The following is a 72089-nucleotide window of genomic DNA, read 5'->3' as shown; positions in this document are numbered from 1 at the left end:
CCTGAAAAATCTATGTACACAACACCAATTCTCCTTTATCTATTATTTCCTCAAAGAATTTGAACCAATTTGTCAGGAAAGATTTTCCCTTAAGGAAACTGTGCTGACTTTGGCCTATTTTATCATGTGCCTCCGAGCACCCTGAAACCAAATCCTCAACCACTGACTCCAATATTTTCCAACCACTAAGGTCAGACTGACTGGCCTCGAGTTTTCTTTCTTCTGCCTCCTTCCCTTCTTGAAGAGTGGAGTGATATTTGCAATTTTCCAGTCTGCTGGAACCATGCCAGAATCTAGTGATCCTTGAAAGATCATTTCCAATGCTTCCACAGTCTCCCCAGCAACCTTTTTCACAACTCTGGGGTGTAGTCCATCCGGTCCAGATGACTTATCCACCTTTAGATCTTTCAGTGTCACAAGCACCTTCTCTCTAGTAAAAGCAATTGGATTCACTTCTGCCCCCTGACACTTTCGAACTTCTGGCATACTGCTTGTGTTTTACACAGAAGGTGGATGCAAAATGCTTATTTAGTTCACCCTCCATCTCCTTGTCTCTCATTACTATCTCTCCAGCATTATTTTCCTGTGATCTGATATCTTCTCTCACATCTCTTTTACTCTTCATATATCTGAAAAGGATATCCTGTTTGATATTATTGGATAGTTTATCTGCATATTTCATCTTTTCCCTCTTTATGATTTTTTAGTTGCCTTCTGTTGGTTTCTAAAGGTTTTCCAACCTTCTAACTTCCCTCTTTTTTTTACTTCATTGTACGTCCTCTCTTTTTCTTTTATGTTGGTTTTGATTTCTCTTGTCAACCACGGTTGCATCATTCTGCCTTTAGAAAAATTCTTCTTCTTTTGGATGTATCTATTCTGCACTTTCTGAATTTCTTCCAGAAACTCCAGCCATTGCTGTTCTGTCATCATCCCTGCTAGTGTCCTATTACAATCAACTTTGGCCAGGTCAAGCTTCATGCTTCTATAATTCCCTTTACTCCACTGTAATGCTGATACATCTGTCTTTAGCTTCTCCCACACAAATTTCAGGGAGAAGTCTATCATATTATGATCACTGGCTCCTAGAGGTTCCTTTACCTTAAGTTCCCTAATCCAACCTAGTTCATTACACAACACCCAGTCCTGAATAACCTTTTCCCAAGTGGGTTCAAGCACAAACTGCTCTAAAAACAATCATCTCATAGGATCTTCTACCAACTCTCTCCAGTATCAACCCAATTTTCCCGATCTACTTGCATATTGAAATCCCCTATGACTATTGCAACATTGCATTTTCACATACATTTTCTATCTCCTGTTGTAATTTGTAGCCTACACTGTGGCTACTGTTTGGAAACCTGTATAAAACTCCTGTGAATGTGTTTTTACCCTTGCAGTTTCTTAACTCTACATCTTTTGATCCCCTATGTCACCTCTTTCTAAGGATTTGATTTCAGTTTTTTACCAACAGAGCCAGCCAACCCCCTCTGCCTACCTGCTTTTCCTTTCAATACAAAGTGTATCCTTGCATGCTAATCCTCCAACTATGATCTCCTTTCAGCCATGACTCAGAATGCCCAGAATGCCAACCCTACCAATCTCTAATTGACGATCATCTATCTTCTTCTGTCTACTGCATGCATTCAAATATAACAACTTCAGTCCTGTACTCATCACACTTTCTGATTTTGTCCCCAAATTACACTGCGGCTCATCCCACTGACTGCAATTTTGTCTTATCATCCGCCTATCCTACTTGACAGTCTCACTGCACACTGCATCTAGTTGCATATCAACTGTCCCTTCCTCAGTCCTATCGCTCTGGCACACTGGTTCCCAGCCTCCCCGACAGCTCTAGCAAACCTACCCACAAGGATATTGGTCACCCTCGGTCCAATAGATTAGTTGAGAAGTCAGTAGGAATGATCAAGAAACTGATGCGCAAAGCAAAAGATAGTGGAGGTGATTCTTATAATGCTTTGTTAGCCTATCGTAGTGCTCCAATTGAATCTGGATTTTCACCTGCTCAGCTCTTGATGGGATGCCATTTGAGATCCAATCTGCCGATAAATGAGAGCCTCCTGAGAACAGAGGGAGGTGAACAAGTGAAAAGATGGAAAGACGAACACAAAGCAAAGCAGAAAACATACAGTATTTTGACAGATGTTCTCATCCATTACCTGAACTGCACCAAGGAGATGAAGTGAGGATACAAGACAAAATGAACACATGGACACAGAAAGCAACAGTACTTGAAGAGTACAACCCAGATCACACATGTTCCAAATGGAAGAAGGAGCAGTGTTAAGAAGAAATCGCAAAGACTTCAAGGAAGAGCCAACTTCAGTTTCCGTTAGCTGATGCAGACCAGACAAAACATGAAAATAACAATGAAACACAAAAAATGTGTGAACCACTTAGAAGATCTACTCATGTTCGGAAAGCCCCAGAGAGACTGATAGAGACATGTCAAATTATGCATTTGTTTTGATTAATGTTTCTAATTGTTTTTTTCTTTTTAAGGAGAGGAAGATGTGGTGATATCACGTGTCACATGTCAGAACATGATTAGACAGAGTCTGGAGCATGCGCAGAAATGACAGAATGATCGAGAAGCTTGAATGTTAAACGTGGTTGCTGTTTGCTGTTAAATAAAAGTTCTAGTTGAGTTCTTCCAGAATATGTTACTTTATGAGTAACCCATGGTATGTATAAAGAACACAACAACTCTTGAGCTCTGGTATAATCTGTCCCTTTTGTACAGTTCATACCTTCCCCTGAAGAGATCCCATAATCCAGAAGTCTGAAGCCCTGCCTTCTGCACCAATTCCTCAGCCATGTATTCATCTGCCAACTCAATTATGTTTGATATTACTTCAAGAAGAAATGAAGGCCATAGCGATAGCATGCAGGAAATATTAACTGAAGTAATTCTAGGAATGAGAGATTTCAGTTCCAGGAGTGGAGAAGCTGGAATCCCTATGGAACGGAGAGTGTAGTAGCTAGGACAAATAGAAACAATTAGATTCCTGGTGCTGGTTCAAGGTTAGAGCTGTAAATTGAAAGGGAAAACTTATTTGGGAAAACCTCCGTATAGAGAATGGTGATAATTTGGAACTTGTGCTTGTAATGGTGGTGGAATCAGAACCATCAGTGCTCTCAAATGGGAGTTGGACAGGGATTTTAGTGAAAAATAGCCTTCAGGGCTTTAGGGAAACATAGTGGAATGGGACTGACAGGATTGCTCTGCAGTGAATAGCCTTCTATGGTATATGATTGCATGAATCTCAGTACTGTCAATCAACCCAGTCAGTCAATGTATCAAGTGGCATAAAAATCATGCTAAGATTTGCTCTTGAAATGATTTGTGAAATTGGATCTCAGTCAGAACCCATATCATTGGAACATCTGCCATTATGCAGCCTGATTTGATGTCCATTCACTTTAAATACAGTGGATGGTAAATCTCTGGAATATTCCAGGAAGATTGTGGAGACTGGATCATTAGAGGTATTTATGGAAGAAGTTGATAGAAGTTTGAAGGATTGGGGAATTGAGGGCTATGGCAAAATAGCAGGGAAGACATGATGATGGGAACAGGTCATTCATGATAATATTGAAAAGTGATGCAGGCATGAGTTGCCTACACTGCTCTTATCTTTCCTCTGTTTTAATGTTTTCATGAGAAAATGACTTCCTGAAAAGGTTTGAATGTGACCATGGAACCGCTACTTAATATATTGAGCATTTGCAGTGCTGTGCAAAAGTTTTAGATACATACATATAGTTGAAGCACCTAAAAATTTTGCACATACTGTAAAATTCTATGTATAGGACTGTATTGCTGCCACAAATGAACAACAAATTTCATGACATTCATGATGGTAAACATGATTCTGATCTGGGTCTCTAATGTGGACTAAGAGTGGGAAGGAGGCAGGGCAAGGAAAATTCAAGGTTGGGTAAAGGGGAAGGGAGTGGGAAGCATTCTGTAATGATCAATAAGCTAATTGTTCGGAATCAAATGACTTTGCCTGCTGTCTCGGGGCTGGGGGTTCGTGCATCATGCCTCCCCTCACTCCTGGCACTCCTACTCTGCTACCTGCCCCACACCCCCCCTGTGGCACTCCACCCTTGCCATTTCACCAGATTTTGCTCCCAGCAGATTTACAAACTCGCTCTCTGATTCACACTGATAAACACAGTACTGTGCAGAAGTTTTGGACTCTCTGGCGATATATACTGTACATACCTAAGACTTTTGCAGAGTCCTGTACTGCAGCTAATTGAGGATGCCTTCATTCATAACATCCTGCTGCAGAACTTGCAAGAGGCACACCAAAACCTAGTGCTAAGAGACTGAGTAAAACACAACCAAATCCTGAATCTTGTACTGCCTTACCAAGCAGCCGTGAAGATGAGTTATATTTATGAAGCCACGTGGCCTATCCAATTGTACCATGTTTGAATTCAGATACTTGGCAAGATATTTGTTGTAGCTGTTTTAGCTTTAGCCACTGTCGTTCTAACAAAGCTGATAAAATATGGCATGAGGAAATGGGCACTTGCATATCTCTTCACATAAATCTGTCTCTCATTCAGATGATATCAGTAAACAATTTATGATTCTGTTGGTAGCAGGAGAGAAAACCAGGGTCAGCCATTAATTTCCAGGACAGCTAGACAGCTTGAAAATCTGCATGTTTTTTTAATTCAATGTTTGTTGATGTGGATCTTGATATATTCTTCAACCACGCAGGCTCAGAAAGTCTTGAAAATTGCAGTCAGTTTCTGAACTTTGTTTAGACAGATTTCATTGAAAAAGTGTGAAGACATATCAATGTAAACCAAGGACATGCTTGTTCGAATTCCAGTTTTAGGACTTCACTGCATTTGTGCTGACTTCATAGGCGGTGGCAGATAATTTTTCACTGATCATCCAGGGGTCTTACACAATGGTGCAGATTATTAATTGTCTACTGACCAGAGCAATAGTTTGATTTAGCACAATTCAAAGTGAGATAAACTGCTGTTAGCTTTCTTCAAGAGCTAGGAACTAATACCCAGCCCAGTGGAATACCATCCTCTCCAGAGTGGAAACACTAAATTCTGCAGGAAGTCAGTAGCTCATGCAGCACCAATGGAAGGAAAAGCAGATTAATGACCTATCATCAAAACAGTCGATCTGAAATTAGTCATGAGGTGAGTTTTTAGTGTGAGCTCTGTAACTCCAAGATAAACGCAAACATTTCAATAATGACAGAAATTGATTTACTGTATTACTGAAATGTTAACCTGAATTAAACTACATTAAGTTACATTTAGGTGAATTAAATGTTAAAAGCCCAATGTTCATACTGTCGATTCTTTCTCTTCTGTCTGTCTTATTTTTTATTATTTTCGTTTTAGTTATACAATTACAATTAATCTTAATGCAATTACAATTAATCTTAATGTTTAAAATCACAGATCACTTTCCCAGTTGCTTCAGCTTCATTTGTGTGTTAGAGATGAGGTGAAATTTTGAAGGACTTATCTAATCAAGAATTTATTCAAAGTAATCTTAGAAATTTAAGGTATATTTGAATGCTGACAATGTACATCTTCCTAGATTTATTGATTCACTGTACTAGGTTGGTACAACTGGTGAAACATCTCCTGTGATTCCAAGTAACTTCAGGATTGCTGCGGTTTCTTGATAATACTCCTAGCTCGCAGGTGGTTGGAAGACAAGTTCAGTCACTTTTGCACACCTCCGCCAAACATGTTTGGACTAAGGCTGTAATATAATTGGAAGCTTAATGGTGAATGCTAACTGAAGTCTACAGAACAGATCATTTATAAGTAAGTGCCACTTAATAGCATTGTCAACTATCGACAGATTCATCGTACTGCAGGTTGAGTTGGTGGTAAGGAAGCAAATGCAACGTCAGTGATCATTTCTGGAGAACTAGAATATAAAAGCAAGGGTATAATTCTGAGGCTTTATAAGGCTTTGGTCAGACCATACTTAGAGTATTGTGAGCAGTTTTGGACCTTGTATCTAAGAAAGGATGGCCTGGCATTGGAGAAGATCCAGAGCAGGTTTATGAGAACGAATCCAGGAATGAAATGTTAATGCATGAGGAGTGTTTGATGGCTCTGGGCCTGTACTCACTGGAGTTTGTAAGAATAGGGGGAATCTCATTGAAACCTACTGAATGTTGAAAGACCTAGATAGAGTGGACATAGAAAGGATGTTTCCAAAAATGGGATAGTCTAGGACCAGATGGCACAGCTTCAGAGTGGAAAGACTTTCCTATAGAATAGAATTGAGGAGGCCGATCACAAACGAAAGAGTATCTGCAGATGCTGGAAATCCAAGCAATACACAAAATGCTGGAGGAACTCAGTAGATCAGGCAGATCTATGGAAAACAATATGGTCGATGTTTCGGGCAGAGACCCTTCATTAGAACCGGTGAAAAAAAAGATGAGCAGTCAGAGAAAGAAGGTGGGGGAGGGGAGGAAGAAATGCAATGTGACAGGTGAAACCAGGAGGGGTGGGAAGGGTGAAGTAAAGAACTGCAAAGTTGATTGGTGAAAGAGATAAAGGCTTGGAGAAGGGGGAGTCTGACAGGAGAGGATAAAAGGCCATCAAAGAAAAAAGGGGGGAGGAAGAACAGAGGGAGATGGTGGACAGTTAAGAGAAGGAAATGAGAATGGGGAATGGTGAAGGAGAGGTGAGGGACATTACTGGAAATTTGAGAAATTGATGTTCATGCCATCAGGTTGGAAGCTATCCAGACAGAATAGAAGGTGTTGAGTTTGACCTCATCGCAACAATACAGGAGTCCATGGACTGTCTGTCTGTCTAGGTACCATGTCCGATGCAGATATGGTGACCGTGGTTTTCCATACAGACCTATCCCTTGTTCTTTGGATGACTTCCATTTCCTCGATGTGTAGCCACTTGGCTAGGCTTTTGATGAACATAAGCCGAGGTCTTCCTCTAGGTTTGCTCCCCTCGATCTTTCCAGAGACTATGAGTTTTTCTAGTTTATCTTTCCGCATGATGAGTCCTAGGAATCTGAGTTGTCTTTCTCTTATTGTTGTTATGAGTGATCTAACTGCTTGGGCTCTTCTGAGAACTTCTTCATTTGATGTGTGTGTAGTCCATGCCTGACATGTAGGAATAGGATTAGGAAGTGGAATTCAAATGGGTGGCCACTGGGAGACCCCGCTTTTTCTGGTGGATGGAGCATAGACGCTTGGCGAAGCAGTGTCCCAATCAGGCCACACCGGGAGCACTGGACACGGTAGATGACCGCAGCTTTAGCCAGAGGGTGATGAATCTGTGGAATTCTTTGGCGGTCAAGTCATTGGGCATATTTAAAGCAAAAGTTGATAGGTTCTTGATTAGTAAGAGCATCATAGGTTACAGGTAGAAGGCAGAAGAATGGAATTGAGAGTGAAAATAAATCAGACATAATTAAATGGTGGTTAAATAGTCTCATTCCATTCCAATGTATTATGGTCTTATCCTTTGCCAGTAAGCAAGGTTAGGAGAGTGAAGTGGGAATTGTTAAACAAAATCGTGTTCTAGTGTTTGTGGAGAGGAAGTTCATGAGCATTATTCATCCACTTGTAGATCTCTTGTTAGTGGTGTTATTGGAATATCTTTGCTCAAGATGCATCTAAATCTGGGGCGTAACTGCTAGACTGTTATGTGTTCCAGTCTTGGCAGTGCACTCAGCTGTTCCTTGATAGAACATGGCGATAATCAAGTTCTCCAAAGACTGCAGCTATGATGCTGAGACATCAGGATCACTCAGAGATAGGTCACCCATTCACTGAACTAAAGCAGAGTTAGGCATGTCCCTTAAAGATGTAATTAGAAGAGCACAAAATCAGACTGATGTTAATTAGTTGAAGGAATCTTTGCAAAACTGCAAACACTTCTGAAATTCTGTCTGCAGTTTGAATAAATCAACGTGTCTCTTGTCTGAAAGAAAAAGACATGCCGAAGAATATTATTTGATGCCTGACACATGAAATATCATACAATAATCATGACTGATGTATGCCAGGGAAAAACTATTCATATGTTTTGCTTTCAGTCAATATCTACAGCTATTGTTTCCTAACCTTGCGGTGGGGCTATACGGCGTTGAGGCGCGTCCCCTGGGTGGTGGATGGGGGATCCCTCATGTGAGGGGCGCACTGGATAATATGGAAGAAGGTGCCGTGAACCAACATAGCCTAGGAGAAGGAACTCCGATTCCAAACCCGGGTAGATAGGACTCGTTAGCCTTGGATGGCAGCCTATCTAGGAGAGGGTAAACTCTGATTTTAAACCTGGGCAGGTGGAGCTTGTTAGCATGGAAATGCCATCGCCTAGGGGAAGGTGACCCCGACAGAAAACCCCTGGTCCTCCAGGTTGGGGGCTGTGCAATGGGCTAACAACCCGTTCACGTAAAACAAGCAATTGTTACAGAAACCGTCAACAGGTTGTCAACCTCTGACCCAGATCTCGGGAAAAGCAGGGCCCCATTCAGGAGGCTGATGACGCGCTGCAACCAAACCCATCAGGAAGCTGCTGGGCTGACAACCCTCCTTCACCTGAGGAAAACAATAATGGAAGTTCCAAAGCTGCTCTCACAGAAGAAATTTATCCTAATCGGAACATGGAATGTGAGATCGCTTTGGGAGACAGATAGGCGCGCACAGGCAGTGAAGGAAATGAACCGATACCACCTCACACTCCTGGGCATGTGTGAAGCAAGGTGGGATACTTTGGTGAGACCAAACTTCAGACGGGAGAAACTCTGCTCTATTCCGGCAAAGAAAAAGAGGAAGACCCGCATGAGGCTGGTGTGGCCCTGATGTTGTCCAAAGAATTCATTTGATAGAATGGGAACCAGTGTCCGACCGTATCGTCACAGCCAGGTTCGAGTCCAGATTCCAGAAAGTATCCATTATCCTGTGCTACGCCCCAACTAACAATGCAGAGGAAGAAGAAAAAGATCTCTTCTACACCCAGCTTCAAGCAGTAGTTGGAAAGGTACCTAAGCAAGGTATGTTGATCGTCATGGGAGATCTGAATGCCAAAGTAGACAGCAATAACACTGGCAGGGAGAGAGAGATGGGCCAGAATGGTTTGGGGAATATGAATGAAAATGGAGAACTCCTTACTGACTTCTGTGCCTTCAACGAACTGACCATTGGAGGTACCCTCTTTCCCCACCGACGCTGCCACAAGATAAACTGGGTCTCGCCTGACCATCAAACAGAGAACCAGATTGATCACGTCATAGTTCACCAGTGCTGGAGAAGTTCATTGAAAGATGTGAGAGCCAAAAGAGGAGCAGATATTGGATCTGACCACCATTTGGTTGTTGCAAAGCTGAAGATGAAGCTGTCAGCCAAGAAGAAGCAACAGAACACGCGAATAAAGTTTGATGTTAGAAAACTACAGACGGAAGAGAACAGGAAAGATTTCCACATCGCCTTGCAAAACCACTTTGGGGCTCTTCAAATAGAGGAACAGGATGAGAGAACAGTGGAACACGCCTGGATTACCTTCAAGCAGGCCACTGTAGGAGCCTGCGAAGAAGTACAGGGAAGACCACCAGTCAACAGTAAACTTGGATCAGGGACAAGACATGGCAGAAGGTGAAGGAGAGGAAAGAGCTCAAACAGGAGTTGAATCAGGCCAGAACCCGGCAACAGAAACAAATCACCGCCAACAGGTACAGCGTGATGGCCAAGGAGGTGAAGAAACAGCTCAGAAAGGACAAGAGGTCATACTTCAATGAAATTAGCAGAGCAAGCAGAAACAGCGGCCAGTAAAGGGGACCTCAAGGCACTCTACATGACAACTAAACTTTTGAGAGGGAAGAAAAGCAATTTCAACAGACCTGTTAGAGACAAGACAGGCCATCTGCTCACTTCGGTTGAACATCAGCTGGCGAGATGGAAGGAACACTTTCAGGAAGTATTGAATAGACCACCACCACAGAACCCACCTGACCTGGAGCCTGGAGACCCACTCAACATCAATACAGGTGAAATCACCAAGCAAGAAATTCGAAAAGCCCTGAAAAGCCTGAAGAACGGCATGGCTGCTAGAGAAGACAACATTCCTGCAGAAGCATTGAAAGAGGGTGGAGAGGTTATGGTGGACCATTTGCATATACTGCTGAATTTGGTATGGATAACAGGTGAGATCCCATCAGATTGGAAGAAGGGCCTCCTTGTGAAGCTGCCAAAATCTGGAGATCTTTCACTGTGTGGCAAGTGGAGGGGAATCACCTTGTTGTCCATTCCTAGCAAAGTTCTCACCAGGGTCATCTTGGAGCAGATGAAAGATGCCATTGACCAGAGACTTAGAGATGACCAGGCAGGGTTCAGGAAAGAGAGATCATGCATTGACCAGATAGCTACACTTAGAGTCATTGTGAAGCAGACAATAGAATGGCAAACTCCACTATATGTGTGTTTTATTGACTTTGAGAAGGCACTTGACAGCCTGGACAGAAAGTCAATGTGGAGCATCTTACGACACTATGGTGCACCGGCAGAGATGGTGAATATCATCAAGCAGCTTTATGATGGCTTCTCATGCAGGGTCATCTACGATGGGAGACTGTCCGAAGAGTTCCTGGTCACTACTGGAGTCAGACAGGGATGCCTGCTGTCGCCACTACTTTTTCTTGTGGTACTCAACTGGGCTACAAGAACAGCCTATGCTGGCTCAGAGAGAGGCATCCAGTGGATGTTAACAGGGGAATTGGAAGACCTGGCATTTGCAGATGATCTCGCTCTTCTCTCACACCGGCTTCAAGATATGCAGAAGAAAGTAGATTCCTTGGGAGAGACCTCACAGCGAGTAGGCCTTAAGATCAGTCAGGAGAAGACCAAAGTTCTACGCATTAATAACAAACAAGAGGAGCCATTATGGATTGAAGGACAAATAGTTGAAGATGTAGACAAATTCACCTACCTCGGAAGCAAAATCAGTAAATCAGGAGGTACAGATGAGGACATCAGAGCAAGGATCGGAAAAGCCCAACATGCCTTCACAACCCTGCGACCTGTTTGGAGATCTACGGCCATCTCTGTCAAAACTAAGCTCCGTATATTCAGCTCCAATGTAAAAGCCATCCTGTTATATGGATCTGAAACATGGAGAATCACTAACACCAGCTGCAACAAGATCCAGACCTTTCTCAACAAATGCCTCCGGCAGATCCTCCTCCTCAAGTGGTACGACAGAGTGTCAAACCTAGACCTATGGAAGAGAGCAAACCAAGAGTCCATTGTATTCCAGATAAGGAGGAGGAAGTGGAGATGGGTCGGCCACACCTTGAGGAAGAGCCAGTCGAATGTCACTCGACAATCACTCAAATGGAATCCACAAGGGAAGAGAAGAAGAGGTTGCCCAAAGCAAACCTGGAGGCGTAGGCTTTTGGATGAACTGAAAGCCGCCGGCCAAACTTGGGAGACTGCAAAAACATCTGCTGGAGATCGCAGAAAGTGGAGTACTTTTGTTGAGGCCCTATGCTCCATAAGGAGCGAAAAGGATTAATGTTTCCTAAACAAGATTGAGTAAAATAGGAACAGACATAAAATAATTTTCGATGTTCAGTTTTAGTGGGCTTAACACTGTTCCTTTATCGAGTTTTCAGTTAAAAGAAGCTGAATGAAACTTCAGTGATTCTGAGTTAACACAATAACCACAGCAGCCACTGCTAAATCTGGATAAGCATACAGTTTGCCAATAAATATTATGCTTGGATCAGTGTTTCTATAAACTGCAGATGGAAGTGGCCAGTTGGCAAATCCTATAGTGCAGCCCATTTAATCATTGATTCAGCAATTCAATCTCAACAAAAAACAACAGAGAACATTGAATGGGAACACATTTCAAACAAAATAATCAAGTGTGCTGCTGTCTGTAACTGAAACTTGGCCGCAGATTGGAAGTATTTAGCGAGCTGACTCATTAAGAATTTGCAAGGAATAATGGTGAACCCTCTCTTTCATTTTAGAATGCAGATGCAATGCAATCAAAGTGAATGGGGGGAAGCCTGATATATTGAACACAGCACAATGAGAAAAGAATGCAAAGAGTCTTAATTACCTGTAAACTGGTGTGGTTGGACGTTTAAAATTGGTCCATGGAGAATTAAGACATAGTAGATGCACTCTGAGCAAAAATCTATCAGTAGGAGGAAATCAATTGGCCCGGCAGGATCTGTGGAGGCAGAAGGATGGTTTATGTTTGATTGGAGACCTTACATCAGGACTGAGAGTGTAAAGGGGAGGTGACGGTAAGGGCCCCAGCATAGAAGTCCGGGAATGGAGAGCTCCACCAAGCACCGTGAGGAGAAGAAACAGTTGTCAACCACAGCAGAGGAGAAGTCCCTTCCATTGTGGTGAATGGAGCCCTCACTCACATTTCCTCCATTTCACTTCCCTTCCTGCCCCCTCTACACCCAACAGAGACAGAGTTGCATTGGTTTCCACCTTACACCCTACCAACTTTCACATCCAGTGACCGTGTTGTGGGGTGCCTGCATTCTGACTGCAGAGGCATTCTTGAGCTCTCAGCTGCATCCAATTTCAAGTCCTCTTCACATCCCCCACTGGTCTGTCTGACCTCGGTTTCCTCCGTTGCAGGTTGAGACCCAACTTGAACCAGAAAAACATTCTCCCTGTTCCATCCAAATAGTCCACAATCCAAGAGTAAGAATACAGAATTTTCTGGTTTCAGTTAACCCCCCTCCCCCGGTATTCCTTTCTATCGCCTGATCTAGTCAGGTTTGCTCATCACAAGCCTCATTTCCAGCCCCCATGTCCAGTTTGTTCCACTGTCCTGACCGGTTCTACTTGCTTGTCTGACTCTACTTAACAAATTCTTTATGAGTTGGATTCCAGCATCTGCAGGCTCTTCTGTTTCCACTTCACTCAACTCCATCCCTGCCCCTCTCTCATTTGGCTCTGTCTGCCCATCACCCCCTTCCTCACTGGGTTGTACCTATCAACCAATCCCCCTCCCCAGCCTCTATCTCACCCCTCCCTCCCATATTTATATTAGCTATCTCCCCTTTAAGCTCTCAGTCCCGAGACTGCGCCCAAATCAGAAATGTCACCCATTCTTCTGCCTCTGCAGATGCTGTTTGATTTGTTTGAGTTCCTGCAGCAAGTTTGTTTCTATGCATTAACATTGGTCAAGTGCATTGGGTATGCATGTTTCCGTATTCCATTCGATGGGAATTCGAGACAGTGGCTTATTCCTTTGGATGTCTGTATCACACTAACAAATTGGATGGGAAAAAATAATTGATTGCTAGCTACAGGAGTAATTGGGAGCTGTCACTGAATATCCTTATGCACAGAACTGTCTAATTGTACCCATCTCCCATTGAGAGATCTCTCTTACAGCATCACCTCATGTCTTAATGATACATGGATACCTTTTATACCAAACCCTCCTGCTAAAGAATAATTGGCAAGTTGAGAGAGGCACAACAAAATTATAATTCATCAGAGGGTTGTTACAGGAACACAGGATTCCTGATAATGTGATCTCATTACTGTAATAAAATAGCAGCAAATCACGACAGAAAAAAAAATCAAAAACAAATTATTAATGTTCTGAAATGCAATTTGCACCGTCAATCAGCCTTGTTTGGAGAAGAGGCTGAATGTACCAGATTAAATATCAGGTACGCAGGCTGGATCAGATTACTATCCTTTAAAGTCTATGGGAAACGTTCCTATATTTAATGGTTTTAACTGTTAATGATAACAATAGATATTTATAATACATGATTGGAGGTTGTTATCAGTGTTGTTCAGAAATATATCTGTACTGCATTTCTTGAAGAGAGACAGAAACTGAGATATTCTGAAATAAATGTAAACCTTCCTGGAAATGTATTTACTTTGGGCATATTGTTTCTCCTTAAATTTTGTTTTCATTCAGTGCCTGTCTCAGATAATAATGTAGCTACCAAATTTTTTACTCAATACTGGCAACAAATGGTCCCAAATTCTGAACAACTGCATAGAGTAGTGGATTCAGCACATTATATTCTTCCACACCATCGGTACTATCTTCGTGAGATAGTGTCTAAAGAACGCAAGATCTTTTATCAAATATAGCCGCCATCTCACTGTTATCGTCATGGAGGAGATACAGAGCCTGAAGTCCATGCTGTTAGGTTTAAGAACAATTATCTCCCTTCAAACTTTTGGATCTTTGACCAACTGCCAAACACTAATCACTACAGACTTCTAAGGATTAGCCTCATTTATTCAGTTCATTGAAACATCGAAACACATAGTGAATTGCATCATTTATGTCAAATGAAATCAGCTGGGTGGCAATCTGCAAGTGCCTCCATGCTTCCAGTTCCAACATATCATGCCCACAAGTGACATCTTTGGAATTTGGGAGGAAACTCGAGCACTTGGAGGAAACCCATGCAGTCATGGGGAGAATGTACGAACTCCTCTCAGACAGCAGTGGGAATCGAACCCCAAGTGGTGATTGCTGGCTCTGTAAAGCAATTGGGCTGACCGCTACACTACTGTCCTGTTTTCAGTTTGGCACTATTATGACCTGCTTGGTCAGTTTGCACTAAAGTGGATATTTTTTCTAATTGTGTTTTTTCTTGTAAAAATGTTGTATAATTTACGTTTTAAAAAAATGAATGTTGCATATATAACGCCAGGTTCCAATGATGCTGCTGCAAGTAAGTTTTGCATAGCACCTGTGCACACCTGTGCACACCTGTGCACACCTGAATGAGACAATAAACTCAACAACCGATTTGACTTTTTAATTCTGCTGAAAGGAAAAGCCCTGTCTGTTCTGTCTCCAAAACACAGCATCTTATCCCAACTGCAGCAGTGTTAATTACAGCTCCTGTGTAGACTAGAACAGAGGAATATATGGAATGGGAGCATGACTCCTGTAGTGAGGCTACTGGTTTAATATTGATGTATGATTAAGCAGATGAAAAATATTAATAAATATTAATATAAATTCTGTGGTCTGATATATTAAAAATTCGAATAAGTTCAATCTCTATTGTTCATTGAGCTGGCCGACCTTTGTAAAAATCTGTAGTCAAGGGAGTGGGTAAAGTGGAGTTACCACATTGCAATGACCACTGCTCGGCATCTTGTGGGTGTTGAATGAGAACAGGACTTGACAACACTCTGTTGCTGTCCATGGTAAATGACCTGTCAGTGCTCACTGACCTTTTCTCGGTAGGAATTACTCTGTGGTATTAAATCTTAACTTCAAATTCTACTCTGTTATGGTCTTGTATAAGGCTCACACAGTGACAGAAAACTGAGGAGATTCTCTCTGCCAAGCTGATGAACTAAGAACCTGCTTGCTTGTTAAAATGGATCTAATGATCAACAGAGTGTCTGAGGGAGTAAAGAACATTCTCCTGCTGTCCTACAAGAATGATCTGGATTTATATAATTAGCACTGTGAAACATCACTACTTTCTTCACCTAACACAACATTGTACTGAATTATGTAAAGACCATAGGACAGATGAATAAACTTGTTCAATTTTATGAAACATTTCAAATGAGAGGCAATGCTCAGCAATGCTGTAGAGGAGGAACATTCCAGAACTTTGTGTGAAGACAATGTAAAGTATGGAAGCTAATGGAAGGACAAAGGAAATATGTGATGCATAGGAGGCTAGAACCACAGCAGCATTCTTGGAGGTTTGGAAGAATGAAGTAGATTAACTTACTCTTGGTAGTTTATTGTCACATGCACCAAGATACAGTGAAAAGTTTTTGCTTGTGCACCATCCATACAAACTTTTCCCTGCATAAAAACGCTGAGTTGCTGCAAAGGGGACGGAAAAAAACCAGAATGCAGAATCTAGTGTTACAGTTACAGAGAAAGTGCAGAGCTGGCAGACAGTTAAACTGCAAGGGCCTTTTTGTGAGGTAGGCTGAGAGATTAAGAGTTCATCGTTACTTTATAAGAGGTCATGTCATGAGCCTTATGACAAGCGGGGTAGGTACTGACCTTGAGCCTGGTGGTACATGTTGTCCAGATATTGTGTGCTCTGTCTGATGGTGCGGGGGGGTGGGGGAAGTGGGGAGAGAGAAGAGAGAATCACCAGGGTGACAGAGGGTTTGCAATTCTGTTATGCTTTCCAAAGATAATGGGAAGTGTAGACAGAATCAATGACTGGTTTACTTGGTCTACTAGACTGTGTGCTCAACTTTCTGCAACTTCCTTCAATTGCTATACCAAACTATGATGCATCCAAATAGAACTTCTAGGGTCAACAGGGACTCATGGTATTACTTTAGCCTTCTGAAGAATTTTGGGTACTGGTGTGCTTTGCTTGTAATTACATCTCTGTGTTAGGACCAGGACAAGTCATTTACACTTAGGAATTTGAAACTCTCAACCATTTCCACTTTAGTGGAGAGAGAAAACGTGAAGGGATTTAAACACAAGTCTGAAATGTTGAACTGAAATCTATGTGCAATGGGAATCAATGCTTGCAGTGAACACTGGGGTCAGTGACCCTGGCTACAAGATAAGATATGTGCAGACATAAAGGTTATGGATAATAGAGGATGGCCAAGGTTCTTCGGTCGACACCGACAGAACAGATTAACCAGGCATTGTTCAGATCATTTGTTAGATGCTGCTTGCAAAATGGCTGTCATATGTGTCTGAGTATCTGCACATCAAAGTAATGCACTCAGGGGAAATGATTGGAGTTGTCTGCCAAAAGACTGTACACCTCTTGTTTTGACAAGCCTGGTGATAGAACACTAGTTGGGCAAGGAACTTGACACTTGGATGTGGTAATGCCATCAATTTATGAGTCATTGTACTCAAAGGGAGAGAGGGAGAAAAGGTGATAATTGAATTGTTAATGGATATAAATAAAACTGAAGTAAGCTTTGTGCATTGTGAGGTTGAAATAGCGAGTCAACAACTTTTTATTCATCCTAACTGAAAAATAAAGGAAATATAAAGCACAACTGTTTCCCCACTATTAATTTTCCACCTAGTGGAGAGAATTAACATCAATCCACAGGCCTCATCTGAAGCAATGAAAAATAAATAGTTGACCATCTAGGCTCACATAACATCAACATTGATTGTTCCTACATAGCTTTGGTTTAATTCACTCTCTCTGTAATGTTAAGACAATATTCTCTCTATTTACCCAGTTCTGTTGATCGGTCTTCAACCTAAAACATTTACTTTGTTTCTCATAAGGTGAGAAGCTCGAGCAGAACAGAAACAAGCCGTCAGGCCCTCAAAGTTCAAAGGTCAAAGAAAATTTTTATTATCAAGGTACATGCATGTGACCATATGCAACTCTGAGATTAATTTTCTTGTGGGCATATTCAATAAACCTACAGAATAATAACCATAACAGAATCAATGAAGGACATTTGACCAGAGTACAGAAGACAACAAACTGTGTAAATACAAAAAGGAGGAAAATAATAACAAGTAAATAAATAAACAATAAATATTGAGAACATGGCATGAAGAGTCCTTAAAAATGAGTTCTTTAGTTGTGGAAACAGTTCAATCATGGGCAGGTGAAGTTGAGTGAAGCTATCTCATTTGGTCCAAGAGCAAGAGCCATTCCTCAACCTGGTGGTGTGAGTCCTGAGGCTCCTGATGGCAACAGTGGGAAAAGAGCACATCCTGCATCGTGGGGGGGTCCCCGATGAAGGATGCTTTTTCCCTGCAATATGTAGATGTTTCATGTAGATGTGCTCAATGGTTGGGAGGTCTTTAGTATCCAGTACTTTTTGTAGGATTTTATGTTCAAGGGCATTGGCGTTTCCATACCTGGCTGTGATGCACTCTCCACTATGTATCTGGTTAAAGGTTAAAGTTTTAGATATCATTCCGAATCTCCGCAAACTCCGAAGGAAATAGAGGCACTGCCATACTTTCTTCATAGTTGCATTTGCATTCTGGGGACAAGACAGGTTGTTTGAAATCGTAACTCACAGAAGTTTAAAGTTGATAGCACTCTCCACCTCTGATCATCTGATGAAGAATGGTTCATGGACCTCTGATTTCCTTATGCTGAAGTCTATAACCAGCTCCTCGGTCTTGCACACATTCAGTAAGAGATTCTTGTTATGACACCATTCAGCCAGACTTTCAATCTCCTTCCTATATGCTGATTCATCACCATCTTTGATTCAGCCTAAAACAGTGGTGTTGTCAGCAAACTTGAACATGGTATTAGAGCTATACATAGCCACACAGTCATAAGTGTAAAATGAGTAGAACAGGGGGTTAAGCACACAACCTTGTGGTGCACCTGTGCTGATGGAGATCATGGAGGAAGTGTTGTTGCCAATCCGAATTGATTAGGCTCTGCAAGTGGGGAAATCCAGGATCCAATTGCATAAGGAAGCGTTGAGGCCAAGGTTTTGAGGATGTAATGGCATTGAATGCAGAGCTGTAGTTGATAATGAGCATTGTGATGTATGCACCTTTGCTGTCCAGATGTACCAGGGTTGAATGAAGAGACATTGTGATGGCATCTGCTGTGGTCCTGTTGCTCGGGTAGGCAAATTGAAATGAATCGAAGTCACTTCTCAGGCAGGAATTGATATGTTTCATCACCAACCTGTCAAAACTCTTCATCACTGCGGATGCACTGTAAGTGATACTGGGCGATAGTGATTGAGGCAGATCACCAAGTTCTTCTTGGGCATTGGTATATTTGGAACCTGCTTGAAGCAGCTGGGTACCACACACTGCCAAAATGAGAAGTTAAAGATCTCAGTGAACATACCAGCCAGCTGTTCATCACAGGTCTTTAGTACTTGACCAGATACCCCATCTGGGCTGGATGCTTTCCATAGGTTCACCATCCACAAGGCTGCTCACACTCAGAGACTAAAATCATAGGATCATTGGAAGATGTGGGAGTTCACAATGCTTCCTCCATGTTTTGACAGTCAAAGTGAGCATAGAAGGCATTGAGCTGATATGGATGTGATGTTCTGTTGTCTCCTATGTCACTTGAATTAACATTATAAGAGGTGAAGGCATTCAAGTCCTGCGACAACTGTAGTATCCTTCTTTGAGTCAAGTTTAATTCAGAATTGTCATTCTGCCCATCAGATGGGTCTCTGGAGATCATACTGAGACCTCTTGTAACTTTGCTGGGCACCAGAGAGAATGCCTCTGATCTGGCTCTCAAGAGATTTTGGATCTCATGGTTCTTCCAGGGCTTCTGACTGGGGAAGCCTCTGAATGATTTTGTGAGGGCATACTTATCTACAACTCTTTTACTTAAGTCTGTTAAACCATGGTGCATTCATTCAGATTCCTAGATAAATTCTTGAATACAGCCCAGTCCACTAACATGAAGGAATCCCATAGCTGCTTCTCTGCCTCCTGCAGCCATCTCTTTATTTTTGCTAATCTCTGGAGCTTTGCTCTTTAGCCTCTGTCCATACGCAGAGAGGAGAAGGACACCCAAGTGATCAGATTGCCTTAAATGCAGCCTGGGCTTGTAACAGTAGGCATTTCTTATCATAGCATAACAGTGATCTAGTATGTTGGGACCTCTGTTGCTGCAAGTTTTATGTTCATTGTAATTGGGCAGGATTTTCTTCAATCAAGCCTTGTTGCAGTTGCTGACTATGATCTGAAATTCTTCGGGATGAACTCTTTCATGTTTGGAGACAGCATCATGCAGTAGTTGATTATAGCTAACTGTTAGTGGCATGTAAACTATGGTCAGGATGACGGATGAGAGCTCCCTAAGTAAATAGAATGGGTAGCATTTAACTGTTAGATGATCCAAGTCCAGGGAGAATGAGTTTGACCAAACCACCACATCGGAACACCACCAAGAGTTTATCATGAAACACACACCTCCACCTTCTACCTTTTCTGAATCAGCAGTTCAGTCCATTCTGTAAATCAAGAAACCTCTGGGTCTGATAGCTATATCTGGCATGCTGGAAGAAAGCCACTGTATGTTCAAGCATAGAATACAACAGGCTCTAATTTCCCTCTGATACAGCAATCTTGTCCTCAACTCCTCAATTTTGTTCTCCAGCGACTGCGCACTTGCCAACAAGATGCCGGGTAGAGGCGGCCTTACCCTCCTGCGTTCCAGCTTTGGTTTGTCGCCCTCACCAATTGCCTTGCCATAGCAATGAACCTTCGTCCTTCTAAAAAAGCGGTGACTGTCTGCATTCACTGAGCCCTTCAAACAATCCTGAGATCAGTACATTGCTTAGAGGGAAGTTGCATATCACAGGTTGCAGTGAAAGCAATTTTAAAGAGGTATATTTAGAATAATATTTGGAACTATTGTCTACAGCCCACAGAATACCTTTGTTTACGGGTGTTTTTAGCATTGTCTCTCTATAAGTCATCTAGTAGTTGTCACAGGTTAATTAATAACAATAATTTTCATTGACTATGACCATGAAGAAAAAACATCTTCTGGAGTATAAAGATTAAACATGTCCTGATAAATTCATTTAATCAGCAGAATTATTTACATAGAAATAATTTGTCCCGAGCGTTACCTTCTTTACATAATAATGTAGCAAAAATTTGATTTTATCAGACAAGTGAAGGTCGCCACTGGGAACACTGTTTCAAAAATATAGCAGAAAAGGCAAACTCGTTGAAATAAATTATGTTGCAGAATATTCATTCTCAGTGGGAAAGACACAAACATAAAGTGACTAAGCTCTCAGAAATGACACTTGTTGGGCTGGCATCACAGGAGGGGAGGTTTGAATGATGTGCATGGACAGCATACATAGAAACACAATAGGCAGTGGGACAGTGTGAAATGAGAACAGGTTTTGAGACAAGCAGAACAGACCAACCAGAGATGAACTCCTTCTAGAAGGCATTTGGGATTAGAATCAATGCCTTGCTATTGCTTCTTTAGTGCTGTGATTTCACAGAGTATGTTTTTGTTATGCTGCTGAAGCTCACCAGAGATATTACCTATAAACCTAATACTGACAATTTGGCGCTGGTTAAATCTCGTGTTAAAAGATCAAGAGAAAAGAGCTACCGAAATAAAAGGCACAGACTTTTTTCTCTTCTGCTCCTGGGTACCTATAAGCTAATGTGTAGAGCAACTACTTTAATAGAAATCATGCAAAGGTTTGATTAAAAAAAATCATGTTAGATTAATGTCCATAAGACCATAGATACGGAAGTGGAGTTTAGCCGTTTGGCTTATCGAGTCTGCACCAACAGTTCATCATGGCAGATCCATTTTTCCCTCTCAGGCACAATCTCCTGCCTTCTTACCATATATTTTCATCCCCTGGCTATTCAAGTATCCATCAACCTCTGACTTAAATATACGCAATGACAAGGACCTTCACGGCCACCTCTGGCAATGAATTCCACATATTCGCCACTCTCTGGCTAAAGAAATCCTTTTTCATCTCTGTTATAAAAGGATGTCCCTCTATTCTGAGGCTGTGTCGTCTGGTCATAGACTCCTCCATCATAGGAAATATCCACTCCACATCCACTCTATTGAAGCCTTTCAAAATTTGATAGGTTTCAATGAGATCACCCCCTCCCATTCCTCTGAATTCCAGTGAATACAGGCCCAGAGCTTATCAAACACTTTTTATATGGAAAGCCTGTCCATCCTGGAATCATTTTCATGAAAATCCCTTGAACCCTGTCCAACGTCAGCACAACCTTTCTTAGAAAAGGGGCCCAAAATTACTCACAATGCTCCAGTGTTTTATAAAGCTTCAACATTACTCCTTTGCTTTTATAGTCAAGTCAAATCACTTTTATTGTCATTTCACCCATAACTGCTGGTACAGTAAATTGTAAAAATGAGACAAAGTTTTTCAGGACCATGGTGTTACATGACACAGTACAAAAACTAGACTGAACTACGTAAAAACAACAACACAAAGAAAGCTACACAGGACCACATAAAGTGCACAAAAACAGTGCAGGCATTACAATAAATAATAAACAGGACAATAGGGCAAGGTGTCAGTCCAGGCTTCGTGTATTGAGGAGTCTGAACGCTTGGGGGAAGAAACTGTTACACAGTCTGGTCATGAGAGCCTTTTCCCAGACGCAGGAGGGAGAAGAGATTGTATGAGGGGTACATGGGATCCTTCATAATGCTGTTTGCTTTGCAGATGCAGCATGTAGTGTAAATGTCCATGATGGTGGGAAGAGAGACCCTGATGATCTTCTCAGCTGACCTCACTATCCGCTGCAGGGTCTTTTGCCATCCGAGATGGTGCAGTTTCCGAACCAGGCAGTGATGCAGTTGCTCAGGATGCTCTCAATATAACCCCTGTAGAATGTGATGAGGATGGGGGGGTGGGAGATGGACTTTCCTCAGCCTTCGCAGAAAGTAGAGATGCTGCTGGGCTTTCTTTGTTATGGAGCTGGTGCTGAGGGACCAGGTGAGATTCTCTGTCAGGTGAACACCAAGAAATTTGGTGCTCTTTATGACCTCCACTGAGGAGCCGTCGATGTTCAGCGGGGAGTGGTCGCTCCGTGCCCTCCTGAAGTCACCAACCATCTCTTTTGTTTCGTTCACATTCAGAGACAGGTTGTTGGCTCTGCACCAGTCCGTTAGCCACTGCACCTCCTCTCTGTCAGCTGACTCGTCGTTCTTGCTGATGAGACCCGTCATGGTGGTGTCATCAGCGAACTTGATAATATGGTTCGAGCTGTGTGTTGCAGCACAGTCGTGGGTCAGCAGAGTGAACAGCAGTGGACTGAGCACATAGCCCTGGGGAGCCCCCGTGCTCAGTGTGATAGTGTTGGAGATGCTGCTCCCGATCTGGACTGACTGAGGTCTCCCAGTCAGGAAGTCTAGGATCCAGTTGCAGAGGGAGGTGTTCAGGCCCAGTAGGCTCAGCTTTCCAATCAGTTTCTGAGGGATGATTGTGTTGAATACTGAACTGAAGTCTATGAACAGCATCTGAATATATGTGTCTTTTTTGTCCAGGTGGGTTTGGGCCAGGTGGAAGCTGGTGGCAATGGTGTCATCTGTTGAGCATTTGGGACGGTATGCAAACTGCAGTGCGTACAGTAAGGGGGGCAGCAGGGTCTTGATATGCCTCATGACAAGCCTCTCAAAACACTCCATGATGATGGATGTAAGTGCAACGGGACGGTAGTCATTTAGGCAGGACCCTGAAGACTTCTTTGGCATGGGGACGATGGTGGCGGCCTTGAAGCACGTTGGAACTATATTCTGGTTCTCCCAAAATTAAATGCTAACATCGCATTTGCCTTCCTCACAACTGACTCAACTTGCAAACTAACCTTTAGGGAACCCTACACGAGGACTCCTAAGTCCCTTTGCACCTCAGATTTTTGAATTTTTTCTCCATTTAGAAAATAGTCTCTGCTTTAATTTCTTCTACCAAAGTGCGTGACCATACATTTCCTGACACTGTACTCCATCCACAATTTTTTTCCCCATTCTCCCAGTCTGTCTAAACCCTTCAGCAGCCAGTCTGCTTCCTCAAGACTAACTGCCCCTCAATCTATCTTTGTATCATGCACAAACCTGGCCACAATGCCATTAATTCCATCATCCAAATCATTGACATTTAACAATATAATGTAAAAAGAAGCAATCCAGACACAGACCCCTGTGGAACACCACTAGTCACTGGCAGCCAAGCAAAAATTCTCACTTTATTCCCACTCTTTGTTTCCTACCAATCAGCCATTGCTTTATCCATGCTAGCATCTTTCCTGTAATCTTTCATGAACCCATAGCTTGTTAAGCACCTCATGTGTGGCACTTTGTCAAAGGCCTTCTGAAAATCCAAGTACACATCATCAACCAATTCTCCTTTGTCTATCCTGCTTCTTATTTCTTCAAAGAATCCAACTGATTTGTCAGGCAAATTTTTCCCTTAACAAAATAATGCAGACTATGACCTATTTTATCATGTGCCTCCAAGTATCCAAAACCACATCCTTAACAATCAACTCCAATATCTTCTCAACCAATGAGGTCAGACTAACTTCCTTTCTTCTGCCTCTCTCCCTTCTTGAAGAGTGATGTGACATTTGCAATTTTCCTGTTCTCTAGAACCATGCCAGAATCAATTGATTCTTGAAAGATCCTTACTAATGCATCAACAATCTCTTTGGCCACCTCTTTCTGAACCCTGGGTTGTAGTCCGTCTGGTTCCAGTGACCTATCTAATTTCAGAACTTTCAGTTTCCCAAGAACTTTCTTCCTAGTGATTGCAACTTCATGCACTTCTGTCCCCTGACACTCTCGAACTTTTGGCATACTGCTAATGTCTTCTACAGTAAAAACTGTTGGAAAATACTTATACAGTTCAACTGCCATTTCCTTGTCCCCCAGTACTACCTCTCCAGCAGCATTTTCCAGTCGTCTGATATCTACTCGCACCTCTCTTTTACATGTCTGCAAAAACTTTTGGTATCCTGTTTAATAATATTGGTTAGCTTACCTTCGTATTCTGTCTTTTCCTTCGTTACATCTTTTTAGTTGCCTTCTATTGGTTTTTAAAGGCTTCCCATTTCTCTAACTTCCCTCCAATTTCTTCTTTATTACTTGGCCTCTCTTTGGCTTTTATGTTGATGTTGACTTCCCTTGTTAACCACTGTTGTGTCATCCTGCATTTAGAATACTTCTTCCTTTTTGGGATGTATATAGCCTGTGCCTTCCAAATTGCTTCCTGAAATTCCTGTCATTGCTGTTTTGCCACCATCCCTGCCAGTGTTCTTTTCTAATCAGTTTTGGCCAGCTCCTCTCTCATGCCTCTGCAATTCACTTTACTCCACTGTAATACTGATGCACCTGACTTTAGCTTCTCATTCTCAAATTACAGGGTGAATTCTAGAATATTATTATCACTGCTCCCTAATGAGTCCCTTAATCTTAAGCATTCTAATCAATTCTATTTCACTGGACAACACCCAGTCCAGAATAGCTGACCCCACCCCCACCCCAGCGGGCTCAACCACGAGCTGCTCTAAAATGCCATCTCGTAGGCATTTTAGAAACTCCGCCCTTGGGATCTAGCAACAACCTGATTTTCCCAATCTACCTGCATATTGAAATACCCCTTTATTATGGTAACATTGGCCTTTTGACATGCATTTTCTATCTTCCTTGTAATTTGTAGACCACATCTTTACCACAGTTTGGGGATCTGTAAAAAACTCCCAAATGAGTCTTTTTACTCCTGTAGTTCCTTAGCTCTACTCACAGCAATTCAATACCTACTGCTCCTATGTCACTTCTTTCTAATAATTTGATTTCATTTTTTTTACCACCAGAGCCACCTTTCTACCTACCTGCTTGTCCTTTTGATATAATGTGTATCCTTGGATGGTCAGCTCCCAGCTATAATCTTCTTACAGCCACAATTCAGTTATGCCCAGAACGTCATACATGCCAACAAATAAATGCTTAGTATTTCTTCTGGTAGTGTTGTGCATTGGCAGGCAAGGGCTGAGATAACCAGACAAGGAAGCTCTTAGAGCTTATATCTCCAGAGGTGATAAGGCAAGTTAATAGTCCAGCTCTAATTAACCACAGGAACGGAACCTAGCAGCCAGCAGGACTTGAGGATGTAGGTCAACAAGTGCCTGGACCTACGGTATGGCAGGGTCTCCATTAGGGAGTTGAACCTGTTAACAGAGATCCTGCAAAATCTTGGACCTGTGGACAGAGTCCCAGCAGGATTTAAGGCCTGTGCCCACAGGGATCAGCAGGAGGTCAGAACTGGAGACAGACTATAGCAAGAGGTTAGAACTGTAGACACAGATATGAGCAGGATGTTGGACATGTGGACATAGATTCTACCAGGAGGCCAGACTTGTAGAAAGAAACCACAGCAAGGGCCTGTACTTCAAGGCAGAGTTCCCAGAAGAAGGTTGGATCTGTGGGCACAGATCCCAGGAGATACAACACCAGAAGTGGATACAATTCTGAAAAAAAACATTGAAATGGAAACATTTTGAACGTGGTGTTTGCCCTGAATGTCCGATTATTTCAGATTCTGTGCAAGATTGCTCATTACTGACATCCACCTTAACACCAGCACCTCCCGCAGAACCCAGTACACTAATGGAACGAGTTCCATTCCATGCATTGACGCTGATAGGCAGGTAATGAAAGAAAATTGGATTATAATTAAAACCTTCCAATGAACATATCAGTGAATAACACAAAGTAGATTCCTTCAAACTAAAATGTCCATGAATTGAAATCTCTGCCAAGCTTTGAATATACATGTGAGTTGGTTGTCAATAAGTCTGGCCTGGTCTTAATGGATTTATTCCACTGTATATTAAATTATTGCTACTTTGGAGCTAATAGGTACTAGCTTTTCTTGCCTCTATCAGAAAAATAACAGATCATTTCATATTACATAAATCAGTGATTATAAACTTGGTTGTCAAGGACCCTTACCATCCAGGCCATGGTCTCTTCTTGCTGCTGCCATTGGGAAGGAGGTACAGGAGCCTTAGATCCCACACCATGAGGTTCAGGAGCAGTTATTGTGCTTCAACCACCAGGCTGCTGAACCAGCGTGGATAACTTCACTCACCTCAACATTGACTGATTCCACAACCTGTGGACTCACTTTCACCGAACTCTATAGCTCATATTCTCAGTATTATTTATTTACTTTTTCCACTTATACAGACTGTCTTGTTTTGTTCAGTGGTTGTTTGTCAGTCTTTGTATGTGCATAGTATTTCATTGATTATATCGTATTTCTATTTTCTACTGTGGATGCCTGCAAGAAAGTAAATCTCAATGGAGTGCATGGTGACTTATGTATCCATTGATAATAAACTTCATTTGAATTTGAACGTTGATTCTGCTTCTGGTTTTGAGTGGGCAAAGTGTAATTCTACATCATAGTGTTGGAGGCAGGGAGGATGGAAACAGGCTTTTTGACCTAATGAGTCCATGTCAATCATCAAGGACTCACATCCGCATCCCATATTGTACCATTGCAATGGGGAACAGTGTTGCTGCTTGTCTGAGGAATCTCCAAGCCTGAAGAAGTCTAACTCCCTGAGTGGTTCTGGGAGTAGTCCAATATCTGAATCAGGTTTATCACCATTGACATAAAATGTCAAATTTGTTGTTTTGCTGCAGCATAACAGTACAATCCATAAAAAGGTGCAGGATCAGTTCATCCAAAAGAAGAAGAAACTGAAGAAACTTTCTAAAGGGAGGATGAATCAACTGTGGCTGACAAGCAAAGTCAAAACAGTTTAAAAGCAAAAAGGAGGGTATGCCACATAACAAACATTAGTTGGAAGCTGGAGGACTGGGAAGTTTTTAAAAACAACTTAAAACAAGAAGGAGAGAAAACTGAAATATGATGACAAGCTAGCCAATAACATAAAAGAGGATACCAATTTGTTTTAGATATACTGTATAAAGAGTAAAAGAGAGGCAAGAGGAAAATGCGGCCGAGATAGGATAATAAGTCAGCCATGATGGAATTGCGGAGCAGACTTGATGGGCCAAATGGCCTAATTCTGCTCCTATCTCTTATGGTTTTATATCAAGCTGCTGGAAAATGATGCTGGAGGGGAGGTAGTAAGGGACAAAGAAAATGTGGATGAACTCAAGTAACTTGTGTCAGTATTCACTGTGGAAGACACCAACAGTATGCTTGGAATTCAAGAGTGGCAGGGGTCAAATGTGAGTGTGGTCGCTAATAATAGATAGAAGGTGCTTGAGAAGCTGGAAGATCTAAAGTGCAAATAAGTCACTTGGACCAGATGGACAACACTCCAGGATTCTGAAAGAGTCAGCTGAAGAGATTGTGAAAGAATTGGTAGTGATCTTTTAAGAATCAGTAGGTTCTGGAATGGTTCTGGAGGACTGGAAATGTCATTCTCTTCTTCAAAAAGGGAGGGAGGGAAAAGACAGGGAATTATAGGCCAGTTAGTCCAACATCAGTGGTTGGCAAAATGTTGGAGACAGTTATTAAGGACGAGATTTGGGGGTTCTTGGAGGCAAATGATAAAACAGGCTGAATCCAGCATGGTTTCTTCAAGGGGAAATCTTGCTTGGCACATTTGTTAGAATTCTTTGAGGAAATAACAGGCAGGATTGACAAGACGACACAGTCGAGGTTATTCACCTGGATTTACAGAAAGCCTTAGACAAGATTTACAATACACATTAATGATTTAGATGAAGGGATTAAAAGTAAAATTAGCAAATGTGCAGATGGCACAAAGCTGGGTGGCAGTGTGATATGTGAGGAGGATGTTAGGAGAATGCAGGGTGACCTGGACAGGTTGGGTGAGTGGGCAGATGCATGACAGATGCATTTAATGTGGATAAATGTGAGGTTATCCACTTTGGTGGCAAGAACAGGAAGGCAGATTACTATCTGAATGGTGTCAAGTTAGGAAAAGGGAAAGTACAATGAAATCTAGGTGTCCTTGTTCATCAGTCACTGAAAGTAAGCATGCCGGTACAGCAGACAGTGAAGAAAGCTAATCGCATGTTGGCCTTCATAACAAGGGGAGTTGAGTATAGGAGCAAAGAGGTCGTTCTGCAGTTGTACAGAGCCACAGTGAGACCACACCTGGAGTATTGTGTGCAGTTTTGGTCTCCAAGTTTGAGCATTTGACATTCTTGCTATTGAGGGAGTGCAGCGTAAGTTCATGAGGTTAATTCCCAGGATGGTGAGACTGTCATATGTTGAAAGATTGGATCGACTGGGCTTGTATACACTGGAATTTAGAATGATGAGAGGGGATCTGATAGAAACATATAAGATTATTAAAGGATTGGACATGCTAGAGGCAGGAAAAGTGTTCCCAATGTTGGGGGAGCCCAGAACCAGAGGCCACAGTTTAAGAATAAGGGGTAGGCCATTTAAAAAAGAGCTGAAGAAAAACTTTTTCACCCAGAGAGTTGTGGATCTGTGGAATGCTCTGCCTCAGAAGGCAGTGGAGGCCATTTCTCTGGATGCTTTCAAAAAAGAGTTAGATAGAGCTCTTAAAGATAGAGGAGTCAAGGGATATGGGGAGAAGGCAGGAACGGGGTACTGATTGTGGATGATCAGACGTGATCACAGTGAATGGCGGTGCTGGCTTGAAGGGCTGAATGGCCTACTCCTGCACCTGTTGTCTATTAAGATGTCACACAAGAGGCTACAAAACAAGGTAAGAGTTCTATGGCATTATATTAAACACTCTTGAAGGATCAGTTTTTGAAGATCCCTGATGCTGGGGAGGCTAGTTCCTATGATGGAAATGGCTGTCTTTAGCCCCCTGCGGTTTTCTTTGATCTTGTGTATTAAAGCCCCCATACCAGGCAGTGATGCAACTAATCAGAATGCTCTTCACAATACATCAGTAGAAATTTTCTCTAATCTTTGGTGACATACCAAACCTTCCCAATGTCCTAATAAACATCAATATTGTTGGCCCAGGGTAGATCCTCTGAGATATTAATGCCAACGGCTTCAGGCCGTTTCCACAACTCATCCCTAAAGGATTAGTCTGGGCTTGCAGGAGACAGATTCTTGCTCTAGATTATCTTTATTGTACAACTGATATTCCATATCCTTAGTACTGCATAAGATAGTTGCAGAATTTGCAAAGGTTTTCACCTATTCATCCCTTCTAACATTCTCTAGGTCTCTTCCTATTCTTGATGATATAAAAGATTTTGCATCATTTTTCTCATTTTTTCTTGCAAATTAGAATGAGGCCATGCAAACCACTGAGTCCATTCCAGATCACTAAGCCATTCTCTCCTACTCCCCCAACAAATTCTCACTGAAACCTATTCTCCCCACATTCCCAATAGCAATGCATAGCAGCCAATTAACCTACCAACTTGTGTATCTTTGTGATGACATATGAGACTAGAGCACTTGAAGAAGACGCCATCTGGAAATAGCGATCATGCAAACTCCACAAAAGCAGCATGCAAGATCAGGATTGAACCTACACCACAGGCTCCGTGAACCAGCAGGTTTATTAGCAGTTCCACTATTCTGCCGCTTGTCTATACACTGTATAAATACAAATTATTACTGCCATTGTATGGAGGGAGACCACTTTACCGAGGGCGATGATAAGGCAAAGAGCAAGTGCGATGAACAGTAATTGCACTGTTGATTTATTTTCAGATGGGGTATGGCCAGGTAGAAACCATTCAGGTCTGATCTGTCCCCAACAATATCAATGGGATAGTGCTGCTGCAGGTGAGCTAAAGTTAACTCAGTGGTCAAATTTCCTACCAACATGGACTCTCAATATTGAGACAGGAGTAATAGCCACCTGGCATGTTTTCAGGTGGCTGTTAGCAGGAATGACAAAGTCATTAAAGTATTAGTGCAGTACAGTGAGAGGTGGTGTCTTCTCAATGAGATGTGGTCTCTGAATACATCACACTGTTGTCCATAAGAAGTATGGAGGCCTTGTGGGCAAATGGAAATATGCTCTGAGGAGGGTCACTGGGAATTTATAAAGGAACACCCTTCCCAGCATATCACTTGGCTGTACATGGCCTGCTGATAGAAGAGGGGAAGATATAGTTGGAGACTGAAAATAATGGATGAATTTTATTTCTGTTAAATTCTTCTTCCTGATACAGCAAAGCCGTGATTATCTGCTATTAATTGGACAATGCACAATCATTTCACAAATATTTTAGAGGTAGCAGAAGCTCATGATCAGGTTACAGCTTTGTCATGGAATTTTCTATGAGCTCCTGCATGTTGATATCATTTCATCCTGATATAAGACAATGTACACTGGACAAGACAAAAGTGACGTTGTCAAGGTAAAGCCCACTCTGACCTGGTGGTAGAACAACGATACAACCCACCATCCTTCGACTGCATTCATTGTGCCTGCAGCCACAGTTCCAAGAAAGGACTTCCTTAAGGAGCTGCAGTAGTCATGGTTCCTCTTAGTGCACCACACTATAAGAAGACTTGTGTCTGTACTGGGAGATCTTCAATCCCACAGCAAAGTGCAGTTCCAAAATGGATGCCAGATACATCACTGCAGGAAGAAAACCAAGATGGTGAAGACCAATTATTTTGTTAAAATAGTGTGTAGTGAATGAAATAGTTGGACAAACTATAGTTGGGAAGAAAGGAATGTGGTGTGCTTATAGAATATAGAAGATTGTGTGGATGATGGAGCAAGTTTGATAGACAAAATCGACCACTCCTGGTTCAACCTGTCAATGTACTAGGCCACAAGTACTTTCACTAAAAGCAGATTATACTGTAACTGCTCAATCTTCAGAGGCTGGTTTACTTCCATGTCATTCTCCATGGTGAATTTATTTTCAGTGATACACATTTAAATCCAAGCAACCTACTTAAAATGCATTTAAAACTCACAGAGGATTTCTATCTTAGACATTTCCAAAATACAAACCATTTCTAAAGCACAAAGGATTTCCAAAAACCAGGAACAATTCTTATGTATTAAAAAGACATACCAATGATGCAGATGAGCGAATTGTCTACTGCAGAAGTTGAAGCTAGAGGAATGGACACCACTCTTCTCATCTTCTCATCATTCTTCTTTATGTTCTTCAACCACTACTCATAAGCCTGAACAGCTCTTTTCATTTATACCCTTTTTTCTGCCACTTTGGTGACTTCACACATTATTTACTTATATTTCCTTATGTTCTCTTTTCACACAGTCTAACTGCATCTTGGAGACATAGTTCTCAGCTCCCACAATTAATGCTATGAAGCTAACTTCCTTGAGTACATAAACCTTCCAACTATAAGTACATCAGTTATTTGATATGCTAAAAGATATTATCGAGCTTGTCTACAAGTTTCCTTGAACTAAGCAACTTAGGGTCAGCTTGTCTGTTTTAAACTAGCCAAATGAAACAACCCATTGTCTTATACGGCACTATCAGGCAGCAATAAACCAAGTGCAGCAAGCTACATCTTACTTCTCACAGAAAGAGCATTTGCTATATACAGAGCTTGTTTGCAAAAGAGTTCTAATGACAGCAGTTGTTTTAACTTCAAGCTGATTACTGCTTACCATTTACTTTTAAGGACTGAAGACAGTCTCCTGTTTATGACCAGAAGTAAACAACTGTTAGTTGGAAGTTTAATAATAATAATAATAATAATAATAAGTACTTTATTGATCCCAAGTGGAATTTTTTTTTGTTACTGCAGCAACATTTAAAAACACACTTAGCAGTGCAAACTTAACTAACAATAAAGTACAGAATAATAATATACACAACAATAAAGTACCAATGTGTAATAATAATATACAAAATAATAAAGCAGGGACTATAGTACTATATTGTGTGTTCTCCTGTCACACACTGATGAACTGTTGGATATGCATTTTCCATTTGGTAGGGAAGATTTCCTGTAATGATCCTTGTCACAGCAGAGCTGAATGAGTCTGTTTAAAACTTACAATGGCTTGTGATCTTAAAAGGAACAGCTGCTGTGTTCAGAAAGCAGGCTTAGCAAACATGAGAAAGAGGCCCACTGGCTTAGGAAGTGAACATCCATCGCACACAAATATCAATGTCTCCCTCATTGGTGAATATTAAAGCAAACTATTCATTAAGGACCTCTCCTATCTTCTTTGACTTCAAGTACATGTTTCCTCTTTTATTGCTAATAGGTCTTATCTTCTCTCTGGGCATCCTTTTGTTCTTCACATATGTGTATCACACCAAGTTTCTCCTTAATCATGCTAAGGTGAGTAAATGGTTCCTTAAGGTTGTTATAGCTGGGGTGGTAGTGGGAAGAAGCTCTCACTACCTATAGTGGGAGCTTATAGCATGCGCTTCAAATAGCCTCTGACACCATAGTTTTCCTCCTGGCCTTCCCATGTGACTTAGCTACAAAGCTGAGCTGAACCATTTCTACTGACAGGAGAAGGGGCAAGGATGGGTTACTGGTGCCTTAAAGTCAGTTGCTTTGGGTAAATGGGGCTTGTCGGCTGTGGCTGGCAGGTCATCCAGGAGAAAGAAAACTTAAAGCTATACCCATTCATGGATAAGGCTTTCCCCACGGAAAAATCCAGAGCTGGAGTCCCTAAGGCATTGTTACATTGAGATCAATGCTGACGCGCCACATCTGCGATGCCACTGGTGCCAAACTATATCGGTCTCTGCTGTTACTTTGGATCCCTCAGCTGCGTGGAGGGGGTGAGCCTGCAGCTGGGATGCAACATCCATGGTTGATCTCGACCAGTAGAGGGCCTCAGTGGACTCACCAAGGCTTTCTCATGTTCCCCCCTAGCTTTACCAAGTCCCTTCTTAAGCACCTTCCAAGCTACCTTATAATTCTCAAAAACCCTGTCTGATATTTCCTTCCTAAACCACACATACTCTTTCTTCTTCCTCTTGATTAGATGTTCCAGTTCTCTTGTCAGCCATGGCTCCTTCACCTTACCATCCTTTCCCTGTCTCGCTGGAGAAAGCCTAACCAGAACTCCATGCAAGTACTCCCTAAACAACCACCACGTTTCTGTTCTACATTTCCCTGAGAACATCTGTCCCTGATTTACACTCCCTAGTCCCTGCCTAATAGCATCACAGCTATCCTCCATACAATTAAATATTTTCCATACCTTCTGCTTCTATTCCTTTCCAATGATATAGTAAAAATCAGGGAGTTGTGATCACTGTCTCCGAAATGCTTTTCCACTGAGAGATCTGACATCTGACTTTGTTCATTTGCTATTCTAGATGCAGTATGGTCTCTCCTCCTGTTGGCCTATTCACATATTGTGTCAGGAATCCTCCCTGAGAACACCTGATCATTCCACCCCATCTAAATTTTTTGCACAACGGTGCCAATCAATATTAGGGAAGATGAATTTATGCATGATAACAACCCTGTTATTTTGTACATTTCCAATATCTGCCTTCCAATATGCTCTTCAGTGCCTCTGTTGCTATTGGGTGTTGGGGGGAGTGGTTTCTATAGAATATTGCAAAGGAATGATTGCCCCCTTTCTATGTCTGAATTCCACCCACACCGACTCAGTAGTCAATCACACCATCCTGCCTTCCTGCAGCTTTGCACTATCCCTGATGAAGAATGCCACTCCTCCATCTCTTTTACCTCCCTCCCTGTCCCTTTTGAAACATATAAACTTCGAAACATCCAGTAGCCACTCCTACCCTTGTGGTAACTAAGTTTCTGTAATGACCACAAGTTTCTTCGTCCAAGATGGTGCCATACTGTGACCTCCATGTCTCAGACTTAGATGCTTTTTTTCAAGTTCAAGTTCAATTATTGTTCAACCAAACGTGATATAACCAAATGAAACAACATTCCTCCACAGCCAAGGAGCAAAACACATTAGCAATAGCACACTGTACATAGCACAAAAGCACATATGGTTATGATTTCTGAAAAACATATAGTCAGAAGGAAAAAAATATATAGCCCATGTCCTTGAGTGGTATGACTATAGAATTGATGGCAAGTTGACATGGTCCAGCCTGTACTCCCACCAAGCAACCACTGGAGAGCAGCACTGAGCAAACACGGGGTGGGGACAGCACCGATAGTAGGGGCCAGCTCCAACCCAAGTACAGTTTCCAGTGCACCCCACAGGTGCTCTCCCACACCACCTTGGTGCCTCTTCTCCTGGACGGCTGCAACAGACAACCATGTGACTCCGGCCTAGTCCTTATCACAACCAAGGCATTGAAGCTCGCCCAACATTGATCTCGTCAATGAGCCAGTGAACCAGACTTGCAGTATTCTATGCTACCAATGTCAAAGAGGGTCTGGCGGATCACAATAAAAATGCCCAAGACAATCACTTGCTCCATTTGTTGGATCAGGCACATTCTCGGCACAACAATAAGCAACAAGTTCAAGTGATGACACAACAACAATATGCAATAAGATGAACAAATACACCTTCAATTGGACCTGTAGTGGCCACAGTGGCCAAGCGTGCCGCCATCTTGCTATGACCATTTAGATTTGTAAAGATGGGTTTGGGAGTAGAGAGGGGAATTAGGGATCAGGTTAAAGTTTAGAATCAGAAATGTGAGGGAATTAGAGGCTAGTCTGGAATCTAAGTCTCTGCTCCATGTTTGAAAGCCAGTAAAGTGGATGTGGGACATTCATGGTTGGATGTCAGGCCAGCGTTCATGAGGCCGGGATGGTCCTCTAGGGTCAGCAACCTGTCAGCAGTTTCTGGAGTCAGAGTTCCGTGCAGGCAGAAGAACAACGATCCTGCTTTCATGAATAGGTGAGTCCAGAGTTAGAGACCTAGTGTTTGGATCCTATCGTTAATGAGTCTGGAGTTTCAGGCCTAATGTTTGATGTCTGTGACTTTCTGTGAGTCTGCCGAGGAAGTCAAACCCCAGTGTCTGTGAGCCAGAGTCCAAGTCTGCTAGAGGGTGGTGGCTGAAGAAGATGTCCTGTCCTGTCCTGTGGGTGGGTGGGAGGGAAGAATGGGGCTTGCTTTACAGTTGTTGCTTTGTTACTTGTTGTGTTCGTGTTGATCTGCCAAGCATTGTGGGCATGCTATTTTGGCATTGGAATGTGCTGATACCCTTAGCACACCTTTGGATATATTGGTTGCTAATGCAAACACAGCTGTTCTAAACACCATCAGGTAGGCATTCAGCAAATTTCTTTTCCTGAATTTTTGCACCAACCTGATTTTCCCAGTCTCCCCCCATGATCATTGTAACATTGCTGTTTTCATGCCTTTTTAATCTCCTGTGTTATTTGTACCCTACATCCTGTTCAGAGCCCTATATGTACCTCCCATTAGTGTCTTTTTACCCTTGCAGCTTCTTAACTCTACCCTCAAGAAGCCTACATCTGCAGATCTGATGTCACTTCTTTGTAAGGAACTGATTTAATTTTTTTACAAACACAGCCACACCAGCCCTTCTTCCCACCTGCCTATCCTTTTGATACAATGTGTATTTCTGGATGTTTAACTCCCAGCTATCTTTTAGCCTCAACTCAGTGATCCCCAGAACATGATGCCTGCCAATTTCCATCTGCACTGCAAGATTATTTCCCTTATTTCATATGTTATGTGCTGCAGTCAAATATATTCATCACCATTTTCAATATTTTCTCCTTATGACCAGAAGTTACTTTCTTATCCCTTTCTAATCTTTTTGCCTTTTTTTATTGTGCACACTTCCGTAACCTCTCCTGCTCTCTCTTTCCCTTTTACGTCATCGTTGTCGTTCCAGTGTTGAACCCACCCCTAATATTTAGTTTAAAGCCCTGGGTGTGTGTCCTTCGAAGATCCTGATCCCTGAATGGTTCAGGTGGAGCCCACCCATGGGAACAGCTCCCTCCTTCTCCAATATGGTGCCAATGTCTCATGAATTCAAACTCATTTCTCCCACTCCAATTTTTCAGCCACACGTTTAGCTATCTGATTTTATAAACCCTGCACCATTTTGCAGATGAATGAGCCAACAGTTCAGAGACTATTACTTTTTTGGTACTGTATTTTATTTTTGTCCTTAGCTACTCAAATTCGCTCAGCAGGACCTCCTTCCTTGGTCTTCCTATGCTGCGGTACTCACATGGGCCATGACAAATGGATGTTTCTCCTCCCAATCCAAGTTCCTCTGCAGGTCAGATGGGATGTCCCGAACCTGAGCAACAGGCGGACAACACACCCTTAGGACATTCAATCCCTGTAACAGAGAATTATCCCCTATTACACCTACATTTCTCTTCTCTCCTCCCTCTTAGATGGCTCCCTAAACCTTGGCGCTAAGGTTCAGTTGCTCATCCTTACTGCAGCCTCCACTCCCCACTCTTATCCTCAAAGGAAGCATCAATCTCAGACCTATTGGGAAAGCTCAAGGGCTGAGTCTCTTCCAGCACCACCTTTTGGACCCCCCACCCCCACTACCTGTTTCACTCACAGTCACATTCTCTTGACCCTAGCCACAGACAAAATTTGAAGTTGTTGATCTAATGGTGCAACTGAAACACAGTGTCCAGGTAACTCTCTCCTTTCTTGATACATCACAGTGTTTGAAGCTCAGATTTCAGGTTATCAACTTTGAGCCCGAGTTCAGTTCTTCAGGCAGCCAGGATATGCTGCAGATGTGGTCACCAGGAACCACAATGGCACCCACATCATGCAGCTACAACGCATCACCTGATCCTGAATCTCTAATTTTATTTAATTTGTTGTAATTTGGTATCGTTTTGGTTATATAAAACTGATACTATATATAATTAAAAAACAACCCTTTTCTATTCATACCTGTTTCCTGCCTGTCCCTCCTTTGCTCTGATTCTTGAACCAAAACCTTAAATCCTACACTGCTTCATTGGACCACTTACACAATGACCAATCCAAAATGGCCTCCTCCTCTTCTCATCGAAGTCCCTTGAGCCAAATCTGGAACTCCCTACTCTAACACTGGCCCACTCCCACAATGGCCACCCCACATAAACCTCGTTTCTTTTTATTGGCTCAAGATCTCGCAATGAGACTTGCTGTTTATAATGTTGTGCTGTTTCCACAGACCTTGATCTTGGATGTACAAAGTGAAGCTTACTCTCAACGAGACTTGCTGTTTTTAATGGCTCTTCCTCTCACACAGATCTCGCTGTCACAACTCCAAAGTACAACTCTGGTATCTGGACTCTTGCCACAATACTGGGTAGAAACTTTTAGTCCTTCTTGATTTTCCATGATTTAAGAATGTCCTTGTGAAAGGTCTTGGCAATGGCCAAGAACCTTATTGCAACTCTATTCTTACTGTAGAACCATGAAGAGAAAGGGAACAGCATAAACCTCCAACCTCCACCTAAAATGCCTGAGGCACTCTAAACAATGAACGTGAGACACATTGAACGTCAAATCAGTCAAGAAATGAAGGGAAGACTCAAGCATACGTTATGATCAGTAGTTGTGGAAAGGATGAACTCCTAAGGATCCACATTAAACTTTGACACCCGCTGTATCCATTTTAAAGGAGCGATGACTTTGGGCTAAAACTGCAGCAATGGCACACTTGTTTCCAGCAGGTGCAGTTTGTTTCTGTGGTGACCTGTGGTTTATTTTGATCTTTATTTTATTTTTACTTGCACTTATAGGACAACCCAGACATCTGCAACAAACAAACCAAGTTTTATTTGGTCCTGGTTGTTACATTGCAATTAAATGGATATCAGTTGACATCTAAATTTATGATTATACTTAAATGGTAGGAACGATCAGTAGCCTTCCTGACAGGAGCTGGACATATTTATAAAAGAGCACATATTTATAAAGGCTTGTCCCAATAAATGTGTATCCGGTGCTGCAATTTTCTCAGCTATAATTAAAATGGAATCTGTACTTTTTTGTCAAGTGCATACAAATAATTACTAGCACTAGCCAGCATTGTTTCCATGGTAACTGATAATTTTCACAACATTTGTGGGAAGTGTATTTTTCAGCATGTACCTATAAAAAGTTTATCTATGATTGAACTGAGAGATTTCAATGATGCTGTTTGCCAAAAACATACTTCTGAAGAGTAAACAAAACACATCCTGTCTTGTGGTGCAGATTCCTGTTGGTAATATTCTCTTGTGGGTGAGATGTGTAGGGTAAAATGGCACAGTGATTCCAGAATTCAACTGGGTGACTTCCTGAGCATGGATTCTGGAACAGTACCTTCATCCGTAGGGTGAGAGTGGCAAGTGAAGAGGTTGAATTATCATGGAACATCTCACATGTCATTTTAGATCAAGATGCACCCACAACAGCTGTGTACTGCCAATAGATGGCAGCCCGGTTAAAATGATTCTCAGTGACCTTGGAGTTCAAGACCTTTGTTCCCTGAAGTTGGCAACATAAGGTGATAAGATGGTGAAGATGGTATATGGCAAGCATGCCTTCAAAGGCTGCCACATAGCATTTAAGAGTGTTATGTACTCCGTAACTGGGTCACTTACCAGCAAAGATAGAAAGGTCCGTTGAAGTCTGATGGTACTATTTTTAACAGTATTATTGATAAAAATACACAAAAATAATATCAATGCAAGCATACAGATAATATACGTCATCAATACTAAATCTAAAAGTGTGGGTATAATAATAATCAATAAGAAATAGCTCTATCGTTGTCTAGGGGATAATGTTTTGTCCGATGGAAATATAAACGTCACTCAAGTTCATTCAAGCTGCAGGCTGCAGCCTTTTGTTGGAGTCAAGAGAGAGGGTTTAAACTTGCCCATTCCTTTTATGATGTCAATCCTTCGAGAGTCGGTGGGGGCTGAATTTTCCTTTGTGTTAGCTAAAGCCATTCCTCCGTGGCAAGACCCACCAATTCCGAGGCAAATGGAAAAGGACGCACGTGGGCTTTTCCACCGGCTTTCGCTATTACGCTGTTACAGGAGTTCTAGCGTTTCTCCTGGTGCGTCTAAAGGGGCTGTTCCCCAGACCCTCTTTTATCCCCACTCACGGGGTCTCAGGGTGGAATGATGCAATCCCTCAACCAACTCACGTTGCCTGAGGGCTTCCACGAAGCATAGTACTCAATACACAATTCCGTCTCCAAGAGACAATGACCTGTTCTGTGGCTTTGTATCGCTGGGGGCCAGGACATTCCAAATGTCTCTCTCTCATTTCCTGGGTCTCCTGCCCTGACTTAATAGCGATCTTGCGATTCTCAAAAAGGAGGGGCACAGGCGTAACTAGAGTTAGAAGGTTATGTTTCAACTTTACAAAGCATTGGTTCAAAGTTCAACGTAAATTTATTATCAAAGTACGCACCGAACTCTGCAAAGGTCTCGGGCATGCTAAAATTTTTATATAAATTTTGCTTTAGATGTTTGTTTTAGATTTCCTGACATTCATTTTCCAAAAAGTTAAATTTTGCAGAGAGAAGTTGGTATTTTGTTAAAGAAAGCAACATATTAAGTAACAGCCCACTTTCAAATAAAAATCTGGTTACTTTGTGGGTATATAGCCCAGAGGACGATTAAAAAAACAAAACAAACAGGTACTAATGATCAATGACATAATGAATTGAATGAATTAAACTGATTAACTGAAACAGAAAGGTGTGTAGAAGGAATTAAACTAAGCAAAGGACAACCAAGCTAAAAGGTGAGGGTGTGGCAGATGTAACAATTTAACCTCCAGATTATCAATTCTTACACTATGGCAAAAATGAGCATAGCAACAAGACACAAGGTAGTCATCACACATCAGCATGGTCTCTCCCAAGCAGGAATTTCTTGGTAGACTTGAGTTTCAAGGTGTGCTGTCCAAGGTCTTCTGAAGAAATACAAAGAAACAGGCAATTTTGAGACCAGAAACACTGTGGTCAACCGTGCAAACTGGCAGTACTAGATGAGAGATACAGTAAACTGACTAAATTGGAAGAAGTCCAGCACTGCTATCAGCTCTGAATTCAACAAAACCACTAGAACACAAGTACACCCCTCTCCAGTCTAGAGCAGTCTTGTCTGAAGTGGTCTTCACGGATGTGTTGCTGCCAAAAATCCATTCCTCTGAAATGGAAATAAAGCCAGGAGACTCATCTACACACAGAAATACAAGGATGTTGAACAGTGGCAGCATGTCCTCTGGACTGACAAGTTAAAATTTGAATTCTCTGGCTCAAGCAGGAGGCAGTTGGTAGAAGAGCTGAAGAGCACTACATGGATGAGTGTCTACACCAACAGCAAAGCACAGCAGAGGCTCCCTGCAGGCCTGGGGCTGCATTTCTGTAAACGGAGTTGGCGATCTGGTCAAAATTAATGGAATCTTCAATGCAGATTCTCATCCATCACACAATACCATCAGAGAGGCATCCGATCTAATCCCAGCTTCATTCTGCCCCAGGATAATAACCCCAAACACATGGCGAATGTCATAAGGAGCTATCTCCAGTGAAAAGAAGAACAAGGAGTTCTGTGACCGATGGTGTGGCCTCCACAGAGCCCTGATTTCAATATCCTCAAGCCTGTCTGGGGTCACCTGGAGAGTCAGAAGGAAGTGAGACAGCCAAACTCTGCAGAACTGTGGCAAGTTCTCCAAGATGCTTGGAATAGATTACCAGCCAACTTCCTTATAAAACTGCACAATTTATACCTAAGAGAATTGATGTAGTTTTAAAGGCAAAGGGAGGTCCCACCAAATATTGTTTTGATTTACTTTTTTACTGTCTACTGCTCTTTCTAGTTTTTTTGAGATTTAGAAACTTTTCTTTTCATTATTTTTGAAAGCATCTTTGCTTTTCAGAATGTTTTTACACATGCCTAAGACTTTTGTACAGTACTGCATATGTCAACATTTGCAACCCTGAGATTCATTTCCTTGCAGGCATACTCAGTAAATGCAACAAACATAATAGAATCAATGAAAGGTTGCATCCAACAAGACAAACAGACAACCAATGTGCAAAAGAGAACAAACTGCAAATACAAAAGAAAATAAAGAAATAACAATAAAAAAATTGAAAACAAGTTGATTCCTTGAAAGTGAGTCTAAAGGTTTTGGGGACAGTTCGATGATGGATGAGTGAAGTTACCCCCCATTGGTTCAAGAGCCTCATGGTTGAGTGGCAGGAACTGATAGTGTGAGTCCTGGGGCTTCGGTACCTTCTTTCCAATAGCAGCAGTGAAAAGGGGGCATGGCTTGGGTAATTGGGGTCCCTGATGATGGATGTTGCTTTCCTGCGACTCTGCTCCAGGTACATGTGCTCAATGGTGGGACGGTTTTACACGTGATGAACTGAGCCGTATCCACTACCTTTTTTAGGATTTTCCATTCAAGGGCATTGGTGTTTCCATATCAGGCCATGATGCAACCAGCCAATATGCTCTCCACCACACATTTGTAGAAGTTTGTTAAAGTTTTAATTATCATGTCAAATGTTTGCAAACTTCTATGGAAGTAGAGGTGCTGCTGCACCTTCTTCATAATTGCACTTACATACTGGGCCCAGGACAGATTCTCTAAAATGATGTAGCACTAAGGAATTTAAAGTTGCTGACTCTCTCCACCTCATGTCTCGATGAGGACTGGCTCGTTAACCTCCAGTTTCCTCCTCCTGAAGTCAATAATAATCTCCTTCATGTTGCTAACATTGAGTGAGAGGCTCTTGTTTTGGTAACATTCAGCCAGATATTCAGTTTCCCTTCTATATTCTGATTCATCTCCACCTTTGATTTGGCCTATGATAGTGGTGTCATCAGCAAACGTAAATATAGAATTGGAGTTGTGCTTAGCCTCACAGTCATAAGTATAAAACCAGTAGAACAGAGGAAAACACAAGGCTGTGTGCACCTATGCTGATAGCAATTGTGGAGGAGATGTTTTCGCCAACCTAAACTGACTGGGGTCTGCAAGTGAGGAAATCGAGGATCCAATTGCACAGGGAGGCATTGGTGCCAAGGTCTGTAAGTTTATTGGTTAGTTTTGAGTGGATGATAGTATTAAATTCTGAGCTTTAATTAATAAAGAGTATCCTGATGTATGTACTTTTGTTATCTAGATGTTTCAGGGTTCAGAGGAGTACCAATGAAATGGCATCTGCTGTGGACTTCTTGTGTCAGTAGGCAAATTGGAGCAGATCCAAGTCGCTTCTCAGCAGGCGTTGAACTGTTTCATCACCAACTTCTCAAAGCACTTCATCACAGTGGATGTAAATGCTGCTGGACAACAGTCATTGAGGCAGGTTACCACATTTTTCTTTGGCACTGTTATAATTGAAGCTTGTTTGAAGTAGGTGGGTACCTCAGACTGCCGAAGTGAGAGATCAAAGATGTCGATGAATACTCCAGGCAGTTGATCAGCATAGGTCTTTAGTAGTCGGCTGGGTACCCCTTCTGGGCTGGATGCTTTTCCCCTCCTGAAGGATGCTCTCATGTCAGCCTCAAAAACTGAAATTACAGGGTTATCAGGAGCTGAGGGATTTTGTGACAGTCAACACAAGCATAGAAGGCATTGAGCTCATCTGGAAGCGAAGACTTGTCACCTATGTCACTTGGTACAGTGTATTAGCAGTCAAGCCCTGCCACAGCTACTGAGTATCCTTCAGTGATTCAAGTTAGACTTCATTAGGAATATTGTGTGCAGTTCTGGTCATCACACTATAGAAAGGATATGATTATAGTGAAGAGAATGAAGATGTGCCTGAGTGCTGCCTAGACTGGAGAGATTGAACAAGCTCCGGCTTGTTCTTCCTGGAGTGAAGGAGGCTCAAGTGGTGACATGATAGAAGCATATAAGATTATTTAGAGACTAGATAGTCAAAATCTTTTCCCCACGGTTGGAATGTTAAAAGCAAAAGGACACAGGTTTAAGTTGAGAGGAGGGAGTTTTAAAGGAGAATTAAAGGGGAAGTTTTTTTTTACACAGAACGTGGTTGATGTCTAGAATGTGCTGCCAAAGGGAACAATCAAGTCAGGTACGATTACTACGTTTAAAGGCATTTGGATAGGCACTTAAGGCAAATCATAGAAGGATATGGTCAAAAGGGATAAATGTTGATTGGCAAAGATGTTGGTATGGATATCATGGGTCCATTTCTGTGCTAGACCATGCTATAGCTCCAGAAATCCAGGTAAGGGAAAGGCTTTTGTTCATGCACACAAAGGAAGTGGTGAATATAATACTCCTTAAACTTGGAGTCATTTTAGTCATGCTCTCAAATCAGAGTCCTGCCCTTTGGCTCTGAGGGGAGACAAAGCATTGCTATGCTGGTCATTGACCACACAAGGATTGTGGTGCAGCAGTAGATTCCTGCTGCTTTGTTTTTGCTGCCTTACCTTACAGAGGTCTACAGAAATGAACCCAACATTGCTCAGTGCTGGTGGAAATTCTTAACTGCGGCAGATCATTAATATTATTGTGAGGAGGGGGGCAAGTCTAAAGCATTTACCCAGAAGGTACCTTTCTAATTTTGTCAATCTAGCTATTTATAGTGCAGGAACATCCTATGTTGTAAAAGATTAATGCAAATAGTGTCTCAACTTTGCATTTATCACTCCCTATCCTGATACATTCCACAAACTATCCTTTATCCTTCAATAAATATTAAGTAGTACAAATGGTGAATTTTGAAATAATATCACAAGATGCTGGAAATACTCAGCAGGTCAAGAGGCATCTAAGGAGAGAGAAAGAGTCCATTTTTTTAGCTCCAGAACCTTTCAACAAAACAGGTGAAGCAAGTTATTTTTCAGTAACAAAAAAAAGGCGGAGGAGGGATGGATGGAACTAAAGAACTATCTCTGATAGGGCGAGAGCAAATCAGCTAATGGAGCAGTCAGAGCAGCTATTAGGGTGTTAGCCCAGATGAATGGTCTCAACCCGAATCATTGACAGCCTATGTCCATTCACAGGTGCTGCCTGATCTGCTGAGTTGTTCCAGTAGCAGATTGAACCTTTGTCTGTACTGTGTATCACTAACAGCAAGGCTGTAGAAGATGATCTTCATGCCAGACTATACTGATGGATAAAGTAAAACTGAGCTCTTATGAAGACAGGCAGAAATGAGCAGTTTTGATAAAAATAGATATAAAGAGTTACCTAAAGTTGGACATCTGATATTGAATCCTACAGGCTGCAATATGCCCAAACAAGAGATCTGGTGTTCCTTGTAAAGCTTCTGTTTGGCTTTATTGTGAAAATGCGGAAGAGCAGGGTGGGAGTGGGATAAGAATTAAAGTGGCAGGGGACTGGAACTCAGTATCACCCCTGTGGAAGGAATGCATGTGCCATGCAAAACCATAGGCAGTCTGAGCTCGGAAGAGACCACATTGCTATCTCATCTTTGCATCCCCTCACCTTTCATATTCCAGAGGAAAGGTTTCCTTTAAAACACTCTCACCCTGCTCATCCCTACTGACCACTCCACAGAAGCTGTTCTTGCAACTACAGCCCTTTAACCTTACACTTCCCCATCAGCTACCAATCCAGTCCAGTGGAGCTTTGACTTGTACGTCTTGCCATTTAGTCCACTGAAGTCACTGCTCACTCTGTGGTTCCCCGGGGAGACCAAAGACAGATGGATCAATGGCTTGATGGAACACTTCCATACAGTCCTTGACCACAATCTTCAATTCCTTGTCCAGATACCCCTCCAATCTTATTGTCTTCTGCCTCTAAGATGATTGCTGTGAAAATCCATGTGGGCTCAAAGACCAGTCTCCTGGAATCTACGGTACATCAATCTCATTAATCGGCATTTCTAGCCAATTTATTTCAGATGGTAGGTTCTGCTTTAAGGGTACCAGCTTGGTGCAGCTGATATGGCCACTGCCTCACAGCTTCAGGGTAACCAAGTTCAACCTTGGTCCTTGGTGCTGTCTGTGTACATTTTGCATGTTGCCCCCTGCAACTATATCGGTTTCCTTGGTGACCTAGCTTCTTCCCACACCTCAAAGACTTAATGGTTGCTGGATTCATTGGTTGCAATAAATTGCCGCTGCAAAGGTTGATGGCAGCAGAATAGTGGGAGGAGAATAAAATAGGATCTCGATGACTTGATCTTTGCAAATTCAATGGGATGACTATCTGTTTCTGCATTGCATAACTTTATAAAGTCTCTCATTTACAACTCAATCTGAAAGATTACATCTTTTCCTGTCTCTACAGATGCCACCTGGCCTGCTGAGAATCTCCTACCCTTTCTGTTTTATCTCATATTGCCAGCATCTGCAGCATGTTGATATCTTTCCCACCTTTCTCCCAAAGTTGTATTTACAGTATGTGGCAGAGAGTCCAATAGTTTGGCAATGCAGTTTCTTCTCAGTTCATTATCTGATTCATTTTTGGATGAACAGCCTTTATGATTAAATATGTTTGAACTCACATTGCTAGTTGAAATATTGTCCACACTGTTAAATTCATTCATAATTTCAAATGTATCTTCTCGACTCAGCATTTTATCACAGTTCAGAATTAGATGGGCTTCATCATGGCATGTTACCAATAAGGCTTTTCTAATCTTTCTTATTTAGTAATGAATGTTTTTTTTTCTGTTGCTGTATGAGTGAAGTTCCATACTGGTTGTGTTATTCAACAGGTAGTTAGATCTATGGATCAGTGATCCAGAGTTTTAGTCTCTTATCGCACAGCATCTGGTGAACACATCAACTAACTGAATAAAATCTGGAATTAATTGTAATATTTGCCACAAACCTACTTTCCTGTTGTACGTCTCTCACCATACATGTGCCAGAAGTGGGTGCTTAATGGTAAGTGCTATGGTTCGAAGGGCCAGTTTCTGTTCTGTTTCTCAGTATGTGGCTTCAGACAAACCAACAATATAATTTTTTAGAAACAAACAATCTGCTGGATGAACTCAGTGCATACAACAATACCTCTGTGAGGAAAGGAGCTATCAATGTTTCAGTTCAAAACCTTGCAGAGTATAGAGTGAAGGGGAATAGGGAGACAGAAGTCCTAAAGTGTTTAAGGTAAATGAATCCTTAGAAAAATGTGGTCATAATATGATGGAATTCACCCTGCAGTTTGAGAGGAGGAAGCTAAAGTCAGATGTATCATTATTACAATGGAATAAAGGGAATTACAGGGGCGTGAGAGAGGATCTGGCCAAAATTGTTTGCAAGGGAACACTAGCAAGGATGATGACAGAACAACAATGGTTGAAGTTTATGGGAGCAAATTGTAAGGTGCATGATAGATACATCCAAAAGATGAAGAAGTATTCTAAAGGGAGGACGACACAATGTGATTTCAAAAGAAGTCAAAGACAGTGTAAAGGCAAAAGAAAGGGCATATAATATTGCAAAAAATTAGTGGGAAGTTAGAGGATTGGTAAACTTTTAAAAACCAACAAAAGCAACTAAAAAGTCATTAAGGAGAGAAAAGATGAAATATGTAGGTAAGCTAGCCAGTAATATAAAAGAGGTTACAAAAGATTTTTCAGATATATGAAGAGCGAGAGTAGATATCAAACTGCTGGGAAATAATGCTGGAGAGGTGGTTATTAAGCATTTTGTGTCAATCTTCACAGTCTTCGCTGTGGAAGACCTTAGTATTATGCCAGAATTTCAAAAGTGTCAAGCATCAGAAGCGAGTGTAGATACTATTGCTAAAGAGAAGGTGTTTGGTAAGAAAATATGTCTGAAGGTGGGTAAGTCACCTGAACTAGAAGGACTACATTCTAGGGTGCAGAAAAAGGTAGCTGAAAAGATTGCGGAGGCATTCGTAATGATCTTTCTAGGGTTACTAGATTCTGGAATGTTTCTGGAGAACTGGGATATTGCAAATATCACTCCCCTCTTTAAGAAGGGAGGAAGGCAGAAGAAAGGAAATTATAGACCAGTTAGCCTGACTTCAGTGTTTGGGAAAATGATAGAATCTATTATTAAGAATGAGATTTTGAGGCACAGGATAAAATAAGCCAAAATCAGCATTTTCAAAAGGGAAAGCTTACGTAACAAATCAGATGGAATTAATTGAGGAAATAACAAGCAGGATAGACAAAGGAGAGTTAGTGCATGTTGTATACTTGGATTTTCAGAAGGTCTTTGATAAGATGCTATGCATGAGGCTTCTTAACAAGATAAGAGCTAGTGGTATTACCAAAAAAGATACTAACATGGATGGAAGATTAGCTGACTGTTAGGAGGCAAAAAGTAAGGATAATGGGTGCCTTTTTTGGTTGGTTTCTAGTGACTGGTGATGTTCCAGAGGGGTAGGTATTGGTACCACTTCATTCCACGTTACATGGTGATGATTTGGATGATGGACTGAATGGCTTTGTGGGCAAATTTGTGGATAATACGAAGATAGATGGAGGGGCAGGTAGTGCCCAGGAAGGAGGGAGTCTGTAGAAGGACAGAGAGATCAAGAGACTGCGCAAAGAAATGGCAAATGGAATATAGTTTAGTGCAATATACGGTGATACACGGTGGTAGAAGGCATAGACTATTTTCTAAACAGGGAAAACATTCAAAATTCAGAGGTGCAAGGGAATTTGGGAGTCCTTCTGCAGGATTAATTGAAAATTAACTTGCAGGTTGAGTTGGTGGTCAGGAAGGCAAACGCAATGTTAGCATTCCATTTGAAAAGACTAAAACATAAAAGCAAGGATGTAATGTTGAGGCATTGGTCAGACTGCACTTGGGGCAATTTTGGGCTTCTTACCTAAGAAAAGGTGTACTGGCTTTGCAGAGGTTCAAGAGCTGGTGCATGGGAATGTAAGAGTTGATGTATGAGGAGCGTGTGATGACTCTGGGTCTGTACTCTCTGGAGATTAGATGAATGAGGGGTGAATTTCATTGAAACCTATCGAATATTGAAAGGCCTGGATAGTGTGGATTCAGAGATGTTTCCTGTGGTGGGGGAGTTGAGGACCAGAGGGCACAGCCTCTGAACACAGGGAAATCGATTTAGACTAGAGATGAGGAGTTTCTTGAGCCAGAGAGTCATGAAGCTGTGGAATTCAATGTCTCAGACAGCTGTAGAGGCCATGTCATCGGAGATACTTAAAGCTGAGTTTGATATGTTCTTGTTTGGTCAGGGTGTCAAAGGTCATGGGGTGAAGGCAGAAGAATTGAGTTAAGAGGGATAGTAAATCAGCTATGATGAAATGGAGGAGCAGACTTAATGAGCTAAATGGCCTAATTCTGCTCCTATGTTTTATGTCTTATGGAGTTTGAGGTGACTGGTGGACTAAGGAAGGTTTTAAGAGCCTGCTTCTCTCCCATACCTGGCACTACCTGCCTATCATCTTACACCCCTCCTCAGTCTACCACTCCCTTTCCCCTACCCTCTCCACTCTTAGTCCACTCATCCCAAAACATCAACAATTCCTTTCTTCCAACAGATATTGCTGGGCCCACTGAGTTCCTCCAGCAGACTGTTTGTCACTCCTGATTCCACCAGCTACTGTTTCTTGTGTCTCCTTTATTGATTTTTAACCGTTTTCTGAATGGGATTGCTCATCACTTATTTCAAGGCCAGTTTGCAGTGAGTGGCTCTTCCAATTGGGGCCCACATCTCATGTTTCGGTAAGAATGGAATAGACTGACACTGGGACATGTGTAATAAAAGAATCTGGCTTTTTGGTTGTTTACTCCATAATGTTCCAATGTTTAATCTAATGTTTTCTCAGCAGGTAATTTCTTATGGTGTGCTCAAAACAAGTGCAAACTTTAGTCTCAGTACGCAGTCCTGCTCACCCTGTATTGCTCAGCACTGAAGTTCATTCTCTCTGAACCTGTTGCAGCATTCAAAGTTGTTTGCTTTCATGGCACAAATGTAGATGGTTATGTTACAGTGATGCAGCAGGTAGTGCAGCTGCTGCATATTCCAGCAATCAGGTCTCAGAGCTGTACCCCAGTACTATCTGTGTGGAGTATGCCCCTTCTCCACCCGTCTGGGTGGGCGCCTTTGACTGCTGTGGCTTCCTCCCACAACCCAAGGGTGTGCCGTTAGGTGAAATGTTTCTGCAAATTACTCCTTATTTTAGGTATGGGGGGAGGAAAATGAAACAAAAAGGGAGTGTGTGTGTGTGTGTGTGTGTGTGTGTGTGAGAGAGAGAGAGAGAGAGAGAGAGAGAGAAAGAACAGGGGAGAGGGGAACATCTAGGCCGATGGGACTGATAGGAATGTTCTAGAGCAGGCAAAGAGTCTTCAGGGACATGAGAAATTAGGCACGTACAGATCTGCAGTGAGAACCATGGAAAAGCAATTTAGTTGAGTTGGAGTGCTTGGAATTCCAGAAGTATATTGCACATGGCTGTGAAAGGTGGAGTTTATTGGTGAATTTATCTGAAGGGGATGGAAGAGACCCTTAAGTTCACCAGAACCAGCTACTTAGTTGGTTCAGTAGTGCAGCTAGTAGAGTTGGTGCCTGGGGATCTGGTTTTAATCCGCACTCTGGCTGCTATCGATGCTGAGTTTGCTCATTTTTTTGCTGCGACAGTGTGGATTTCGCTTCGGAGCTCTGGCTTCCTTCCGCATCAGAAAGGCATGATGGTGATTGACAGGCAACTGGCCACGGTAAGGTGCCCTGGGTGTGTTGCTGAGCAGCAAAATGTGGCGGATTGGATAAGAATGTGATAACATTAAAAATGGAATGATTGTAGGATTAGTGCAAATGGGTATTTGATGGCTTGTACAGACGTGCTGGGCAGAAGGTTCTGCTTACAAGCTCTGTCTCTCCATGACTCTTTGGGACAGGTAGAAATACCACTTAGACAGCCTTAAATCAAACACTCTCCTGGGGGGGAGACAAACGATAAAAGTGAGAAAAAAACTTTAGCAGTTCCAGGAGAAGTTCTTTTGAAGACCCTGATCTGGAGTTACACGCTGACTACAGTTCTTTGCGGGAATGGGGCCCGCTCTTAGGTTTCCATAACTGGTCACTGTTCGGCAGGCCTAAGAGTCTGGCTTGATTTCAGAAGCCTAGGATCTTGGAGCTCTGGAGATGGGCGGATTGACAGCTGCTGTCATGACAGGAGACCTATGTGTCTTTGGGGGAGTTGGGATATCGTCTGTGTGCCTGGAGACCCAGATTTTGGCCGAAATAGGAGAGGCCATCTCATCAATGAACTCAGGGAAAGCTCCTGGTCCTGATGGTTATATTATAGAATTTTTTAAAACTTTTTCTTCTTTGCTTTCCCCTTGGCTATGTGAAATTTTTAATGATGCATTTGTTAAGAAGAGATTACCTCAGTCTTTTTATGAAGCTACTATTTCTCTAATTCTTAAAAAAGATAAGGATCCCACTTTATGTGCATCTTATCGCCTATATCACTATTAAATGTAGATTCTAAGATTCTTACAAAAATTTTAGCTATTAGGTTAGAAAAGGTATTATCACAGATTATTTCAGAAGACCAAACTGGTTTTATTAGGAATCGGTATTCCTTTTTTAATATTAGAAAATTGATCAATATAATTTATACTTCATCACCCACAATTCCAGAATGTGTTACTTCACTAGATGCTGAAAAAGCCTTTGATAGAGTTGAATGGGTATACTTATTTAACACTTTGAGATATTTTAATTTTAGTCCTAATTTTATATCATGGATCAAACTAATATATCATAAACCTGTTGCTTCTGTTCTTACAAATAATTACAGATCTTCTTTTTTTCAATTATCTCGTGGTACGAGACAAGGTTGTCCCTTAAGTCCTTTATTGTTTAATATTGCATTAGAACCTTTAGCCATTGCTATTCGTGAATCTCCTAATATTTTTGGTATTACCCGTAATGAGAAATTATACAAGTTATCACTTTATGCTGATGACTTGTTGTTATATATTTCTGATCCTGACAGGTCTATTCCCGCTATTTTATCCTTGTTGGCTCAATTTGGTAGTTTTTCTGGTTACAAACTACACTTGGATAAGAGTGATTTATTCCCTTTAAACGCGCAAACTTTATTGAATGAAAGGACACCACTTAAAGTTGTTGATGATAACTTTATCTATTTAGGTATAAAAATTACTAAGAAATATAAAGATTTATTTACATTGAATTTTCTACCTATGCTTTATCAAATTCAACAACTTACTACAAGATGGTCTCCCTTATCCTTATCATTAGTCGGTCGGATTAATGCTATTAAAATGATGATTCTACCGAAATTTTTATATTTATTTCAAGCTTTACCAATTTTTATTCCTAAATCTTTTTTTGATAACATTGATTCAAAAATTTCTTCATTTGTGTGGCAAAATAAAAATCCTAGGTTAAGTAAAAGGCAATTACAAAAATCTAAAAAAGATGGTGGTTTAGCTCTACCTAACTTTAGATTTTACTATTGAGCGAATAATATTCGTAACTTAATTTATTGGAAATCAGATTTGGATTCACCATTGTGCCCACAGTGGGTAAACTTAGAATGCAATGAGGCACAGGGATATTCTCTATTCTCCGTTCTGGGTTCTTCTCTTTCTGTCGATTTAGTTAAATTCAATAAACAGATATCCAACCCTGATGTCAAACATACATTACGAATTTGGTTTCAATTTCGTAAATTTTTTACTCTGAAAAACTTTGTTCTTGATAGCCCTATTTTACTTAATTTTTTTTTCATACCTTCTTTGACAGATCAAGCCTTTAGCATATGGAAAAGGAAAGGTATAAAATGCTTTCGTGATCTCTTCTTTGAAGGTAGTTTGATGTCTTTCGACCAACTTTCCAACAAATTTGAGTTACCTAAATCTAACTTTTTTAGATATTTACAAATTAGAAATTTTTTACATAAAATTCTACCATCCTTCCCCAATTCAACTTCAATGGACTTTTTAGGTATGATTTTTACCTTAAATCCCTATCAGAAGGGATTAGTGGCTATTATTTATAATATGATTATGAAGATACAACCAGAAATATCAGGTAGAATTAAACAAGAATAGGAAAAAGAACTTCAATATAATATATCAATAGAAAAATGGGAAAAAATTTTACAAATGGTTAATTCTTCTTCTATATGTGCTAAACATGCTTTAATACAATTTAAAATTGTACATAGAGCTCATATGTCTAAAGATAAGCTTGCTCGATTCTATTCTCATATTAACCCTCAATGTGACAGATGTCATTCAGATGTGGCTTCATTGACCCATATGTTTTGGTCATGTCCCACTTTACATAACTATTGGAAGGACATATTTGCTACCATTTTCTCAATTTGGAATATCGATTTACAACCTCATTTTATTACTGCAATTTTTGGTATACCAAATGAGGATGATAATCAGTTTTCCCCTTCAATTAGACGAATGATTGTTTTTGTAACATTAATGGCCAGAAGGTCTATATTACAAAATTGGAAAGAAGTAAATCCTCCTACCACGTTCCAATGGTTCTCTCAAACTATTTCTTTTCTGAGCTTGGAAAAAATTAGAAGCACTATTTTTGACTCATCAATTAAATTTGAAGAAACTTGGGGACCGTTCATTCGACATTTTCATATGAATTAATTTGGCCTCTTCCAGACCTTCTCTTTACTTATTCTTGTTCAGGTTTGGAGTTCTGGAGTTTTTAGCACTATCATATACAAATAAACTGCTATTATTGCCCATGTTAGTTTAGTTTAGTATTTTTATTATATTTTTTGCCTGTATTTTTATAATTTTTTCTTTTTCTTTTGATGATTATTCTTACTTTTTTCATATAATTATTATAGACTTGATTGATAATGTACTATTGTTTTCTGTTGATATTTTAATAGGATATTATTATCCTACTATTAATTCAATTTCAAGTCTTATGCATTTATAACCTATTAATTATTATATTATGTTTTTTTATATATGAAATTCAATAAAAAGATTGAAAAAGAAAAGAAAGAGACCCAGATTTTTGTGATCTTCAGGCACAGAGCTTGAAAAAAGCGACATAACATACTTTTAACATTGTAAACCAGCGAGTTGTTTGTTATGTCTCCTCACTCGCTGGGAAAATGGAGACACCTGCTTTTCCCTTATTAGGGAGAGAGAGAACCTACGGTATGCTGAATACTGGGTGAAACGTGAAGTCTTTGGGGTAACTGCAAGTCAGTTTCTTTGCTATTGCTTTACTCACACTTGAGTGCTTGGTGGCAGTGCCAATGCTTGCTTTTATTTGCTGGTCAGGGGAGGGGGGTTTGTTGCTCGCTGCCACTTATGCACGGGAGGGGGTAGCTGGGGGGGAGACTTTGGGGTTCTAACATTTAACTGTCATTCATTCTTTGGGGCCCTCCTCTGTTTTCATGGATGGTTGTGAAGAAAAAGCATTTCATGATGTATATAGTGTACATTTCTCTGACACTAAATTGTACCTTTGAACCATTGAATAATTCTTTTTGACAGCAAGACAATCAAGCAAACTGTAGGATATTATGATAGCTCTTTATTCATCTTTATCCCAACTGACCTTTTGAAACCAAAATGCCCTCTTCACTCAGCTGCCTTTAAACCAGCTCTAGTATATCTATAGTCACTGCATGATCTGGCTTTCACGCAATATTGTGATGTTCTTGTCAGGCCAGGTTTTGAATCTGCTTTTGACAAGTTATTCTAGGAGCCTGTATTGTGTTGGAAAGGTCTGATGGCCTTAAACATATTTTCAGAAAGGTGAAGAATACTTTAGCTGCCAGACTTACTGCTATTACATAAATCTTCAGGGCTTTTGTGCTTTAGGTCAGCACAGGGCAGATCGGAGAAGGGTGTTCACAGGGATGTATGAATTCTTGCAGTCAGCAGAGTGGTAACAGGATTTCTTTAGAGGACTGATTCTTTTGAAAGTTCCTAAAGTTTAGGCCCAAGTTCTGTTTAACCACTTAGGAAAATGAGCCTCTATATGAAGAAAAAGACACTCTGTACTTCCAGACACACACCCTTAAGTCAACTAAAATACGGCACTTTTATAATGTGAGCAACAGACCCAAAATGCTGGAGGAATTCAGCAGGCCAGGCAGCATCTAGGGAAAGAGTACAGTCGATGTTTAGGCCGAAACCCTTCGGTAGGGTAGTTATAATGTAATAACTTTACAAATTGAGCATACCTTGATCCACAAATAGCAGTGATATAATGAGCAGATTCTCTGAGCAGGACATTCATTGTTTATCACTTCTGGAAGACTTTGCTGTTCACCTAGAAGCGTTGAGTAGCTTGGGATTAATATCTCATTTGCAATAGCAAGTTTCTGCGGCTGCCCAGATATTTTTTTCTAAACGCTGAAGTCCTGGAAATGTTGTGAAAAGAACATCTGGTGCAGATGCTCTAGTTTCGGTGAGTTACACCTATCCATGTGTCATGTATTGTATAGTCCTGTTGTAGTGTTACATAAACACGTCGAACATAGAACAATACAGCACAAGAATAATCTTCTTGTCCCATGAAGTCCGTGCTCAAAGTCTAAACTAAACTAAATCTCTTCCAGCTGTACATGATTCATATCTCTCCATTCCCTGCTATTCATGTAACTATCTAAAAGCCCCTTGAAAGTAACTATCATATCCTCTACCACCACTGCCCCTGGCAGTCGAAGACAGCTGTCTACATGTAATAAAGCTTATGCCACACATCTTTAAACTTTCCCTCTCTCACCTCAAATGCATGTCATCCAGTACTTGACATTTCTACCCTGGGAAAAGATTCTGACTGTCTACCTTATCTATCACTCTCATAATTTTATAAACTTCTATCACATCTCGCCATGGCCTCTGATGCTCCAGAGTAAACAACACAAGTTTGTTCAACTTTCCTTATAGCGTTTGCCCTGTCTTCCAGGCAGCATCTTGGCAAACCACTTCTGTACCCTTTAGTAAGTTTTCACTTCTTTCCTGGAATTGAGGTTTTATACAGCTGTAACATGATTTCTTTACTTTTATACTCTTTGCCCTGACTGATGAGAGCAAGGATCTGTAATGGTACGTACTCAACTGTGCCATCCTCGAGGGTTTGGACATTCTGATTCTCCAGAGCATGGATAGTTGGTCATCTGAAAGATTCTGATGGGATGGTAGGTAAGGAAAAGAGAGACTCAATCAGGATTAAGGCAGTGGGAAGGAGGGGTAAGTGCCGATGAATGGAAAATGGAGGAGATACGGTGAGGGCAACATCAATAGTGGAGGGAGGGAAACCCCACTCTTTAAAGGAGGGTGTCTCTGATGTCCTGAGATGGAAAGCCACATCCTGGGAACAGATGCAGCAGAGGTGGAGAAATTGAAAAAAGGGAATAGCATTTTTACAGGAAATAGGGTGATAAGAGTTCTAATCAAGGTAACTGTGGGAATCAGTAGGCTTATAAAAGAAGTCACTTTACAGATTGTCTACAAAGAGATGGAGACAGAGAGATCGAAAAAGGGGAAGGAGGTTTCAGAGAAGAACCAAGTAAATTTAAGGGCAGGGTGGAACTTAGAAGCAAAGTTGATAATATTGATGCACTCAGCATGGGTGCAAGTAGCAGAGGAAGAGTTGGAGAGTATAACTGGTGAAGGCTCTGGACATGGACTGTTCTACATCACCAGTGAAGTAGATGGCATAATGAGGCCCATGCGAGTGCCCATAGCTACCCCTCAATTTTGGAGAAAGTGAGAGTAGCCAAAGATAACTTTGTTTATGGGGAGGACCAGTTCTGCCAGGCAGAGGAGTGTGGAGGCAGAGGAGGACTGGATGGTTCTTTTGTCAAGAAAGAAGTGAAGAGCTTCTTGATGGGGTATATTTATAGGGACTGAACATCCATGGTGATGATGAGGCAGATAGGATCAGGGAGTTGAAAGTTACTGAGGAGATCAAGGGCATGAGAAGTGTCGTGGATGTAGGTGGGAAGGGACTGAACCAATGGGGATAGATTGGAATCAAGATATGAGAACTCAAGTTCAGTGGGGTAGAACAGGCAGAGACAATAGGCCTACCTGGCCAGTACAGTTTGTGGATCTTGGGTAGGAGGTAGAAGTAGTGCTGGGAAAGGGAACTATGAGTTTGGGTAAGGTAAGGAAAGGGTCAGGTTGGAGGAGAGAGAAGTGTTGAAGTTGAGATAGTTGATGCCTTGTCAGCAATTCGAGATGAAAAGATCTAGAGCAGGCTGTGAACCAGAGTGGGGTGTCCAAGAGGAGAAGGGTTGAAGATGGGGGAAGGGGTAATCAGCACATGGTGTTCAGCCCTAGCCAGATAAATGGGCTTGGAGACTGAGGCAATGGAAGAAGAGCTAAATACCATAGCAGATGTGGAATTCACTAAGGTGAGGGTGAAGGGGTCAAAGGTGTGGGCCCTCCTGAGGACAAACATTCTGGCAGAACTCACTAAAGTGCAGGGAAAGTCCAGAACTCACTTTGGTGCAGGCCAGGATTAATTCCACATTCCACTTATCTTGTGAGTACTAGTCTTTTAGCTTTGCCAGCATTAGCCCCACTGCCACACAAATTTGTTGAAGGGGAGCAGGTCTTTACTGGAAAGAAACTCATGGATTCACAAATTGTTCAGAGTGATTGGCAATTCTTCATTGACTGGGTAGGGTTTGGACCCAAGGAACAGTGCTGGGTTCCAGAAAGGAACATCCTGGACCCTGTGCTGATCCATGATTACTGTCAATGTCACCCTGAACAACCAGAGCCATCAGGAGTGACCATAGAGAAGGGGAGCCAGTTATGGTATACACCTAACTGCACTAACCTCCGGGTTTAGCTACTCTGATTCTCCACAGTACGGATAGCTGGTGAAGTCATTTTAAAGATTCTGGCCTGCTCCACTAGTGGCCATGTTTTGACACCAAGATTTGGGTATTTAAAGAGCTCTTGAACTGATGATGATGATGGTAATCATCATAATCATCATGACTGAGGTTTGGTGCTCAATCATCAGCTCAACTTTGGTTCAGTCTGCGATTGTGATAAGGATTTCTGTCTCGTTTGGATTCTTATCTAGCACTTAGTCAAGAACCCTCTACTCACCTCAGACTCAAAATCATGTCTTGATTCTAGTCTCGGATACTCTAGCAATTGGGTCCTTACCATCCTCACCTAGGCCTCTTGTCACAGATTCCATATGATTTAATTGGTCAGAGGTAGGTATGGTTTTTACACAAGGAGTGGAGCATGTTTGGAACACACAGCCCGGAGAGGGTAGAGGTGGATGCATTAAAGACATTTAAGAGACAGTTAGTTAGGATCATGGATGAAAGTAAAATAGTGGGCTGTGTGGGAGAGAAAGATTAGATTGATTGTGGAGTGCACTGTGCTGTAATAGTCTATTTTCTACATTCTATATACTCTTTCAATTTGTGTGGCCACTTTCAGGGAAGTGTGGACTCTGATTCCAAGATCTCTCTGTACATTAATGCTGCTGGATGTACTAACTGTTTTCTTCCTCCTCTATTTGGAGTATCTGCTGCTTCTTCCGCTGTCCTGGGTTAGTCAACCTGCCTTAGTTTCACTTTAGCAGAGATATTGCTAGGTGTTGCCACTGTTACTACGCTTCTTTCCTTTGGCTGCGTGACAGTGAAAGTCAAGAGGGCTGTTTCCTGTTGTTAATCGTGATTCATTTGCTCAATTTTAGCTCACATCCTCCGAGCAATATTATCTAATTTGTTTAAGTGGAAATATTATTACCTATCTGTTAAACTAACAACACTAGCTCATAGTTCCCCAGCATTTCCATGTAATTATGCAATAAGAACATACACACACTCACTCTTATTTTGGTGAGTTTTAATGTTCCATTTAGTTCAAATGCCTGGTTTAAGTGTTGCTCTCTTAATAAACAGTAACTGCATCATTTTGGTAATGGATTGTAGGCTATTTGCTGCAATAGAGTAATGGGGATTAAAGAGATTAGCTTTATATGTCACATGTACACTGAAACATTGAAACATACAGTGAAATGTGTCATTCTTGTTAACAACCAGCACAGTTGGAGGATTGTGCTGTGAGCAACCTGCAAGTGTAGCAAGTGTCACCACACTTCTGGTGCCAACATAGCACGCTCACAACTCACTAATCCTTACCTTAACCGTACACCTGTGGAAGTGGGAGGAAGCCTGAACACCCAGAGGAAACCCTTATGTGTATGGAGAGAACCTACAAACTCCTTAGAGTGGTATTGAAACCCGTCAGTTTTCGATGGCACTGTAAAGCGTTATGCTGCTATGCCATAAACTGCCAAAGGTGAGAAGTTCATCTTTGATTATCAGTGCTAAACACTCGGGTGTTGAAACCACTGATTGCAATGACTTCCACTGAAGTCATCGGAATGTGCAGGGAAGTGCTCAGCTTGATCAATAATCTTAAGTGCTTTTAACATCGGTGAACAAAGACTAAAGACTACCATTTCAAAATTTAAATTGTCTTTTTAATTCTGATTAGGATCCTGGAAAAAGGTATGTATATAGACCTTAAGGAGGTACATAAGGATGCCTAGATAAGGTGGATTGTCAGAGTCTTTTTTTCCAGGGAACAGGAGTCCAAAAGAAGAGGACGTAGATTTAATGTGAGTTGGAAAAGATTTAAAGCAGACCTGAAGGGCAGGTTTTTCACACAGAAGGTGATAGAAACGTGAAATGAGCTGCTAGAGGAAGCAGAAGCTACTGATACTTTTACAATGTTTGAAAGATATTTGAAGAGGTAAATGGATAGGAATGGTTTGGAAGAGTTATGGGCCATTGCAGGCACATGGGACAAGCTCAGATGCACAACTTGATCAGCATGGACAAGTTGGTCTGAAGAACCCGTTCTTGTAGCGTATAACTCTATGACTTTTTATCATGACACTTTAAAATTATTGAACTCCTGAGTTCCCTGGATCAAATTGATATTTGGGATTTTAAAACTTAACCTAATTATCACATAAATGCAATGCAAGAGATACCATGTTCCCTAAGATCCTCGAGTCTCAGTGGTGCCTTGGCACTTTTCCTTGCACTCTCATCAGAAAGGTCTTAATCAACCCACTTACTTACTGGGTATCTGGATAATATAGTTCACAGAATTTTCTCCATATGGAGTTCTCTAATGAAATGTGACAGAACAGGATGTTACAAATGGCACAGGTCAAGGGGGGAGACACAAGTCAGGGTTTTTATGGGCATCAAGAACAGGGGTTTATGCAACTGAAGAATTTGTAATGCTATCTCTCAAAGTGGAGCATTTTGATGTTAATTATTGTCACGATTTAGATATGAAGGATAATTACTTGGTTGTTGCATTAATGAAAAGGCAAAATATGAGGAGTTATATCCTAACTAGGGGAATAATGACAATATTTTCTGGTATCATATAGATTTTGCCATCTGTTCAATAACCTTGAAGTGATGTTATGTTCCAGGCCATGCTCCTGGGTTATATTACTATTTCATGAATTGTCGACATCTTTCCAAATCAACTTCTGGTTCATGTCCCTGGGCATGTTCCTTGTCATTTCCAAATTTCCAATATTTCCATCTTTTCTTGTGATGTAGAAGGAGGGCATTTGGCTCATCACATCTATGTCAGCTCGCAGAGCAATTCCATCCCCCACAATGTTATCGATAACGTTCTAATTAATTCTCCTCAGATCTGAATCAGAATCAGGTTTATTATCACCGGCATGTGAATGAATGAAATTTGTTAACTTAGCCCCAGCATTTCAATGCAATACATAATCTAGCAGAGAAAAAAATGTAAAATAAAAACAATAATAATAATTAAACAAGTAAATCAATTCCATATATTGAATAGTTTAAAAAGCATGCAAAAACAGCAATACTGTATATTTTAAAAAATGTGAGGTAGTGTCCAATGATTCAATGTCCATTTAGGAATCAGATGGCAGAGGGGAAGAAGCTTTACCCAAGATGAAGCTGACTAGATTTATAACCTTCTGCAGCTTCTTTCAGTCCTGTGCAGTAGCCCCTCCATACCAGACAGTGATACAGCCTGTCAGAATGTTCTGCACAGTACCACTATAGAAGTTTCTGAGTGTATTTTTTGACATGCCAAATCTCTTCAAACTCCTAAAAAAGTACAGCTGCTGTTTTGCCTTCTTTATAATCACATCGAGATGTTGGGACCAGGTTAGGTCCTCAGAGATCTTGACACCCAGGAACTTGAAGCTGCTCACTCTCTCCACTTCTGATCCCTCTGTGAGGATTGGTGTGTGTTCCTTCATTTTATCCTTCTGAAGTCCACAATCAACTCTTTTGTCTTACTGACCATGTTTGATAAATCTGTCATTAAGGATTGTTAGGAACAGTTAAGGGCTACACCATGGTTGTGGTGTATTTAGGGTCACAGAATGGGATGCTTCCAATCTTTGTGTAATTTTCTAACGTTCCCAGCTCTTGTTCCTTGTTCATGTCCCAGAATATGTTCTTAACCCATGGTCATGGGTCATTTTTTCAGAAGTTCTCAGGTCATGCTTTAAGGTAATGTTCCTAGATGTTCAAAATCATGGTTCTATGCCATAGTCCCAGTTTAGAATCCCAGTTCATGTTCCTTGATTATGATCCGCATCATTTTTGGAGAGCAGATTTCCAGGTTATAGAGTTATTGAGTCATACAGCACAGATACAGGCCCTTTGGCCCAATCAAATCATGCAAACCACAGAAACCATCCAGCTAGTCCCAATTTCCTATGATCAGCTGATTACCTTCAATGCCCTCCTCACCATGTACCTATAAAAGTGCTTCTTAAATGAGAGTATTACCTGCCTCATCCAGTTCCTCTGGCAGCATGATCTGTTTCAGTTTCATAATCATGTCCAGGATTATGTAAATTGATCATGCCTCTAGTCAAAACTTGCTCATGGCTCAGTACCAGAGCTATTGTTTCATACCTTGGTACCTTGGCAATGTGGATTTAATCCCAATCTCAAGTGGTGTCTGTGTGGAATTTGTATGTTCTCACTCTGACCTCATGGTTCTTCCCCAAGTGCTCTGCTCTATTCCCAGGTCATGAAACAGGTCATATTCCAGTTATGCTCCAAAATATTGTATATTCCCTGGTCATCTTTTGTAGGACATACTCCAAGGTCATCTTGAAGTCATATTTGAGCTTATCTTCTCCCTTATGTAGCAGGTCTATTCTAAAATAACAAGTAACACCTCAGTACACTATTCCTAGACATGGCGCAAAAAGCTAAAATTAATCAGAGGGATGTACAAAGAGAAAGGAAACATGCATTCATATGACATGTTTGCTAAGTATATTAATAGTTTTCCCAGTCCTTTTCCAGATATAAATTGCTGATTATTTTTAATCATGATTTTCCATTTGCTTTCGTGCTATTTACTTACCTCCTATCCTGATTCACAGAAAGTCGACAATCTACAATTAAACATTTCCTGTATTTTTAGTCACACAGGCTGGTTCTGCAACATTAAAGGTGTCTGTACTGATGCACTGATAGGCATATACAGGATATGTCAACAGGCATGCAGAAAGTTGCTCCATGAAACAGGCCTTTTCTGACCTGCTTGCTGCGCAGCAGCTTAATCTTATGTCTTCAGATCATACAGCCAATGAAACAGCTTTGAAAGTAATACTTTTGTAATTTTGAAAGGTGGCACTAATGTTGTTCAGAGCAAGCTCCCACAGATTCCAATGTGATATTAAACAGATTGCAGTGGCATTGACTGAGGCATAAATATTGGTCAGGAACCTCACGAGGACTTCTCAGCCTTTCTTCTTGAAAGGTGCTGAACATTTAAGTTGTTTGTTAATCTCAGGACCTCGCCTATCTGTGTTCAGCATGCCCCATAAAGAAAAATACCAACACTAATTTTGCTAACAAAGAGCTGCTCCTCATCCTATACTAAAGCAGTGTTCCAGAACCTTCCCCTCATCCTGAGAGGACAAGCTTGCAACTTATGGCACACTTGCCATGATCTTACATTCTGGATTCTAGAATGCATTCCAGACCACAAACACCTGACTCTGAGGTGAGAAAGCTAGGAATGCCATGTTTTATGAGGAAGGATTGAGTTAGTTAGGTCTTTTCACTTTGGAGTGAAGGAAGATGAGAGGCAGATTGATTGTGGTGTTTAACATTATGAGAGGCATAGACAGAGTGGCAGCCAACACATTTATCCCAGGACAGCAATGGCTAATACCAGAGGACATCCTTTTAAGGTGACTTGTGGAAAGTATCGAGGAGATGTCAGAAGATTTTTACACAGAGTGTGATGCTTGCCTAGAATCACTGTCAGGTGTGGTGGTAGTCTTAAGGCCAATTTATACTTCTGCGTTGAATCCATGCCATAGGTACAGCATAGCTGCGTACCCTACACCGTAGCCTGACACGCACCTCCCCAAAAATGTAACTACGCGTCGCGGTGACACAGACCTCAACAACTGTGATTGGTCTGCTTGGTAGCTTCGCATTTCCTTCTACACATTTCGAGTTTTAGCTTCAAGTGGAAGTCAACAGGCAGCTAGCTACAAATTGGCGTCAAGCACAGCGTCCTCCATAATTTTGGAGGTCTGTAAAGTTCTTTGGAGTTCTTTCCCTGCCCTTCAATCACCCTACGGGAAGCTATTGAAGATTATTTTTGGCGACTGTGGAACTTTACGAACTGCGTCAGCAGTTTCTGTGCTCAGTTTCAGTCGCCATTGTTTGAAGTACACAAAGAAACTCAACACAGAGGCAGGGAAACCCCACCACCAACCAGTGTTTTGGCAGTGAATTGCAGAGTGATGCAGACACACCAATGCACAAGTATAAATGCTCACAATGGCATAGGCTACGGCGTAGAGCGTACGCAGAAGTATATATCAGCCTTTAGGGACACTTAAGAGTCTCTTAATTAGGCTCCTGGATGCAAGTAAAACAGAGGGTTATGGATTATGTAGGAGGAAAGTGCTGATTGATTGTGGAATAGGTTAAAAGGTCAGCACAAGATTGCAGACTGTAGGGCCTGTAATGTGCCTTATTGCTGTACATTCTATCTTCTGTGACACGAGCCCTGACTAACACCTACTGGAGTGTATGCATCAAAAGCCTGTCACCTGTCTATTTCCTTCAGAAGCATTGATGAGCATGCTGTGTCTGGTCAATCTTTTGTGCATCTGTTGCAGATTTTCAGCACTAAGTTTTTCTGTTTTATCTCACCCTGTTTCCATAGGCAACAAAGGTCACAACTAACCCCTAACTCTTACGCTGCAGATTATTGAAGGCATCTGCTGAGGACATCTCTGCCATTACCCAATCAGCTGTGAACAGATGCATCAAGCAAGTCACTGATGCATGGTTTTCAGGAACAAGTAAATTAATCTTCTTCCCCGTGGAGAACTGGTGTCAATATGACAGAGCACTACAATTTCACAGAGTGGCAGTACTTCCACTGATCCAAGGAACTGCAGATTCAATCCTTGTGACCAGACCGGCTCCTGCATTCTACATCACGCAAAAGACAACTTGAAGAGGTTCCAACAACAACACACACAAAATGCTGGTGGGACACAGCAGGCCAGGCAGCATCTATAGGGAGAAGCGCTGTCGACGTTTCGGGCTGAGACCCTTCATCAGGACCTGAGTCCCTTCTCCCTATAGATGCTGCCTGGCCTGCTGTGTCCCACCAGCATTTTGTGTGTGTTATTGTTTGAATTTCCAGCATCTGCAGATTTCCTCGTGTTTGAAGAGATTCCTGATGTTTTCAAGGAGCACTCCTGTTGCATTAGTGAGTGAGCTGGAACATCTGCTACTTCAGGCTCTTGTTTGTAACAGTAGACAATAGACAATAGGTGCAGAAGTAGACCATTCAGCCCTTCGAGCCTGCACCACCATTCTGAGACCATGGCTGATCATCTACTATCAGTACCCAGTTCCTGCCTTGTCCCCATATCCCTTGATTCCCCTATCGATAAGATACCTATCTAGCTCCTTCTTGAAAGCATCCAGAGATTTGGCCTCCACTGCCTTTTGAGGCAGTGCATTCCAGACCCCCACAACTCTCTGGGAGAAGAAGTTTTTCCATAACTCTGTCCTAAATGACCTACCCCTTATTCTCAAACCATGCCCCTGGTACTGGACTCTCCCAACATCTGGAACATATTTCCTGCCTCTATCTTGTCCAATCCCTTAATAATCTTATATGTTACAATCAGATCCCCTCTCAATCTCCTTAATTACAGTGTGTACAAGCCCAGTCTCTCTAACTTCTCTGCATAAGATAGTCCGGACATCCCAGGAATTAATCTCGTGAATCTACGCTGCACTTCCTCTATAGGCAGGATGTCCTTCCTTAACCCTGGAGACCAAAACTGTACACAATACTCCAGGTGTGGTCTCACCAGGGCCCTGTACAAATGCAAAAGAATTTCCTTGCTCTTGTACTCAATTCCATTTGTAATAAAGGCCAACATTCCATTAGCCTTCTTCACTGCCTGCTGCACTTGCTCATTCACCTTCAGTGACTGATGAACAAGGACTCCTAGATCTCTTTGTATTTCTCCCTTACCTAACTCTACACTGTTCAGGTAATAATCTGCCTTCCTGTTCTTACTCCCAAAGTGGATAACCTCACACTTATTCACATTAAACGACATCTGCCAAGTAACTGCCCACTCACCCAGCCTATCCAAGTCACCCTGAATTCTCCTAACATCCTCATCACATGTCACACTGCCACCCAGCTTAGTATCATCAGCAAACTTGCTGATGTTATTCTCAATGCCTTCATCTAAATTGTTGATGTAAGTCGTAAACAGCTGTGGTCCCAATACTGAGCCCTATGGCACCCCACTAGTCACCACCTGCCATTCTGAGAAACACCCATTCACCGCTACCCTTTGCTTTCTATCTGCCAACCAGTTTTAAATCCATGTCAATGTCTTCCCCCCGATGCCATGAGCTTTGATTTTACCCAGCAATCTCCTATGTGGGACCTTATCAAATGCCTTCTGAAAATCAAGGTACACTACATCCACTGGATCTCCCTTGTCTAACTTCCTGGTTACATCCTCGAAAAACTTCAATAGATTAGTCAAGCATGATTTGCCCTTGGTAAATCCATGTTGGCTCAGCTCAATCCTATCACTGCTATCTAGATATACCACTACTTAATCTTTAATAATGGACACCAGCATTTTCCCACTGCTGATGTTAGGCTGACAGGAATATAGTTCTCTGTTTTCTCCCTCCCACCTTTCTTAAAAAGTGGGATAACATTAGACATTCTCCAATCCTCAGGAACTGATCCTGAATCTAAGGAACATTGGAAAATGATTACCAATGCATCCGCAATTTCCAGGGTCACCTCCTTTAGTACCCTAGGATGCAGACCATCTGGACCTGGGGATTTGTCAGCCTTCAGTCCCATCAGTCTTCTCATCACCGTTTCCCTCCTAATGTCAATCTGTTTCATTTCCTCTGTTACCCTATGTCCTTGGCCCATCCATACATCTGGGAGATTGCTTGTGTCTTCCTTAGTGAAGACAGATCTAAAGTACTTATTAAATTCTTCTGCCATTTCTCTGTTTCCCATAACAATTTCACCCAATTCATTCTTCAAGGGCCCAACATTGTTCTTAACTATCTTCTTTCTCTTCACATAACACTAAAAAAGCTTTTGCTATCCTCCTTTATATTCCTGGCTAGCTTGCGTTCGTACCTCATTTTTTCTCCCTGTATTGCCTTTTTAGTTAAGTTCTGTTGTTCCTTAAAAATTTCCTAATCATCTGTGCTCCCACTCAACTTAGCTCTGTCATACTTCCTTTTTTTTTATGTATCACCAGACATGTATCACCAGTCATGTATCACCAAACATCCACTTGAAGTGGAACTGCAGAGTAGATCCAATGGGATTAACGATATCCACCACATAGGGTGGATCAATAATAAAAGAATATTATTTCTGTGTCATGTTTCCTGACCGTGAGATGCTCCAAAGCATACAGACAATGAAGGGCCTTTGAAAGTGGTCATTTAGTACTGTTGAAAGATGGAAGCCATTTTGTGCAGGTGTTGATGTGATATTGCCCAGATTGCAGTGATGTTGATTAAGAGATAAATATTGGTCAGGACCCTCAAGGCAACTTACATGTTCTTCCCTGCCATCAAATGTTTTCTGTTCACCTGCATGAACTGAGAGGCATCTGAGTTATATCATAGAGAGATACAGCTTGGAATCAGGTCCTTTGACCCACTTAATTGCATCCTGGCCATCAACCACTTATCTTCACAAAACTTACACTGCTTTAATCCTATTTTCACGTTCTCCTTCCTCTCTTGTGAATTAACCTCTCAATCAACTTAACCCTCCCAATCAACTTCCCACAGGTTCTAGAGACCACTTACAGTGATCAGATGGATGATGTGCTAATTCAGCACAGACATTTCCTGAGATCACTAGTGAACCTAGATTTCTGGCACTGTGAGTCATTGACTCTACCGGCTGTACACCTATCTCATTTTGATTACCGATGCCATCCGCAGTGACATCTAAGCAAGGGTGTTTTGAGGTCCTGATGCACTGAGAAGGTTCAGGGGGAGCAGACACATTTGAATCAGGTGGCAAGGTCTGAATATGGTTAAATACAGTGCAGGGAGAGCTATTTCCAACTCTCGTCATCTTTCATCTGTTTCTGAGTCAATGATTCCCAAACTAGTTTCCAATGCAATTCCAGTACAATGCCTGAAGCTTCACGTAATCCCAAAAGCCAGTGAAAACAAAGGAGCAATAAAACAGCATAGCTAATTGATGCAGAGCATGACTCCACAAGCAGCATTGTGACAGACCAAGTCACTCTTTGTAATGAACTAGATTACTGGATAAAGGATTTAATATTATGGGACTCCGACAGGATACTTAGAGAGCTGCCTTGAGGCAGATCAATGTTCTGTTTAATGGACCATTAGGGGAAATCTTTCAGTCCTTGCTGAGCATGCTCCTGTCTAACAAGGGCCAGACAGATACTAAATGTTCACAAAGCAAAAATAACCTGCAAATACTAGAAATCTGAAATAAAAGCAGAGGGTGCTGGAGATATTCAATGGTCAAACAGCCCCAACTTTGTGGAGAGAAACCCAATTAAGCTCTCGGGTCAGATTTTTGGAGTTTTCCAGTTTACTGTTCCAATGCATCTTAATTGGAATGCTACAAGTGGTTTCAGAACCTTCCAAAAGATGAAACAAATGTGTTGTTGATCTTCACCTGATAACATCTATTGGAAAGTGCAGAAGCAGGATGGGCCTGGGTCTGCTGTGATCCCTACCAGGTACAGAAACAGTTATTACCCTTCAACCATCAGGGTCCTGAACAGCATGAACATTGTCACTCACCTCAATACTGAACACAACCAATGTACTCGTTTTCAATTACTTTGCAACTCATTCCCAGTATTATTTATTTCTTTATTTATCATTTTAGTTTTTTTTTCTCAGCTCAAGCTGGTAAGATTTGAGGTATGGGCTCAACCAAGCACACTCATTTCTCAATAGCTAGGAACTTTTGGACTATTATACTGGTGTTTAGTATTGGATTTTCTGGATATATACATAGACATTGCTGTGTGGCCATAATTGTTCAGTGCTATTGTGTGATGCCTTTCAGATAATACCAGTTGTATAATACTTGTTCCATAGTCTTTCAATTTCCTCTTCTAAATCAGCATATTTCTGATGTTTTCACTTATTGATTTATATATGCTATGTGTGTCTGAAATGGCTGTATCTATTAAGTAAGTTGACCTTGCTTGTTTATTATAGATAATAATGGATTTATGGATTATTATATCCAGACAGTTATACTGAATTCTCCTATCTGTAATAGCTGATTAGTCGTAGTATAATTTGTCAGATTCTGAATCTAAAACTGGATCAGGCTTGTATCTGTAGTAGGGTATGGTGTTTTTTATGAGTTTGTAATTTGTAGCATGATTTTGGTGAATATTGTTTGCCACTTGATTGCACCTGTGTAAGCAATCAGATTGAGTTAAACTGCTACAGGATTCTGTAATGTTTTGGATTGCTTTTGGTTTCTCTTTGCATTTTTTGCACTTATTGTCTTGAATTTGTTGGTCTTACATTGTGTATTTTTAATAGTTTTCTGTTAACCATCTGGTCCTACATTGCAGCAAGGAACATCTGGTAAGAGGTCTCCAACACTGAGCCACGTGTTAGATGCTTCCTTACCAACATCTAGCCTGCTCAGGTAGTGGGGATATTTTCCTTAGAGGGTCATGCTCTTCCATTGGTTAACTTTTTCTTCTGTACACATGGTTCGTTCATTTTTGTGGATTGCACTTTCATTTAAGCTTAGTGGTGGGTACTTCTTATCAGAATTGCATATGCTTGCAAGGAGTGCAGAATCCAGTTTTCATTGATGAAAATGTTTCCTTACAGGTTTTATCTAACTGTTGTGTGAACCTTTATGTCTATTATTCCTCTTCCTCCTTCTGTCCTAGGTACTGTTAATCTAAATGTGTTTGAGTGTACTGTGTTTTCCAAAAATTTGTCATTTCAGCTTTTATTTTTCTTTCTAAATTTTTAGGATTCTTTTTTGGACCAAGAATATGTTAATATGGGTATAGTGAAAGTATTTATTGCTATTGTTATATTTTACCTATTGAGCTTTGGAAGATTTTCTTAAGCCTTGAAGTAAATTTGCTTGGAAATTTTCCCTTTATAGTATTATAATCTATTTTCTTTGCTTGCTAATATTCCAAATTCTTATACGTTTCATATTCATCCATCAGTTGTATCCTGCTGCTGTTTTATATTCTACTGGCTCCTTTGCACCTTCCTTTATGTTTAATGTTCTTCTCTTATCTAGTCTAAAGTTCATATTTATGTCTTTTGAGAACAATTTTACTATTTGAATTAATTGCTTTAGCTTTACTGATGAAGGAGCATATAATTTCAAATTGTTCATGTATAGAAGGTGTGTCAAGGTATAATCTGCTTTGTTATTTCTGATTGTATTCCCTTTTTTCATGAGTTTCAGTAAATTAGAGAGCAGGTTTACAGCTAGACAAAACCAGAGTGGGCTTAGAGAGAAAATACTTTGGGTTATTTTGATAACAGTGGTTGTTCTTTTTTGGTTGTTAATTGATAAGGTGATTATACGTTTGCCAATGCTTCATCAGATGTTGTAGGAATTTCATAAGAACTGGGTATAGTTTTTATAAATGCATTTCTTTCGCTCACTCTCTCTGTCTCTTTCTCTCTCTTTCTTTCTCATCTCTCTCTGTATATATAAATATATATTTTAAGAACTTCTATTAAACATGAGTGTGTTGGTAGTCAATATAAAAATGTGAAAGATTTCTGCTTTTCCTCCAGGCTTGATTTAGAATGACAGAATCTATTATCAATTTCATAACCTTATGGTATCCTTTCTGTTCTTCTCTAAATACTGTTTATTCTCGTTATCTAAGTGAGAGATGATTAGTGGCGAGACACATGATGTTAAAATTTTATATATAGTTTGTAAACAAGTAATAGGACTGTATTTTTGATGGGTCATTTGCGATTTCTCCTTTAGGTAACAGATATGTTTTAACTTCTGTTAAAATTCAGTCACTTTTTCCAGAATTTTTCAGAAAGTTTTTGATATGTATTAATAGGTATTAATGAAGTAAGTAACATTTTTATAGCAAAAATTATGTTAATTATCACTCCAGTACTTTTCCAGTTGTGGATTTTTTATAAAAGCTTTGAACATATTATTGTAACTCCAGGTGTTTGCATGTCTTCAGTTGTGTGAGTGCGTTATTTTCCACCCTATTCCAGCTTGCTTCTTGTTTGTGCGTCACCCTGTCTGACCAGATAATAGATGGAAACTTCATCATCCCTGTGCCTGTTGGTAATTCTGTGCTAAGGTTGGTTTATTATTATCATAGATACAACAATATTTTTGTATTTTTTTGTATCTGTACAGTTTGCTTTTTGCACATTGGTTGCTTGTCAGTTTGTTTGAATTTGGCTTTTCATCAATTCTAACCTTTTCTTTGTTCTACTGTGAATGCTTGCAAGAAAATGATTCTCATGGTAGTATATGGTGAGATATGCACTCTTTGATAGTAAATTTAATTTGAACATTGAACTCCAAACTATATATGTCTGGAATGTAGACGGTTGCACTCAAGGAATCATAATGTATCATATGTTGATATTATTATGAATTAATATAAGGGGTGATTGATATGTTTGAGACTAATATAGAAGGAATCAAATTTAGAAAACCTAGCACATTTATTTTTCAACATAGTCCCCTCCTGCATTTACACACTTAGTCCAGCGGTCATGGAACATATGGATCTTGGACCTCCAGAAAGTGTCCACAGCTGGGTGATTGATGTTTGTGGCCTAAGGTAGAAGGAGATGACTTATACAGCTCTCATTACATGTGGATACAGATCAACTCTTTGAGTGATTATGCAGAAAGTTTAAAGTTAGTAACTCATCTCCTTCTACCCTAGGCCACAAACTTATCAATCACCCATCTGTGGACATTTCCTGGAGATCCAAGATCCATATGCACCACGACCGCTGGACTCAGTGTGTAAATGTAGGAGGGGACTATGTTGAAAAATAAATATGCTAGGTTTGCTAAAATTGACTCCTTCTACCCAAGGCCATGAACTTATCAATCACCCCTCGTACGACAGAGCGTTTTCATTTATTTATTGCCACATCATATTTTCCAGCTTTCTGGAGCTTCTTCATAATCTATGAAAGCTTTAAGTGAAATGTGTCTGCGGTTACTGTGTGACAGTCCTTTGCAGACAGGTAAGCAAGCATCAAGTACAGACACATTATCAATGGATGTGCAGATAACTGGAGCTTGCCAAGGCTGGGGAGCATGAAATACTGGTCAAAATCAATTGGAGAACACACCACTTTTCAAAGAGTCACCTTGGATCTTTCATGTTCACTAAGAGGTCTTAGTGAATGAAAGCCTGGTTTATCATTATATTTAACAGAAAGCTAGTGTGACAGTACAGCACTGCCTCAGTAGTACAGCAAAGTACTGTATAAGATAATCTGATCAGTTCTTTGACTAGGGCTTGATGCTGTCACCTTTTGCTTTGAACTAAAGAGGATGGTGTAACAGGTCAACCTCAGATGGGAAGTGATGCTGGCTGGGTGGAAGAAGATCAAGAGATTGGAATCCATTGGTTTATTTGGTAACTTTTGTGAATTACCTAGCTTCAGGTTTGAAGATTAAATGATGCGATGGATATTCAGCGTCCAGGTCCCGAATGCTCAAACATGAGAAAATCTGTAGATGCTGGAAATCCAAGCAACGCACACAAAAAGCTGAAGGAACTCAGCACGCCAGGCAGCATCAGAAAAGACTAAACAGTTGATCTTTCAGGCCGAGACTTTTCTTCATTACTGGGAAAAAAGGTGAGGTCAGATAAAATGGTGGAGCGAAGGGAGAAAGAAGTGCAAGGTGGTAGGTGATAGGCGAAATCAGGAGGGGGTGGAGGATGAAGTAAAGAACTGGGAAGTTGACTTGTGAAAGAGATAAAGGGCTGGAAAAGGGGGAATCTGATAGGCGAGGGTAGAAGACCATAGACGAAAGGGAAGGAGGAGCAACACCAGTGGGAATTGATGGGCAAATAAGGAGACAACGTGAGAGAGGAAAACAGGAATGAAGAATGGTGGGGGGGGGGAGGGAACAATACCAGAAGTGTCAGAAACATATGTTCATGCCATC

Source organism: Hypanus sabinus, chromosome 16 (genome assembly GCF_030144855.1).
Source record: "Hypanus sabinus isolate sHypSab1 chromosome 16, sHypSab1.hap1, whole genome shotgun sequence".
NCBI classification, from domain to species: Eukaryota; Metazoa; Chordata; class Chondrichthyes; order Myliobatiformes; family Dasyatidae; genus Hypanus; species Hypanus sabinus.
Note: the sequence above shows the minus strand (reverse complement) of the source record.